Genomic DNA, 72,089 nt, shown 5'->3' on the forward strand with positions numbered 1-72,089 from the left:
ATGACTTTTCGGACACTGGAGATTGCAGATTTTTCCAGGTCATGGAGTCTTATTGCTCTCCGGGGTAAAATAATGAACCCACGTTTTGTCTGCTGTGACTACGCGAGCGAGAAAATACTCTCCTTCGTCGCTGTATCGCAACAGGTTCTCCAGACACATCCCCATGCGTTTTGCTTTGCCCTCCTCTGACAATTGTCGGGGAACCCAGCGACAGCACATCTTTCGAAAGACAAGGACATCGTGAACAGTCAACTTACTCACGTTCACTATTTGTGCAATTTCACGCAGTTTCACTCGCCTGTTTTCAAGAACAATGCCCTTTATGATGAAGGGCTGCCCGCCCGATGTCGATCTTCATGTCAACACGGCCCGCTTTAAATTCATTGCACCAAAAACACACCTGCTTCTTTGTCATCACCTTTTCGTCATACACAGCAACCAGTTCACGGTGAATGTCACTTTGTGAAGACCCTTTTGCTTACAAAAAGCGAATAACTTCACTAACACTTGTTTTGGGGCACACTCGCACTGTAGCCGCCATTTTGCAACTGGAATCTGCTGTAAGACGACAGTACCGCGACACTGCACTGGCGAGCTTTTTGAACGTTATTAACGGGTCTATCTGCCCACCGCGTTTCATCTCATTCCCTTTCACCATTATTAAGAAACAAAATGTGTTATCTTACTTTTCGGAAACCCCTCGTATAATTTGTCATGTTTCTATTTAATATTTAACTTATGGTTTAACTTGAATATAGAGTTCTAAATCTTCTGTATTCTCAGCATTGTATTAATTCCTTAACTTAACGTGTACATTCCTTAAATTACCCGCTAGCTATAATTCCTTAATTAATTTCCTAGAATTTTTCATATTGCGAAGATGTTCGTATATCCATCCCATAGCATTTATGGTCTGAAGATGGGGTTCGGCAAGAATCCTGAAACGTCAACTCCTAACAAATTAGTGCAGTATTGAGCTTGTATTATTTATGAGTTTAATAAAACCTATTTGTTAAGAATTTTCACGTGGTATAATAGTGTTATTTTATTATAGATATTTATTTATTTATTTATTTATTTATTTAAAACAGAAATAAAATGTTATTAGTACATGCTACGTTATTAAAATTAAAGTATTTATTATGACTAACGTTTTAAGAAAAATTATATTTCCATCATCAGGGAATTTAGGCTGAAGGAAGACGAAGATTTCAGAATTTTGTCACCCTTCAGGCAGCTACTCCTATGGGATCCAAATTAATCGTACCACGTACACAGAATCACTTAAAATCAATTATAAGTGATTTTATGCCACGAGATATGTGATCATTTAAAAAATAGAAATAAAGAATAAATCGAGAGAACGATAAGATCTCAATGCAACCGTAGTTGGGCAGAAATTAATTTTAAAGATTCGTTCGAAAGATCTTCGTTGGTTTAGAACGATCACGTGACTTCGTGTGGAGTTGAGGGACTTATCCCATGGCTGCCTAAAATCCCAAGCAAGCTCACTTTTCCTGATATTCTACGAGGATTTAAAAGTGTCCTATTAGAAAATCACTGAAGCTTCCTAACTTCCACATCTGCTCTTAAATTCATCCCAGAACCGTGACAGAAACTCACCAAGCGTCACGTATCACGAGCTGATTTTAGACAATAGACGGCGAATTTTTACTGCCCACATAAAACTTTCACCGCTCTTTGCTTTCTAAGGAAACAAAGCGTAATGACGAAATTCGGATGTCTGAAATGCATAAATGCTGGCTAAGAAGTTAAAAAAAGAAGCAATTTTAAAACCAAACATGACGGCGAGCGAACCATGTCAACATTAGTGCATTCACTTTGCCGTAACTAACAAAACACTAATGTCCATAATAGGTACGTATATATAGTGCTTCCAGCCTCCTACGTTTTGTTCAGTTGCGTAAAAAAAACCGTGACTTCATTTACGACTTTGGCTTTTAAATTACACAAAACGGACTTATTGGACTGGAAAAGAATAACCAGCAAAATCGGGTGAACAATTTCTTAACAGGCAGCTAAAGGTGATTGTTTTTTAATTCAATGTCAATTCTCAAATTAGCATAAGTATATCTAGTGTATAATCTGCAATTTTATAAATCACTGATGTGTTGTGGTAAAATACAGCTGTTTGTATGGACAAATATTTTACTCAGATTATGTGATTATTCAAATATCTCTCTCTCTCTCTCTCTGAAAAACTTCTAAATCAAAAATATCCCTAAAACAAAAAATGTCTAAATAAAAACACAAAAAATCTAATTGAAAAATGAAGTCTAAATCAAAAAAGTCTTAATTAAAAAAATAATAATAAAATAAAGGAAAAAAGAAAAAACTCTAAATCACAAAATCTAAAAATATATATAAAGTCTAAAACAAAAAGATATCCCAGGATATCAAAAAATTCCTAAAGCGAAATATTTCTGAACTAAAACAAATAAATCTCTTAATTAAAAAAATCATAAAACAAAAAAAATTGCTAAATCACACCTATACAGCTGATATTCAAAAACGTTTTAATCTGTAGATAACTAGGAATAAACAAAAACGTAAATCGAATTACTTTAATAAATAATTTAATACTTTAAATTTTTATCTGGTATTTTTAACAATATTAAAATTTTAGAAAATAATTATTAAAATTTTCAAAAATTTTATTTATATACGCTTTAGTCACATATTATCCTTCAACTGAAATTTTTAATTAATAGAAAAATCAAGTCTAAATCAAAAAGTATAAATAAAAAATCAGACTCTAAAGCAAAAGTCTAAGTCTAAATCAAAAAATCAAAAAAAAAACAAAATCTTAAATAAAAAAAAAAAATCTAAATTAAAATTTTTCTAAACTCTAAAAAAACTTTAAAATCTCAAAAAAATAAATAAATCCACAAAACAAAAAGAAATCTCTGAATCAAATTCACTAAAACATAAATCTCTTAATTAAAGAATCCATAAAACAAAAAAAAATAATAATCTCAAAAGCACAGCTATCCCTGATATCCGGAAACGTTCTGATCGGTCAATAACTAGATATAAACCAAAACGTAAGTCAAGTTACATTAATAAATAATTTAATACTATAAATCTTTATTTGGTGTTTTAATAATATTTAAATTTAAAAAAAAATAGAAATTAAAAAATATATATATATATTATTACTCGTAAGTCTCAAGTGAAATTTATAATTAATAGAAAAATCAAGTCTAAGACCAAGAATCTAAATCCAAAGCAAACAAAACAAAACAAAATGTCTAAATCAAACACAAAAACAAAACAAAATGCCTAAATCAAAAACAAACAAAAATGCCTAAATCAAAAACAAACAAAATGCCTAAATCAAAAACAAAACAAAATGCCTAAATCAAAAACAAAACAAAATGCCTAAATCAAAAACAAACAAAATGCCTAAATCAAAAACAAACAAAAATGTCTAAATCAAAATCAAACAAAAAACGTCTAAATTAAAATAATAAGAAGAAATTATACTTCTCCCTGATATCGGAAAAGATAACTAGAAATAAACAAAAACGTAAACCCAGCTAATTTAATAAACAATTTAAGTAAATCTTTATTTCGTGTTTTACTAACCTTTAATTTTCAAAAAACAATTCTTAAAATTTTACTTATATACATTATTTTTAAATTATAAATTATTTTTAAACCAAAATTTTAAATCTATAGAAAAATCATCTTTATTTAACAGTTTATCCCATAATTATTTCAAGACAGGGAAAATTTTCTGTTAATATGTGCACTTAACAAATATCACTTTTGAAGTAAATATGGTAATAATGGCTGCCACAAACCTTCTTGTGGAATTCTTAGATCAAATTTCAACAACTCAGAGTCTCCAAGTAGCAAACCAAGAATAAAACTGTAAAGAAACCGGATACTTGACTAGCTTACGTTCAAACTCGGTCATGGGTCAATTGTTTCGCTGGCAATGTGAGCCAGCGAAAGGTTTACCGAAAACTACTGAGGCGAACAGTGGCAGTCAGAGGCCAGTAAATTCTCTTTGTCATCTGTAATCTCGTAATTGTCAAATTGCCTTGTACTCTGCATTATTTGTTCACAATAAAGCTCACCGACTGAACTTCTTAACTCATTTCAACCGAAAAATAATATGAAAAAGCCGTCACGATTTAAAAACAAAAAAGTTTCTCACAAAGCAGACATGAAAAAAAATTTCTCGAGAAAATTTTTTATTTCATCTGTCTGTTCATCCAGACTCGTAGGAAAAGAACAAAGACACTTTTAATTGACGAACAGCTATTTTTTGGATCCAAACTTTTAACACCCGAGATAATCTAGAATCTAAACTATCATTGAGACACCCATGAACAACTTCATCTACTTATGAGAGAAAGAAAATTAGAAAAAAAAAATGAAATTATTGAAAGTGTTCATTAGTTCGATTTACAAAGTAATCTGTCTCGGCGTTACCAAGTTGTTTTTGTTTGGGACTTAAAATACCACAGATCTAATGTCATGGCAATTGGCAAGCTTAAAAAAGCCACATAAATAAACAAATTTTTAATTAAAAATATTGGTCTTTCCCCTCTCGTAAAAAACATTATAGTAAAGTAAAAAAATCAGTCTGAGCGAATTTTATGTTTTGACCATCCTTTGAGCAGGAGGATCCTCTTTAAGCAATAGCATGGGTCCTCTTTGAGAAATAACTCAAAGAGGACCACATTTACCATTGCGTATTTACCTTCAGGGCTCCTAAGATCGCGGGGCCTCAAGTACTAAAATTTGAGTACAAGCCCCGCATTGTGAAGTCTTGTGGTACATTAGTCACGTCACTATAAAATCTGAGAATCACCGTATTTTTATGACTGCCATTGTACCGATTTATCCTTCAAATCAGCACACGAAAAATCTGAGGGCGCATGCGCAACTACCTCACACGTATCCAGACCAAAGACATTTTATCAGTCGTCCATTTGAACCCAGAAATGCTTCCTGAGCCGGTGTGTGCCAGATGGAACAAGTCTAAGTAGGCGCAAGTTACCAAAGGCGTATTATTAAGGGGTTGTTATAGGAAAACCTTTTTCTCGCTGAAGATAAAATTGTAGTCTAACATTCATTTTCTATCCGTCTCCACCATTCATGTCATTCGTAATAGGAGTTCAAGTGAAGGCATATCCCAGAACAGAACAGGTCATAGCATTCACGACGGGGTATTTAACCTACTAAATCTAGCGTAGCCGTGGCAGTTCGGACGTAGATCGTAACTAAAAAGTGGTTTCTGATTATTGCCCTCTTGCTGGAAGACGTCATTTAGCTATCGGAACTCAATCAAGGCAGCAATTCAGTGGAGATTTTAAAAGATTTGTTGGGCAACGTGCCATATAATTTACGACCAGAAATGGTCTTGCAGTAAGATTAAATCGGGTTAACTAAAGAGCTGCCTATTTCATGGATAAATGTGGATTATTCGGACGAGACAAACTAATTAGATTAAACAACTCTTTGGCTGATTGCCGATAATTGTATCTTACACTATTAAAGACGTTTGACCCATTTAAGGGATAAAAAGTCTTTTCCTACCAACTCAAATGAAGTTTAAATAGTGTACATCCAAACGTAAGCGACCTATTCATCGTATCTGTTCTGTCGCATGACGTCCCAATTCCGAGCACGCGGATGTATACATCATTGCGCACTAATTGATTCACGGGCAGCAACAAAAGTTAAAATCCTACATAAACCGGTGTGTGGTCTTTTGTCTTAAACCATGTGACTTTCTGCAAACATTTTAAAAGGCTCCGTTTTGTGCTTACCAGCAAATGGTACCCGATGTCACCCAAGTGAAGTGAATACAGGAAGGGCGGGGTTCACTCACACCCCCGCTTCGTCAGCCACCCATGAGCACAGACAAAAGAAGACTAGTCCATTTCCCGTGATCAGCGGTTAATTGTCGTCTACGGAGCCTCTTCGGAGATTCTACGAATGACTTCAATCCTCACTGGGTGGTTTTCAATTTTTTTTTTCTAACCGAGTCTACCTAAATCTGCTGTACGTTAAAAAACTGGTTTTGGAGGTTCTTTTATTATCTTTTAAATTATTAATCATTTAAAGGTTTTGATTTTGTTTCTTTACAAGAGTCTTGTTTCAGTTATTTCAATAAATGTTCCAGTACATGTGCTTTAAGAGTGTATACATTTGCTACTTGGAGTGCTCTAGTATAAAGAGTGCATCCATGCATGTCTGTAACTGTTCCGGTAAACTAGGTTCGCTTTGGAAGGATTTAGATGTCAGTGTAAACGAGTACTCTAGCAGTGCCTCCCACTTAAACACCAGGGCACGAATATTATAGTTTCTGTATAGCATTTTGCCACTTCACTGAAAGGAAACTGACATCTGATGAGCCGTGACGTCTTATGGTTGTGACAGGAAGTGCTGGTTTCCACCATAAATTCAATACTAAGAAAATTAAAATAAAAAATAAACTCTTTTAAAACACACTGATTGGCAAAAAGGACAGCTAACCTCTTTGTATAGGGTTTTAACATATACTATTCCAACAAAAATTATGGGATAACACATTAATGAGACACTTAGCCCATTACTATTTTGTCGAAGTCATGGGACAAGTGTCCATTTACTCTTAGTTCAAGCTCCACTTAAACTGTTCCCCTAAATCTTATAATGACTGGTGCGTCTTTAAACATCGACGCGTTATACTATACTTTAGCCTTTTGACTAAACTTGTCTCTCTTTCTATTGGCTGTCCCCACCTATTGAAAAATATCAACTTTATTTGACCCTCATGGCTTGTTAAGACACTCTTAACATTTGTTTTAGATAAATCTCGCTAAAGTCATTCAGCTTCTCACTTCTTTAAACAGTTTTTAAACAGATTTTTCTCACTTTTTCAACACTTTAAACTTTGTCACTTCTTTAAACAGTTTCAAAATCATTCAATGAGACGGATATGGACGTTTTCTCTTCAAATAGAAAACAGTTTAAAGATACTTACTGTCATTCAGGAATCTCTATGCAGCTAATGTAATAATTTCCTTACCTTGATTGCAATGTAACTTTACGATATAATTTTCCCTTTATCGTTCTTTTAACTGCAATTTGCTACTTTCTAATTGTTCTCAACTGATCTTTCACTACCATGTAGTGTTGTTTATACACTACTCTCCAAAAAAGTAGCTGGATACACCTTGGTTTCAGATTGCCGTCACTGCCATTCACTTCAATAGCGTGTGACTTCTCCCTTTGCTCGCTATGACACATTCCACCCTTCTGGGTAGGCTTTCCATCAAAGAACGATAGATTGCAGTGGGTATAGTCCTCCATTTCTCCTGTAGAATAGTGACCATCTGAGCTACAGATGTGGGACGTGTTGGTCTGGCCCTCACCTGGCATTTTAGTTCATCCCATAGGTGTTCCACACAGGGCAAATTGGGGTCTGAGCTATCCTATCCAACTTTTTATATTCGTATCTACGAACCATCCTCCAACAGTACCGCAGAGTGGCATTTGTCTTGTTGAAACAAACATGGATCTATACCAAAGAACTGAACATCATATTGCAGAGAGCATGGAATTGCTGGAAATGCTAAGGAAAGCATCAGCGTTCATGAGTTTCCGCCAGCACTCTGACAGCAGAGGTTTTCCAGGAAAAATCCATACGATCGGAACAGGACAGCGCGATATCCATCACTCCATAAGACCAATTTCCATTGCTCTGTGAGCTATAGAAATCAGTTTAAGCAAGGCGAGACAACCGTAAGAGGTTGAGGATGTTTGGCTTATGAGCCACAGCTGTCCCATGAAAACTAAGGCTGTGAATCTCCGCATGTAGTGTGTTGTACAGACCTCAACCCCGTTGATATCTTAAACTCTTGATTAATGTTTTGCAGGAATGGATACTGCTCTTCGTGGCCTAATCTTTTTAGTGGAGTTTCCCAGGATTCAGTTCTGAGCACATTGTTTTCTAAATTTATTAGAGATATTGATGAAGGTACATTAGGCTTAATGTCTAAGTTTGCAGATGATACGAAAGTTGGCAGGATGGTTAGTCAGTAATCAGGGTACGCTACAGCAACAAGATCTAGAAATATTGGGCAGATGGGTTGAGAAGTGACAATTGAAGTTCAACATTGACAAATGCAAAGTACTCCATATGGGCGGCAGTAATTCCAGTAACATATCAACTGTGTGGTGCTACACTGAGAGTAGCGGAAAACAAAAAGGATTTGGGGGTTTTTATGCATTCAGATATGAAATCCTCGAAGCAATGCATGGGGTTTTCTCAATGATATACAGAAACTTTGCTGACAGGAATAAGGAGGTGATTATCCCATCGTATCAGGCAATGGTTAGGATACATCTTGAGTACTGCATAGAGGCCTGGAAGACTCGTGATAATGCGATAATCTGCTCACGATTGGGTTTAAGAATGTGATTGTAAACTCAGCGAAATTTCTGCCTTCACTCATCTCAGATGTGAACCCCATTGAAAATCCGTTGCTGCCTCAGTGGTTTAAAATTGCAATGGTGCCCTTCTGCAACTAGTTAAATTCGTGTCACATCGAATTTAAGTTACAATTCTGTGCCTTTAGTAACCGACATAATGCTGAGTTGCAGTTACTAATCTTTTGGCTGGAAAGTGTTATAAAATGATTTTATCTTTTGATAATTAGCCTCTCATTTAAATGGGAAATTCTCTCTTTTTTATTTAACATTCATAGCAGGTTTGACATTTTGTTTTATGGTCAAGGAACCTTATATATTGCATAATATCAAGTAATAATTGACACGGTAATAAATAATGTGCACAGTAATTATAGCATACTCAATATTTTTTAATACAATTACACCAAAAACACACAAGATCTTCCTAAAACACACACACCATTTAAACCGCATATATATTTCCAAAAAATACGACATTCAGAACTGATTTGCGCAACAAATTTGAGGAATTGTGCTGCCCCTAATGGCAACTTCCAGAAACAAACTCATAATTCAAGTTTTAAGCAAAGATGATTTTTTTATGCTTAATGGTTCCATTTAAGGAAACTGTTCCTTCAAAAACCAATAGCAGTACACTGCGTATCATTATCTGCCCTTAGGTATCAAGTTGCATCATGTCCCACAGCCCTATATCCTTAGTGAAGCGGAAAAACTCATTCATCAGACTGACAAACAAAATGAAAATGGCATCGAAACCAAAACACGCTCATTCATTTGATTAAGCAAAATAGAGCAGAAAAACAAAACGCTAATGAATGCTTCGAAATAAACCCTGTTTTTACAGCATTTTCTTAGTAGTAGACGAATTGAGTGTATAAAATGATCACAATGATGGGCTACGCTAAAGAAATCAAGCACTAGAAAAAACGTGTTAAATAATTATTGAATTTGTTAAATGTTACTTTTAAGTGATAATAACCTCAAAAACATGATTTCATTTATAAATAAATTGAAAATTTTATAATTTAAAATTACTTTTATTAAAATATATTTTGAAAAAACTGTAAAACTATCTAAATATTAAGTACACCATTTTATTACTACTATAAATTTTCTATACGTAATTAAAAAAAATACCCAGGCTTTTTCGAATAATGGCAGTTATATCAAAATAACCGATGAGTTTCTAGATTTTGGGATATGGTGTAGTGCCACATGTTGCTCAGTCAGTTGGCAAAAGAGTACAAAGCATTGTTTCATGATGCAGTGCCACATTACTGCTCAGTTAGTTGGCAAAGAGTACAAAGCATTGTTTCATGATGCAGTGCCACATTACTGCTCAGTTAGTTGGCAAAATAGTTCAAAGCATTGTTTCATGATGCAGTGCCACATTACTGCTCAGTTAGTTGGCAAAATAGTACAAAGCATTGTTTCATGATGCAGTGCCACAATACTGCTCAGTCAGTTGGCACTAGAGAACAAAGCATTGTCTTATGATACATTGCTGTTCAGTCAGTTGGCAATAGAGTACAAAGCATTAAGTTTTATGATGCAGTGCCACATTGCTGCTCAGTAAGTTGGCAATAGAGTACAAAGCGGTAAGTTTATTTAATTATCTGAAATACCAGAAAATGGTATGAAGTGACCACTGAGAAATTCATGGATGGTTTAAAAAACAATTAACCAGTGGATGGTTGATTGCTGGAACAAACTTCCATCTGTTATTTTAGAAAGCGGATAGTTCAAATAAATACAAGGAAAAACTAAACAAACTATTGGAGGGAATGGAATGGTGAAATGGGATTTTTTTTTGGCTGATGCTGTCAATAGCGTTTGTTTCAAAGAGTAGTAAGATACAGAGTGGACACTCTCATAGACGATAATGTTAATTCCTTTTACATGTTAAAGCGCACTATGGCCATAGTTGCCGATTCGCCTAAGAAATCCCTAAACCACCACCAACAACAACAATTAAAACGCATAGAAAGTGGGCCACCATTGTATGAACATAGAAACAGGCTGGAACATTGCGAACAGCTCCTGGAGAATTTTCAGTTTTGTAATTGCAATGGACAATATATCGATTCACTGATTATTATTATGAGATATTCACAATTAATTATTATTCCAAGACAAGAAAGACGCTATGAAAGATGGAAGAATAGCGTAATATGAACTATATGTATATATATATATTTTTTATGCAAAGAATCTGGAATCAATGAAAAATTTGAAAGACAATTATCAGTGACTAAATTTTGACTGCTGTATTGCTGAGGTAGTTATTTTCTTTAACAAAAGTAATTTAGCATTCTTTAATTTAGATCCCTATTCATTTGAGTTTGCATTACAACAAAAAAACACAAACATTGCACTTTATAATTGAAATTCTTTTAATTTATGAACTTTCTCATTTCATATGAAAGTTATTTGAATTACATGCAATCTCTTGAAATTGCAATTGAAGTAATAATATCATCACATGAACTTACTACTATCTTACTATTCTGTGCGAAGAGTGAACTCCCCAACCCAACCATGTCATTAATACATCTATAAATTTAAATTATAGATTTCTTTTATTCGATAAACTATTACTTCGATTAATATCAATACACTATAATATTAATTAATGTAATCAGTTATGAATTAGTTATTAATTAGATATTCAGTAGTTTTTTTGTTTATTTTTAACATTTCATTAAATATTTCCCGGTTCTATCAATTATGATAAATAACCTTAAATGTTCTTTCGGAAATAGGTGGAATTGCACTCCAGATTTGTTACAAAAGAAACACTTCTTTCTGTGCATGATGTCAGTAGACATTTACACAAATAATTAAAATTATAATAATTATAATACAAAAAAAGCAATGTAAATCGAACTTGCTTTGCTCAATTAACACTAATGAAATCCAAATACAGTAACCACTTTATAGTATTGGGCATGCACGTTAGTACTCTGTGGTAATAGTAATAGTGGCATGTGATGCAAGAAAGCAAGCGTACGAGCTTATGTAGCATCAGCCAAAAAAAATCACACAACCATTTCCTCTAAACGTTTATCCAGTTCCTCCTTGAATTTATTTAAGCTATCAACTTCCACAACGACAGATGGAAGTTTGTTCCGGCAATTAACCACCCTCTGGCTGAAGGCAAATTTCCGCACATCTATTCTACATCTGTATTTTCTTAATTTGAATTTATGCCCCCCTTAGGTTCGTAATCTGAACAAGTGGAAGAATCCCATCAGAATTCAGCGTGCTCAACCCATTCAAGGCCTTATACACATCAGTCAGATCACCTCTCAGGTGCCTAGTCTCCAGCCACTGCAATTTGCAGAACTTAAGCCTCTCTTGGTAAGAAGATCCCTTCATTCCCCTCACCAATCTTGTTGCCCTTCTTTGTACACACTCAAGCAAATCTACATCCTTCCTAAAATGGGGCCTCCAGACCTGTACGCAGTACTCAAGGCGTGGCCTGACCATTGCCTTATACAAAGGGATAATCACCTCCTTTTCCCTGCTAGCAAAATTCCTGTATATCATTGACAAAACCCCATGACCTGCTCTTGCAGCCTGTCTGCATTGCTCAGAAAACTTCATATCTGACTGCACAATTACTCCCAGGGCTTTTTAATTTTCTACCACCCTAAGTGTAGTACCACACAGTTGGTACGTTCTTCTGGGGTTACTTCTACCCATATGCAGTACTTTGCATTTTTCAATGATGGCGCTGGGAGTAATTGAGCAAGTGATCACTCTTACTACTCTGTGGTTTGTTTTTTTGAGATTTCTATTACTTATTAAAAAATTAAAATCTATTGGATGTCCTTAAAATGGTTAACGAAATTATTATTTTTTTTTAGTTTATTGGTTAAAAACACTCCAATACAGCTATTCTGCCAGGAAAATTTGCGTTAGGGGGATAATTTTGAATATAGTTTAAAAAGCTACTTTATTACGTAAGCTAATATTTATAGTTTGTTATTTATATAACTACAATATAGCTTATTAAAAATGGTACTATTTACAGTTTCATTTAATATACAAATATACAGTAATAAAACGCAGGAGAGTTTATAGACAGCATGGGCCCTGGAGCAAACAGCCTTGTGATGATGATTTCCCATTTCATGGAAGAAATATTCCACCGTTCCTTGCAGCGTTTGGTTACACTAATTTAATCCCTAGGTTTCCTTATTTGTGCGTTTCTCAACTCATCTCTAAAGCGATGGATGTAACGGTTTTGGCCTTCTTCTAAGTATAAAACAGTTACAATTAGTATTAGTATTAGTAGTGGCAAAAGATTCAAGAAAGCAAGCTCATAAATCATCAACAAAAAAAAAAAAACCTTCCCACATCAACTGTTCATCCTCTCCGACAAGTTATCTAGTTCTTCCTAGATTTTATTCAAATAAACCACTTCTACAGCAACAGATAGAAGGAAGTTGGTTCCAACGATCAACCACCCGCTGGCTGAAGGTAAACATCCGCATATCAGTCCTGCAACCATCCTTCCTCAATTTGAATTTATGCCTCCTATGTGTGCGTAGTCTGATCAAGAGGAAAACTCCCTGCATTGAGCTTGCTCAAACCATTCAAAGCCTTAAACACATCAAGCAGATTACCTCGCAGATGTTCCGTGTCCAGGCGCTGCAAATTTCAGAACTGAAGGAAGAAGTAAGAGCACCCTTTTGTTCTCTTTATGCCCTTAATCTCGTTCCATTTCTTTGCACCGTTCCATCAGCTCCACACCCTTCCTAAAATGAGGCCTTCAGACCTGTATGCAGTACTCAAGATGTGGTGGTCTGACTATTGCCTTATTGCCTCCTGTAGTCACCCTTATAATCACATCCTTATACCTGCTAGCAAAGTCACTGAATATCATTGACACATGAGGTGTCCTGGCAGCCTCTCTGCATTGCTCAGAAAACTTCTTATCTGAATGCACAATTTTCTTCGGGACGTTTTCTTTTCCTTCCACTACTCTGAATGTAATACTACACAGTTGGTACGTTAATCTGGGATTACTGTTACCTATATGCAGTACCTTTAATTTGTCAATGTTAAACTTCAATTGTCATTTCTCAACCTATCTGCCAGATTCTTCCAGAGGATCCTGGCAAAGAAAAAAAGACCTCCTAATCTGGCTTAGCTTTCCTTTGTGACTTGATTACTGTGTAGATTAGTCTATATCTACAGTAGGCTGCTGTATCCACTTGTATCCTCTCAAAATCCACTATTATGAGCTATTATGAGACATTCTGATTTACTGGCCCACTCTATTTCTCTGTACAGTTGATCGTTGCACTCATCAGAGTCATTAGTCCTCTAACACACTTCTACTCTCATTTTCCCTTTCCCATTGTTTATGTCACACCAAACTGACTCAACATTGCACTGTCCACCCATGTCAACTGGATGCACTTCCTTAGATTTTGTGTGTTTCTTAACTAACAGCATAACCCTTCCTATCCTGTCTGTCCTTTCTGTACACATTGCACTCCCCAAATTCAAATTACGCATTCCTTATATCTGAGTGATACCACGTCTCTGATATCCCTACAATGTCTGCATATGATGATTTAATCAGTACTTCAAGTTCACCAAATTTATTTACTAAACTCCTAACATTGGCGTACATGAACCTGTTCCTACCCTAACACAGCCCATGTATTTACTGGTTCCACGATGACTTCCAGCAGTCCTTGAAATCCCCAGCACCTTGCTTTCCAGGTTGCTGCTCATTCCAATAGAAGCAGTGCAACAATCACTTTCACCCCCTAACTGCCTTAAAATTAAATTAAAATTAATAAAAATATAAAATGAAATATTTAAATTCTAACTGCTTGCAAAGTCCGAAAACATCGATGAGTATAAGGAAGGATAACTTTAACTACTTTATTAGTGCAGAAGTAATCAAAGTCAAATGAAAGTTAATGCGTAACGTTAACTTTTAAAGCAACTAAGGCTAAGAGGCGTATATTAATCACAATTGTTCACTCAATTATAAAAATAGTTATGCAATAAAGGATATTTAAAGGAATTGCTGCAATAAAGGATATTGATGCAGTTCAAATTTAGAATGATACTGAAAGAAGAAAAAGGCAGGCGATGCTCAGATACAGTATAGATTCCAAAATTAAATTATAATTTAATTATTAAGAACCGAGGATGCTTATGGTAATGTTAATAATTATTAATTAATTAACAGATAAATTATTGACTAGTAAGCTAATTTATTCGTTTCCAGTAGTAAGGTTTCTCTCCGAGTACTCTCGTATTCTGGAATACTCTCAGAAATTGTACAATTGTTAAAAGAGTGGTAAAATACACAATCTTCAGTACCAGATCCCAATGTGGTACTGAATTGATATCAATAATCCAGTTAATTATTTGCAAAAGTACAAACATAATTCTATTTGATGTTAAAATACTGCAACCTTAGTGGGCCATGCAAATTGACTGTGCCAAAGCTTTTAATGCAGTCGAACTGTGGGATTGAGACGGGGGAGGGGGAAGGAATCTGTCTAGAGGGGTGATAGGCTGCGTATCAGTCGTTAACCCTAAGGCATTAAAGTCAAGTTATGCGGTGATAAATGGCCGCGCTGCGTACCTCAGGCACCGGCAGTTTCTCCACATTATGACACGGAGCAGACGATCCAGCCCAACCCCCATCCCTTACTTTAACACCTGACCCGACCTCTTCGTCACCTTCCAATCTCACCGTCTGGGATCCGACGTGACCTTACGCCCGAGAGGCGGGAAGACGCAAAAGGCGAAATAGCTCACCTTGTAATCGGCACTACCGCTGCGGCTACTGGAGTTGGCGGTGGCGCCGTCGGAGGATGCTCGGTGGCAATCCTGGTTTCCTTAGTGGTCGAGTGCGGAGAGCCGTAATAGCTGCCTTATGACGATCGTCTGACGGAAATTAGCGTCCGTAAGAGGTGTCAGGACGTTATCTGTCCTGTCATGGAGACGCTCGATCTACAAAACTGTCGGGGGCCGATCTGCCAATCCAAAGAAAATAATTTCGATGCTTAGATTAAGTGGCCGAGTTTTAAGGGGTGTTTGTCCCGACATCCTCGGAGGAAGTAATCAACTGTCCGTTTCTTTTTCCTTAAGAGCCTCTTACCCAACCGGATTCCTTTTAAGTCATTTCTGGCTGCTGATACCCGAAGGACTTTTTAAGACAGAATTCGTAATTTTTTTACCAGAAAATTCAACGGTAGGTGGTCACCGAGCTTTGACCTCTCGCGTTAATGTTTATATTTCTCCAAAAGCACCGTGCGATTTCCTTTCAAATGTTCGCAACTTCTGTGACTGACATTTGTTAACCTTTTTATCTTATCCCGGCGTTAAATTTAATCCGCAGCCGTATCTAAGCTGGTTTTGTGAATGACCTTTTAGGAAACAGACCAGACATATGCCGTACACAAGCCTCCGGTATCTTCGGGATTATGTTAAGCCTAACAAACACGGGCAAGTGCCCCCAGTAACCGATTTTAAGCGCAAGGTTTTTTTGTCTCCTTTTTATAGTAAAGTTGGCACGTTGCGTTGTAATGTGTACAGATGTTTAATACTTTGTGAAAAAAAAAAAAGAATAAATTGTCTCTTTATATTCCAGGACGGCCATATAGGGTTGGAGAAGTTTACAGATAAAGAATACAAAAACATCACCGTATTTAACAGTCACGTGAGGGAGAGGACCGTGGTCAACTCAAACGCGTGTACTACTGTACCTTCGCGTATGACCACTTGGCTATTAGAATCAGCAATTTTAGTAATAGTAATGTAGATTACACGTGGCATATCTCTAGGTTGGTAGTATTCATTTAATATGGATTTCTCCTTACAAACCTGTGGTCCACGAATCGTTTAAAGTTATCCAGGAATCGCTCGGTAATCTGAAAAACTGCACAGTTTTTTTTTTAAGTCTAGATATTTACGTATCTGTTCTTTTTTTCAAAAGTATGTTTCGGCGTTTTAGATCATAAATACATTAAGATTTTAAATTGTTGTAAAATTTAACTTGGTATCTAAGAATTTCGGTGGGACCGACCTTCAGAAAATGGTTAGATAATTCACTCGACTATTATGGCCTAATGAGAAGCATTAAAAAGATAAAAATATTTGTTTATTGGAGAATTAGTTTATGTTTTCTTCTGCATCTCATAACAGAATGACCTGGCAGACCGATTCGCACTCAATCTCGGATTCAATGTAACTCGCTTAAGCTTTGAACATCAACAATAACTTTCATCACGAAGGAGGGACCAATCCCTCATTGTGTTCGTCTTGATTGTGGGAGATTTTAGCTGTCGATTAGCTTCACCTCATGCGCCATTCCCCCAAGGTCTTCCAGCAGACCTGTAATTAGTGGGGCCATTAATGGACCTTTCTAGCTGCCAGCAATGTGGTGGTGTCATTTAATTAGTTTAATTGTACGTCTGGCTAATCACAGCTTGGCAGCTTTCCGCAATTAGTTGGTCAGCCTCCTCCCCTGCTCCACATACATGCAACATCTTTAACTGCCAAAACTTTCTGAGTTCGTTGGCTCGAAAAGTGAATTGTTAGAATTCGTTTTTCCCTCTATCTCTAAGATATGTTCTTTTACAACTGCATTCTGCTGCTTCGTACAAATGCCTGGCCATTTTTTTAGGACCACGAAGGAATGGGCTGTGTGCTGGGAAACGCTGTAAAGCCTTGTGACCTAACTAGTGCCCAATCAGTTCTCCGGCAATGAGAAAAAGTGCCATGGTCTTTGAAGAAGTGTGATATACCACCAAGCCATGTCCAAAGTTGCTGGAAGAGGTGTAATGGAATTGAACATGGTTTGGTGGTATAACTTTGGTTCCTAATCCCACTGGAGGGCATTGTGAACGCTGACCATATCTGAACATTATTCAGGTACTGTATATTCGTCAATATATTACACGTTTTCCCCTTTCTGTTTCCTCTTTTGGCAAGCCAAGAAAGTTAAAAGAACTCTGCTGGTATTAAAATAAATTTCCTCCTCCTCTGAAATTTCAAATATATACCCCACCCCGCCTAAATCAAATTCCTCCATAGGGTTGCGCTTCTGACCATTGTGGAGGGAGGGAGAATCGATATTTTGTGTTAGTAAATTTCCTCTGTAATAGAATAACTCATCAGTTTGTACTGGTCAAGAATTAATGATTTAGATCCATTCTTTCTCTCTCAGTTGATTCAGTTCAATTATCTGCGTTTGCTGCATTTAAAATACGGTGCCGTGTCTTCTGTCTGATCTACGAATGTCCAGAAGTGTGTGCAGAATCCGTAAAACGTAGGCGAGTTCTAATTTTGTACTTAATCACGTATTACATGACACAGTTCCATCAAGTGCGTGAAAGTGTAGCCCTAGATCATGAGTCTGATTGCAAGACATTGCCAGGCATGCGATTCTGTTACAACCACGATTGGTATGTTGTTTACTTGTTCGCTTAATGGAACGTCGGACGCACACGATGCCTATTTGCAGTGTACCTGCACTGATGCATACTAATTGAGTTATCCACCCAATAGAAAGTTACGAGGTATTCTAATGAACGATACCTCTGCAGCAGTGACGATTTCTGTAATATCAATCAGGGTAATTAAATCTCGTTAATTTAACTCGTTTTCTACGAAATGCATTTCTCAAACAAAAGAAGACTCAGTTGCAATCGGTTTGGGAATCTAATGTGAATTTTAAAAAGGTATACATGAGAGACCATTTGCTGGGTACGTCTTTATTTGTGAGTTGTAGGGGGGAAAGAGGTGTGGGGGAAAGAGGTGTGGGGGGAAGCTGCAGCTTTGAACATGGGGCTGGATTCCCCGGAAGAATCCCAACTTTTATATTATATCTTACTATTTGTTGTTTCACTTAACGTAGTTTCGCTTTACGACATTCTTAACCGAGGAGTCTTCGTTGTATTGGAGAAAACACATTATAGAGTACAGTAATACTGAAACTATTTATAAATAATCATATTTCATAATAGTTACATTAACAGTATGTTGCTTATTTATGTTTAATTATAACATAAATTTAACGCTTTATATATTTTTTTACTATTAATCCGCCATTTTAGTTTTAATCAGTAGTCATTTAAATTCTTAAATAATTGTAGTCAATGAATCTTTACAATTATCATCAATCATTTACCTATCTTCCAGATCCTTTGATAACCTATGTGGTTTAGCCTTATTAATTGTCGAAAAATGATTGTTTTCCCAGCAGCCTGCATGATAAGGAAAATTAACTATTCCCTCGTGATAGTAGTTAATATAAATATAAATTACACGTGACAACAGTTATTTTTAACTACATCAAAAGACAACTTAATTGGCAATTTCTGAACATCATTCAGAAATAACTGATGGCTCGCGTCACCCAATAGATACATATTTTTGAGTTTATAAATTTAAATTATTATACATATATATAATTTACATATAAAAATAATTATTTTAATTTATTTTATCAATTGTCTTTGTATTTTGGAAATATTTTTTAAAGAAATATTGAAACAGTTAAAAAGTTTTATATAGTATTTTTCTATTTTCATATGGCTCAATGTCCTGCAAGCTCGTTGGATTCTCTTTTTGAGTTATCCAATCCTTGCAGTGGTAAATGAATCTTGTATTGGGCAGGTTCGTTCAGTGTATTGAACTACATACCAGATTCTATGAACTTGATCCCAAAATGGCTGACCTGTTTTTGCTTACCCTTCGATGATTAAACAAGACACCCAGAAAAGTAAGTCCTTTACAATTTTCACTTTACAGATCTGGCCGAGTGATCATGCACAAATGCAACGATACACGCGTTTGAATTGACCGTTTTCAAAGCCTTTTTTTACCTTTGAAAATTACCTTCCGAAAATGAGGTGCAATTTTTCTTCTAAGTAATTTCCCCCCTACTTTTTCCTATCTATAAACCTATTGCTTAGTACATAACTGTCTCACTAGGTGTCGCTAGAGACATCGCTAGGAGTAATCGCTATAAATTCTTCTCCTTAATTTATTCGTCCGAATAGAAATACGCGTATTAGTTTTAGGAATAAAATCAATATTTATTTATTTGAAGAAAAATGGTATTTTAGAGTGTATTGTTAGATTCTTGAATAAGTTAGAATATATGGAAGAAGGGAATTCATAAGCAATACTATTGTTTTGATGACGTCATCGATTCTTAGGAGAAGTCAATTTGGTGGGCATGTGTACACCGCTGTAAAATAAAATTTGCATGACAACAGAGACCCAGTGCTCTCATTTATACGCTTATTCGGTGTGTACATCCATGTTTTACTATTTATAAGCAGCTAAATATGTTATATTTAGAAAAAGTATTTGTGAAAGATGGTTTTATGAATAAGTTCTTGGGCTGGTTTGTGTTTGTTTTTGTTGCTTATGTTTTATTCATTGCCAACTTTAATTGTACCATAAAATTCGCTTTCCAGTATTACAATCTGCTCCGATTTTCAGATACAACCCCCCCCCCCACGAAAAAAGATGTCCCTTTGACTGTCGTTGCCTAACACCCTCACCACGAAGATATTTCATAATCGTCAAAGAAAGTATCGCACTTGGAATAAGTGACCTTGAGAGGTTTGACTTCTGTACAGCACTACAATCAAAATGCGACTGCTGATTGGCTGCAGCTCTTTAGTTGAGTGTGACGCAATCGCAGGGCGGTTTCCATTCGTTACCAGAGGCCCCGATCGAGCATAGTAAATTAGCATACAAGCCAGGTAGGTCCCGTAGCTCGAAGCGGAAAGAGAGAAAGTTCAAACCAACGTTTGCAGCCGTTTAGCTCCGCTCAAAGCAGATGGGCATGACACTTGCGACTCGCTTCCACGACTCTTGAGGCCACTTCGAGCAGTAATTGTTCGCAATTACCGGATCGCTCTTTCGCTACGGCCGCTTGACCGTCGGCCGACGGGTCATGACTATCGACTTGATGCCGCGCATGCAGCAGCAGCAGCAGATGCCGCCCGACCGCGACACCCGGACGGAGGGGTCGAGCTCCGCCGCGGCGAGTCCGCACTCAGCACGCGCCAACTCGCCAGCGTCTGCCAGCAGCACGCCTTCTTCTTTCCTAATCCGAGATATACTAAGTGACCCACGACCTCAGAGACCCGTGTTCAGCCCCGGCAGTGATGTCGTCTCTTCCCCTTCGACAGCCGCATCTCCGAACTGTCCTTACGAACTCGGGTCAGGTATCGAGCCACGGCATTTGTCGTTACACAGGCCGCAAGACGAAGACTTTAATTCGTTGCCTGGTGATGACGAAGAAGATGAAGACGAAGAAGTGACGGAAGATGAGAGCAGAGATACGAACGAAGGCTCCGAACACAACAGTAAGTAATTGAATTTTCCGTAGAATTAGGGGTAGCGTTAAGCGGGCGTAATGGGAATCGACCGGATTGAAATTCACGTCATTGAATCTCGGTGGAATCGATCGTAAGTTGAATCGATTGGTCTCTTCCGTAATAATGTTCCGAATTTAGGTCTAATATGATATTGGACTTTACGTAGTTCCATTATTATTATTTATTATTATTATTATGACCGCGTATCTGACTTTACGAGTCTCGTGTGGGTGTGTCCGACGATAACGATGTGTCTTAACCCCCATTACGTAGGCCTAATGTCGACTCATCGTTGCCGTGATCAAAGACTGTGGGAGAAATGAATTTCCAATTTTACTGATAAACCATCCACGAGAGTAGGCAATGTAATTTTGTTTAGCCTAATCCGTTTGTTGTTGGTGTAGAAAGAAGAGGGATCCATCAATATCTTTAATGGTCCTGCGTAATGTTATCTAAATCGATTCTATTGACAGCTTTGATGTTTGTGGAAATGATTCGCCTGCTTAGGTACATCACGGTCTAGTTTTTAATTGTATTAATTGATCTTTGTGTGTGGAGGGAGGGTTAGCTTGTCGGCTAAGTTTTTCTGGGTGAAAACAAGGTAAGCAGCAGCCATTATCAATTCACTGTAGGATGGAAGCCTCCTCAGCAATTCATGTTGAGGGAAATGGACCATAATCTGCCACGCTGGTCCAGTGCGGGTTGGCAGATCGACCCTATTTAGCAGTCAGGGCTTGAACCCAGGTCTACTCAAAGAGCTGCTACTGAACTCCTGACCACTCGGCTACGATGCCGGTTAAATGGTAAATTTCCCAGTGGGAAAATATGCCTTTAAAAATGTGGACCAACAAGCAATGGTATCTGCAAAACAAAGTGCAATAATCAGCACGCCACTCTTATGGTTGATTTATTCCTCCTGAATCTTAATTGCAAATAAAAAGTTTATTTTTGTGATACCGAATTCGGATTTAGTATGATTGGAAATGCAACGCACAGGAGGAGTAATTTCCCCTTTATAACCCTGTTTAGATGTTTTTTGATATATTCCATTTATAATCTATGTCTTCGTAAGCGTCAACTGGTCACGTACAGTTAGCTGAAGCCATCATATCTCTCCAAAAGTGTAAACAAAGAAAGAGCTTATACAACCAACTTTAAATCTCTTCGTGTCCTATTTGTGTTGCGTGCTTCAGTCTGTATTTACAAAGCACCAGGGGAAGATATCTGAACATATTGGGCGCGGATGTGACTTTTCCTTTCTGTGGAATCGTATTTAAACAATGAGCGACCGCTGGATTCGGGGTTGTTGTGGACACGGTGAGTTCCTCCGGTGAATGGACGTGCCCATGCAAAAAACAGATTATATTTAGTGTGAGAGTGTGTCACTCGGTCCCCTTCTTTAGATCGGAGTCAGTAGGTATTCTGCGTTATCACTCAACAAAAGGACGTAATAGGGTGAAAGGTCACAGGGTCATCAAACGAAAGTCAATTGGGCACACACTACAGTCCATTAACTTCCGTTTAAGGAACAATCCAGTCAGGGATTCAAATTCACATTAAAACATTGGACAGGATATATTCATCAGTCCAATCCGATATGTTCATCAATCCAGAGACATTTTAAATCTAAATGCAACGTCTATGTTTAATGGTATTGGATTTAAGACACTAATTACAAAATAAACAGTAATTGTCTAATAATTAAAATAAATTTCTATTTTTCAATAGAAATTATTCCATCAAATAAAAGACGAATTCTTATGGTCTATTTTCGTATCTGATTAATTTTAATCCTGAATATTACTAATGATATTTAGAAACAGCTGCACAAGGTCTTTACGCTAATGTAAGAAAATGCTTAGCAATTCTTATTGAGGATGGATTCAGCAATAAAAACGCCAAAGTGATAGATAGCACGCGACCTTTACATACCCTACTTCAAAGCCACCCACCAGTTTCGTTCCAGAATGCAGCCATTTGAGACCGTAAATTTATTTATTGCCATTATTTGGCTCGGGTCAATTGTTTCGGTAATCTCAGAGGACTTCATTAGCTCTGTTCCCACGCGTGTCACTCAAAATGGGACTGTTGTGACTCCCAGTCCCGTCGGTGATGGGAAGAAGACGCGTGTAGCGTTGGATTTTAAATTAGAAGCGATCTTCTTTGTGTCAAAGGTGAGGATCCCTCGAGACTTTTTTTTTGGATCAGTGATGGATGGATGCTCATCTGCAGTGCAACGCTCGTTTTTGACAGCTTTTAACAGAAAGAAAGCCAACAAACAAAACTCAATTTTTATAAAAAAAGGAAGCGCCCCCCTCGGCAGAACAAGCTATTAAATCCCAAGATTATTATTAATATTAATTTTAATGATTATTTTATAGGGTGTATTAAGATTGACTTTTTATAGAAAAAAAATAAATTTTAGGTCATAAAGATATATTTAACACAAGTTTTAATGTACTTATGTGTATAATTAAAATAAAGTATTAAAAATATAAAAAAATAAGAATAAATTATCCTAATATATTTTTATACTGTAAAGTTATATTCTGGGATTTTCTATGGAAACGTAAATATTTAAATAAAGGTATAGGTGAATAAATAATCTGGATTAACTAAAGATAACTATGGATAATTTTACAGTATTAAAAAATACGTTATAGATAATTTATTTTTATTATATATATAAGTGATAATAAAAAAATCGTTTATAAAAATTTTAAACTTATCTATATCAAAAATTAAATTAAAATTTTATTTATTTTAAATGAATTTTAATACACCTTTTATTATAATTACTAAAATACATATGAAAGACATGAGGACGCTTGTGTCCAAAAGCGTAATTGAACAAGGTCACGTGATTTTGGAAAAATCAGGTATGTGAGTTTAACAAAGTCAATAAGTATCAATCCACAGGCTGTGATCGATTGACTCTCCTCCTAGAGTTTGGGTTGGTGGAACAAATGTGTTTTATATTAATACTTGGAAAAATGGGATAGAGAATCATACCAACATTTTAGATTTGGTAAGGACATGGCAACTCAGGATTCACTGGTTAGTTCTAAGGTCGGTTTAGAGGTAACTGAAGGGATAGAGGTTAATGGAGAAGCATAAAGACTACGTTGTTTTAGAACAAGGGCCAAGACTACTAAGAGAAAAATATAATCGTTGCTCAAGACCAATCAAATTAGCCACAGTTCGAAAAAGAAGTCCATAAAAATTCCCTTTGAGGAGGAATATGAACACGCATTATTTCGCACGGTGGTGTAAAAGGACAGTGATTGTAGTATTTGTGCAAGCAGAGCGAGAAGTATGAGTGCAACAGATATTTTGATATCAGATTTTGTCTACGCTCAGTCCATTTTTATTCTTCATTATACCTGAAATATTCAAGACACAAAGAGAAAGAGAGAGCTTGTAAGAATTTCGTGTGGTAAGAGGATGCTAACGAGATAAACTCAAAGGTTGCGTATCATTCCATTAGATTAACGGCATGATACGAAGTGTGATCAAAGAGTTTCTGGATTGTAGTTTTTATTTTTTTTTAATGTCCCTGTTATTCGATGTTGTAACTCTTGATGCAGTCCCGTTGAGACTCGGTACACCGAGTTCTGTGATTTTGCCACTGCTGGAGCGCTTCTAGAGTCCCTGCTTTTTTTGATTCCTTCAGCACCTTTCCTCTTGCGATTTTAAATGGACTTTTTAAATATCATGAAATGTTTATCATGGGGATGTTAAAATTCCACAAGAGATGGTGTGCGTTTCCCTATTTAGCCAGGATAACATCTAATATTCTATCCTGAGACAGCTTTTGAGGTATACACCTCTTTACGTATTCTTTTATGAATTTTGGGTCTTTTATTCCCGTGAGATTCTACAAAGCTGTTGGTGTCTTATTTTTTGGCTCAGAGAAATACTGCAAGAAGGTGCTGCTAATCCTTTATTATTCTAGATTTTTGTGGTTCTTGACTTTTTTGATGGTGGAACCGCAAAGCTGGATGGTTTTCCTATTTTATAAAAGAAATATATTTGAGCTGTTTTGTTTCCACTATGGCTGAATCCGATTGGTTACATGTATTTGGCAAAGTCTTTGATTTGCTCTAAGGTACTCGCTGCTTGGATGGATCCTGTTTCTCTTGACGGTACAAGTTCTACACCAAGTACTGGAAAATGTTTAGCTGGAGATCAGTCTACATCATGTCTGAACATGTGATGATACAACGAGTTCACATTTCAGAGATTTGGGGAAAATCTCAAGGTGTACTGAAGGAGATCACTAAAAGAGGATCACTAAAAATACTTTCAGCGACTTATTGGTGTTTTCCTGAACTAGACACGTACGGGGCACTGGGAAAGTGTGTAGAGTGAAAGAAATAAAAAATGCTACGCTGGATGGGAGGAAATATCGTAGAAACGAAGGCGAGCTGTTCCTTAACGTTTCGCAATGTCTAATTATTTAAGTTAGAGGACTATGTTTTCATACTTTGAGAATGACTGTTATTAACATAAATTTTGAAGGAGTTTAAGCGATATATTTGTACGCTGATATATTTACCTCAGGTAATCATCTTAATAACAGTAATAATAAGAATAGAGTGCACCTTATCTGCGTGATTACTGACTAGACCAGACGACTCTGATTTTGTAGACATACAAAAAATTTTGTTTTCCAGGAAAGTTCGTAAACAGTATATTTAGGCAACATAAAATCTGCAGGATGACAATTCAATAAGGATCCAGGATCCAGAGTGCATATAAGCATCCTTCTCTCCACATTGTTTGGAAAAGGTCCGGGTTGAATCGTTAATTACAACGTGGCTGGATCAGTTGGTTTCAGGGAAGGTCGCATAGTGTTTTTCATCCAGCAAACAGGCAAATCGGCCAAGCGATTTACAGACATAATATATTCGATGCAATATGGTCTAAATCTCTGATACTCTCCAATGAATTGAGACTATTGATCTCAGCCTACAACAAACATAATTTCCTTCATTAATGACGTATAGTATTAGAATTACCTATCTTGTTAATTAGAACAATATACGGGCGTTAAATATTTAATTCATTTTAAGATGGAACATTTTGACGTGCTCTATTAAAGAGAAATCTAGAAAGCTAAAATTAATTGATCTTTCAATGTAGACACTTAATTTTAAGATTTGTGAATGTAATCTTATTATCATCGTAAAATTCCATGCCCTTGTCCAAATATTATTCTAGAAGCACCTGAATATTAGACAATGTGATAAAATTATGAAGTTTCTCTTGAATTCACTTTCATGTGGAGTTTGAGTTAGCAGAAACCGAATGTCGTTTCTTAATACAATTACCCTTACGATCATTTCACCCTGAAAGTATCGTAGTTATTCGAAAACCCCAGAGATGGCAAGTTAACTGACTGATTCATATTTGATAGGGACATCATGAATCGATCTCTATTTTCAGATTTCACATATTACTTTAAAATGCTCCGACATTGTTAAATAATGGTGCTACTGTATATATAGAACACACTCGTGTCTCATAAATGGCAAATAGAGTTAAGACATTAAAAATTAAGAAGTGCGGGAAATACGTATTTATGGCCACTTCATCGACGAGCTCTGAGTAGCGGCAGGAATTTGTAATGATGGAACGAAATACAATAAAACAGTGATTGGGACTGAAATATTCTGGGAAAGGTTCTTCGAACCCTTCCCAGAATATTTGTTATGGTCTCTTGGAAATGCAACTCTGCTGAGAGTTTCAGGTGCGATTGTATTTCTGGTGTATGGAGATTGGTCCAATATTGTTTCCAACCGGAGCATTCATGGCTGCGGGGCATTTATCTGCGAATAGGCCAGAATTGTACACGACTGATCTCAGAAATATGAGATCAGTGAATTCAGACTACTGCAGTAGCCTCTCCAGTTCCAACTCAGCAGCTATGGGACGAGAACTTTGGAGTAGAGATTCGCAATCAGTTTGCAACAAGTGGGAAGCAAATGAATCAACAAGGACTAATATTCCAGTGGCACACTTTGGACACTTCAATGAGTCTGTGCCATAACGAATCCAGATAGTAAAGGAAAGGACTTTCTCGCTATTAGGTAGGTGTTCAGCGGCCATTCAGCGTATGAAAAAGGGCTTAGAAGGGTGGACTGCAAAATTTGACAACCAAACATCTCAGGGGAGTTCTGACTGAGGTGTATAAGGAGCTGAAGGGGTTCAGTAAAGTGCACGAGGAAGGGCCGTTCTCCCTTGTAAGTGAAATAAGAACAAAGGGGATATAAATATAACAATCATGAATAACAGAAGAGTGGATCTTATGAAATTAATCTGTGGGCAGTGGATTATAGAACACTGAGATTTTCGAGTTACTCGTTAGAATTAGCACTTTTAATACGGGGGATCAGCTTCAATTTTTTCGCCCTTCATGTCATTTTGTCTTATTTCCTTAATTGTCCTTTTTCTTTATCTACCGCATCACCTACAGATTTTCCCCTTGAAATGCTCTTATTAATATTGTATCATTTTATTTATATCCTCACCATACTTGAATGTTCAAGCACGAGGGTATAGAAGTACGGTGTTTAAATGGTCATGGTTCAAGCCCACGTGAATACTAAATTATGGTGATGTCCTTGTATTTTCTCTGTCTTGTGAATTTCTCTGAGCTTAGAATGAAAATAAGAGGATATTATTATTATTATAAAAAGACAGATAAAAATAAATATCTGTCCCAGAATATTTATTTTTTATTGACTATTTTTTTCGACACCGTTCTGCAACATTTTGACACTTTTCTATGATTCCATATACAATAAGAACATCGTTATGATTTAATAACTTTTTCATGAACTTTCTATTGTGCTCTACTTCACTTCGTTCCAACTTTTGGAAGTGGATCATTAAATTCTCTTTTAGGAAGATTCTCCTCTCTAAGTAAATAAAATAGGCATGTAAAGAAGAGCGTAGTGCGAATTACAGACTGTCCGAATTAGCGAGGGTTTGCTGAGCTACGTGTAATGAATTCTTTTCCCGACTCACATCATTCATTGAAAATACTTTGTTTTTTCCCAGAAAACTTTAGTTTGCCTCTTACCTATTCTATGCTGTGTTCATGCGAATTGTAAACAAGTCTGATTAGTTATAACTGGTAATAATAATTAGTGAATTCAAAGAAACAGTATCGTCAAATCTCCTGAAACTAAGTAGTAGAGCTATGATATCTGTTGAGTAACTGACGTTATCTTCATTGAATGTTTATGACAATAATTTCTTTGTAAAATCAACTCATATATTTTTCCAATTAAATTTAAAAAAAAAATCAGCCATAATTTAATTATTTAATTCTCAAACACCTAATGAACTGTGCTTGGATGGGTTGCAAACGAAATCCGTTGAAGGAGCCTCATATTGCTTTGCAAAAAAACCAAGAGAGATGGCTATCAATGGATCGGCCAAGGTAATCCAAACCCTCTCCCCCCTTGGCACAATTTAGTTCTAATGATATTAATTAAATAAATAACAGAAAGATTATTGGAGATGGAAGCGGACCTCTCGACCAGAGGACTGCCTAATGTACAAGAAAGGGAAGGGTAATTTTCTAAGGAGTAAAAAAAAAAAAACAAAAAACAATGAAATGATCTTAGGAGAAAGTACGACATTCTAGGGGAATTTAAACAGTATTGGAGCTTTGAAATGAATGAATAATTGTTCCAAGAATGGGCTCAGGCGACGTTTGATTACCGCAGCCATTTTCCAAATACATTGGATCTTCCAAATATACAAATGTATGCGGGTCGGGAAACCACCCTCACGAACTATTAGGCATTACTCGTTAAATCCTGAAGAATATTAACAATATCCTAACAAATAAGGCCTGAGTGGAACCAGACGGTTTTGAAAGGTGTGCAGCACATTTATCCTTAACTCTCTCTCTCTTTGATAGGATCTTGGGCGAGGCAGCCCCACAAACGATATGAAAAAACTATTATGTGAGTCCTGTGCCCAAATCGAAGAACTCGAAAGAAACAAAAGACTTCAGGAGAATAGCTATCTGTTGCACCTTCTTAAGGATATTTGGAATACAGTCCGATATATCTCAGCACTGCTTCCGTCACAACCCCCCCCCACAAACTTGTGTATAGTAGTGAAGTCCATGACTATCAACTTGCTGGATACCTGCTGCAAATTTAGTAGCTGATTCAGGGTAGGGGAACCGGTGCACGTAGCCCCCCCCCCCTGTCGATTTTTGGAAAATATACTCGTTTAAATTCCCTTTAGCTATAAACAATTTTTTTTTTCATTGTTAACATAGGATTTTATCTGTTTTTGCATTGTGTCTCAGCTATTTTTGGAGCCTTTGCTTGCTCAGAATCCGAACTTTGTCTCTTATGCCGACGATCTGAAGTTCTACGTGAGCTCAGATCATAATCATCAGATTCATGATATCAACCAACAAGCTTCTAGGCAGATATTGAGCTTGGAAAGTTATCTTGCCACAATTGGGCTGCATCTGAGCCCTTCCAAATCAGCACAACTGACGATAACCAAGAAGAAAGTCAAAAATGATATCCAAATCTTTGTTAGTGGGGAACCGGTGCAAAAGGTGACCTCTCATACTGATCTTGGCCTCACCTGGGACGTTGGGCTGACATTTCAGCCTCACTTTGAGGATGAGGCAGAGTAGAAGACGTACGCTGCTCTTTAGGCAGTACGTCAAGAGCTCATTGGTGTGCATCAGCCAGCGCTGCTTGTTCGGCACATCCTGAGCTGTATTACGCCGATTCCTCCCTATGCTTCAGAAATTTGGTCATCTGCCCCTGCCTCATACCTTCAGAAGTATCTCAGTTTAGAGTACTGGTTGCTTAGATGGATGAACAGGGTGGTAGGCCACCCCCTAACTATTTCCAGATCTATCCTACACACAAATCTGGGCACCACTCCCTGGAGACATATCATCATGACAAAAAATGTCCTCACGCTTGCACGGCTTATAACGAGGCGAATTGATGCTCCATCGGTATCCACATTAATCTCTGGCCCTAGAAGGGCAAGAGGGGAGCACTCCGACTCCTGTCTTCCTCTGCGTCTTACGCTGTCAAGCATTGATTCCCTGAGGAACATGTTTCCAGCCAATTGTCTTCGGATCTTCAATAAATTTAGGATCCAACCTGATAGGTTCTGTGAAGACAAGCCCTACAGGAAGGAAATCCTCAAGAACTGCTACCAGATAATGAACTTATAATACCCACCTGCTCCTGGACATGACACTGTTTTTTTTTTTTTTTAACTTGCCTATTTGTATATGACAAAGACTTTTTGTCTTCATGCAATCATATATTTTATATATTACTGTATATTTTGTACATTATTGTATATTTAATCCTGTAAATGTCTCGGGTCGAGCACGCATGTACTCTTGTTTATTGTACATTGTGTTCCTCGCACCTTAGTCTGTAAATATTCACACCCTTCTGGCACAGAGCCGTCCCGAGGTGACCCAAGGTTTCTTGGGAAATAAACTAATTTTAACAATAATAATAATAATAATTTCAACTGACTACAGTTGGCAACATGATGTAATCGCCATTCTAGTGCACAAAATGGTGTCCCCCTGTCATTTTTTTCTGGATCCGCCACTGTGAAAATTCGATATATACTCAATAGTAAAGTACAGTTGGGCACCTTCTTTCTTGATATAAAAGCAGCTTATGATAGGCTGGCATTACCTGCCCTAATTCATATTCTTAGAAGATCCTTTTGCATAGATGGAAAACTACTGGAAGTCAGTGAGGCTGTCATTAGGCCTAGATCACCCCATAAATATCATCAGGTATTATACATAAATACCTTAGGGAGGAGTCCTGTCGGAAATTCTATTTGCGGTGGCGCTGAAAACTTTCTTGGCCCTGTCTCCGGACTTAATTCTTATGCAGACGATATATAAAATTCTTCATATGATGCTCAAGTGATTTTCCCATTTCTGTAAGCAGGGAATCTTGTGAATCTAATTGAAACCGAGCTTAATTCAACCAAACCAGCCCAATTATGAATTAAAAAAAAAAGATAGAAGGAAAGAAAAACAACATTCATATTTGAATAGACTGCATCCTTGTGAAGAAAATTTCCTTCCACATGGACATGGGCCTTAAATGGGACGAAAGCCCGACTTTTGGATGGCACTTTGAGAGCATTAAGGCCAAAACCTATAGTGTTATGTGGGGCTTTTAGGCAGGAGCTAGTAGGGGCAAAAGAGACGATCGTTCACAATGTCAAGATCGATTCTCCAGTCCAAACTTCGCTTAACCCTAAGAAAAATACAAAATACAGCTGCAAATATCCAACTGAGCAAAACTCATAACAAGTATGGTAGACGCTCCCTCGATTTCAAATGTTATTAGGTTCCCAAATTGGTGGCCGAAAACAACGTCACACGAAATTTTCGCTTCAGACTGTCATCAACAACTTAATATGTCTCCAGAACATGTTCCCATCTAACACAAAGTCTCTCTGATGCTCTTAGAACAATGTATTCTTGAGTGCGCGATTTCCTGGATATATAGAATACTTAACAATTCATTGATATATAACGTAATAACCAATTTTGAAGTCTCTTCAAAATTTGGCATATTCCAGGCAAAAACATCCAGTTATACGCAGGATGAAGCACTCATTGTGTCTTCGGAAGAAATACTATGCGCTAGAGAATATGCCTTATAGACATTCTATAAAACTATTAATCCTAACCTGAATTCGTAAATATTATTATTATTTATTCAAGTAAAGGAGAAGGAAAAGTTACATCCACCCCATAGACAGCAAACATTTGCTAGGAGGGAAAACACAACTATAACATTTTAACAGTATATACATTGGGGTAGTATAAAAGATACATAGATCCAGTCAAATTGATTACAGTAGGCTAAGACAAATACTTCAAAATAAATTCCGCATCCCTCCAAGCATGGTGCGGGTGTGCCAGCAAGTTGTAGGCTGTCCGGAACAGGAGAGGGAGCGCAGCTTATCTTAAACACAGAAGCCTACGGAGAGCGGAGGAGATCTAAAACATCTAAAATTGCAACATTGAGTAGGTATCAGCAAAGACTTTGGATCTGTAGATCTTGTCCACGCAAATTGCTTCGAGGTTAATATTTAGGTCGTTCAGGAGTCCAATCGTGTTTGCTGGAAACATATGGCTGAGCGAGATTATTTAGTTAAGGGCAAGTCGGATCTTAGAAGTTTGGTGGTTGGTTGTTCTTCTGTCATCCCTGGGTAGGATGATGAGGCTATCGATGTTGGGAGCATCTAGTCTACCGGAAATGAGCTTGCAGAGAGAGTAATTATATTGAGATCAGCAATGATTTGTTTCCAAGAGGTCATTCTATGCAGCGTATGTAGTATAACCCTGGGGATAGTAAGGGGGATAACCCGAAGTCCTATTGAGGAATCTCAGAAGCCAATACTCAAGCCCCAAGAACTGCTGTACGTAGGTAGGAGGAGCGGTGGACCAGATTTCCGATGCGCAGAGAGCCACCGCTGCAACACAAGTTTGGACAAATCTAGTTATCAGCTTGTTATAGCCGTAATTGTAAATTCGTATAGGTGTAATCATGATTATTAGTATCCTTATTTTATGTTAATTCAAATTTGAATGCATATACAGATATGGATGCATTTCAATTAGTATCATACTGTCCTTGCTTCAGGCTGTGTAGAGGTACAACCTTATGTTGTTTAAATAAACAGAAAATAATAGTAATAATATCATCGTGTGAACCACCGGCATGGTACCAAAGAGCCTAGCAGCAATAGAACTCCCAGAGGACACCTACAAGGAACTCCAAAAAGTCGCAGTCGGTGAACACTTGTAGGATAATCAGAGTTCCTCGACAAACAGTAAAAGCTGGACATAATAAGTACTGTACATTTAAAAAAAAAAAAAAAAAAAAGGCTCTGATGTTAGGGTATGCTGTGTAAAGATAATGCCAATAAAAGAGGGGATTTGATATATAGCCACGTGGCTTGCTGCAAGATATAAACAAATCTTTTATTCTTCAGACATCTTTTTCACAGAACGCAAGGTAGTAAACACACTGCGAAGTGTAGAGATTTTGTGTTAAAATTGTATCCCCCGCCCCCTGATTCTGATTGGGACGCTTTTCAATTTGCTACTGAGCACTTAGGTAGTTCGGTAGATAACAACCTTATTCGTTTTATGCTCGTGGTTCTTTAGAAAGGGGTGTGGCGCAACGAAAATGCTAATACATCACCTTTTCGATATCAAAGAAGTCGTCATGCACGTAATCATTCTGAAGCCATGCAGAAATGGGCACTGTGTTCATAGAAGCATATAAACACAAAAGAAATTATTCGGCTAGATTAATTGGTTTTTATTTAATACGATTTTTTAAAATGTTTGTTTACCTAAATGTGATTTCTAGCATTTAACCAGAAATCACGTATGATTTTCACATAAGTTTAATAACCACGCATGCGCGTGGCGTTAAAGTCTTCACATGCGCACAAAAGTCAAAATGAATATTTATGGTAATCAGTAGATTGGCTGAGCAACAAAATTCACAATTTAAAGATTTCTCTTTCTTTTAAATTCCTTCTTTCAGTAGTTTAGGTGTGAGAAGAGGAAAAGGAGTGTCTTTTTAAGTGCGAGTTGCAATATTTTTGTTTAAGAGACTGAAAAAAAAAAAAAAAAAAAAAAATGAATTAGTTGCAGAGCTATTGTCATGAACGTCATTAACAACAAACAAGCTGCTAATTCTAACACTGAACAACGTCTCTAAGGAAAGTTATTTCTCTCATTAAGAAGATAATGTCAATAATTTTCCTTAAGAAACGACCAGCTCTGTCTAAAACAGAAGAAAAAACCATTAAAAGTATTTCGACATCGAAACTGGCTCGAAAATTATTATATCTAAAATACTGTGAACGTAAGCAGAGATAGTCGTTAAATTAAATAATGGTTATATTTTCTTTTTTTTTTTTTTCTAGTACTTCATAAATAATTTAGGAAATATATATATAAACTCAAGGTTAAAGTACTTTATATAAAACCATCATTCTTTTGATGTTCTTATGATGTCACTATCATGTGATCAAACGTCACCACAACCCTTAAAAAATAATAAAAAGGTGTTTTTAATAAATTTTAATTTTACCAATTTATAAATTAAAAAACTTATTAATAATTTAACAAATTAACTTAAAATTTAACTTTACAATTCTTTAATGAAAATTATTAAAAATAATTTTAGTTATGATGTCCAATTTCTTTAAAAACTTAAACCAGGGGTAAGTAACTTTATATAAATGGCGGGCCAAATAAAATGTCAGTGAGGTACACTCAAGCTAAATTTTTTTTAGCGATCCATGATTTTTAGGATTATTAAAATGGCGTATAATGAAAAAAATGTCATAAACAGTTTTATGTTATTTATTGTAATATTTATACATACACGTACATGTAATAAATTATTAATAAGAAAAACGAAATACAAATTCAAGATAAAATTACAAAAATACAATTATAGTAGCAAACTACAAATATAATTCCAGTAACAAAAATTGCAATATTTTATTTTTATAATATTTAATGAGAGATTTGATACTGTTTATTTTTATCAGTGAATCGATATCTGGATCGATATTTGTCGTAGCAATGCTCACAGTATTTTCTAAATTTACGTCAGAAATTTCATTAATTCAAAAATGTATATAATAAATGGCGGGCCGTTTATTATATATATTCTGAAAACGACGGCGGGCCGGAGGTTCCCCATGACTGATTTAAACCCCTAATATTCAATAATTTAGTAAAATGCCTAGCCTTAAAAGCCCTAATTTATTAATTATATTTCTCTGATTACGATAAACGTGGATGATATGGAATGTGAATACACTTCCTGGGCCCCTGATTGCAAACCTAGACTTCTTAACGCTATCAGGGCCAATTATCAGTAATCAAACTCAAAAGAGATAATATTGCTACAAGTTTTTCTCTACATTTTTTGGTAACTCTTCCCACTTTTCAAGCTGTGCGTTGTATCCTTGCCCTACTTACTGGGCTTACATCTTATATTTCACATACCTCGGGTGTCGGATAAGTTATTTTAATCAGCCTGCTGCAATTTGAGACTGGTTTAAAACCTACATGTACTGATCTGATTTCGGGTTCTTCGTCCGCTAAAAAAAAACAAAAAAAACAGAAGGGATGGAGGGGAAAGGAAAAAAAAAAAGAGGCGTTTGAAGAGTGTCATTGTTTCCAGTCTCCAAAACCTGCTTGGAAAGGGCTGGTGGATTGTAATTACCTACTCTACCAAGGATTGTTTTCCGTGATTCTGTAATGTTACATTAAATTGGATTTCCATGCAGCCCTTAGGGCCATTTCGTGAGGAATCCTGCAAGGTTGCTCATTATATTTGTGTCTATTAGCGTCTTAATATTTTCCTTGCATTGATTTAAAAAAGAAAGTGTCATGACAACGAGGAAGGTCGAGATCAATTCTGGTTTAAACATTAGCGTTTACTTGCGTCAATTCAACTAATTGGTATTTTCGTCCCACTTGAGGTATTTCACAACAGAAACACCATTTGTACGTAATTCTGCTTTAAACAAAATAACAATTATTTTTTACAAGGAATATTTCTAAGGACGATTATTTTATTTCCCTTCTTTGTGATAAATACTAAATGATTTAGCAGGGTCACTGTTGTATGGCAGTGACCCTGACCTAGTCTCATCGCACTTTCACTTGCACGCTTGTAAACAGTCGAATATTAATGAAGAAACGAATTTTAAAGAAAGGGATATGCTTAATTTTAAATTATTGCAAAAGTACAGAGAGAAGAATATCAAATTATAATGAACTTGTTTAGTGCGTATTTGCCAAAAAAAAAAAAAAAAAAGTGTCTTTTTTAAAAACTACGTCAAAGGTCATAAAACGGAGATGCGGAATACTCTAGTTTATCGACATTGGGCCTATACGGGGCACCTGATCTTTCGTGACAATTCATTACCGTTCTGTGTCTTAAAACTAGTTCATAAGTGCTGAATGTGTAGGTCATCATTATTATGACAAATGAATTCTCTATAGAACTGACTGAATCTGTCACGTGCATGAGTCAATCGGTTTCCTCTGGGTCATCTGCATGGTTAATCGTGCATTTCTTTAATTTTCACTCTTTGCTTTTCGCACTTCATAGGACGTCCGACACACGTTCGTGAATACAAAAAAGGAGGGTCATTCCACAGGAGATGTACGACGATACAGTTTATCAGCAGGAAACGACAAACTTTATCTTTCCGTAGGGGATATCGCACGTGACGAAGTTAAGAAAGATTGAAAACCGACTAAGGTATACACTTCACTGCCAAAAGTCTTGGATCGCCCCATCCATAAATCTGTAAACTCTACACTTTGCGTTTTTTAATTTTCCCCTGTGGTAGCTGATAGTTGTGGCAGTCTGATGTAACGGCATAAGTTGAGTAGATGGGCTGAGAAGTGACAACTGAATTTAACATTGATAAATACAAAGTGCTGTACATGGGTAGAAGTAACCCCAGAGAAATGTACCAACTGTGTGGTATTACATTTAGGGTGGTAGAAAATGAAAAAGACCTGGAGGTAATTGTGCAGGCAGATACGAAGTTTTCTGAGCAGTGCAGACAGGCTACTAGAGCAGGTCATGGAGTGTTGTCAATGGTATACAGGAATTTTGCTAGTAGGAAAAAGGAGGCGATTATACCTTTGTATAAGGCAATGGTCAGGCCACTCCTTGAGTATTGCGTAGAGGTCTGGAGGCCTCATTTTAGGAAGGATGTATAGTTGCTTGAGAGAGTACAGAAAAGGGCCACAAGAAGGGGTCCTCTTACAAAGACAGGCTTAAGTTCTGCAAATTGCAGCGTCTCGAGACTAGGCACCTGCGAGGTGACCTATTGAGGTGTATAAGGCCTTGAATGGTTTGAGCAGGCTCGATACTGATGTAATGCATCCTCTTGCTGAGATTACGAACCTAAGGGGACATAAATTCAAATTGAGGAAAGTCAGTTATGGAATAGATGTGCTGAAATTTGCCTTTAGCCAGCGGGTTGTTGATTGGGGAACAAACTTCCATCTGTCGTTGTGGAAGTTGATAGCTTAAATAAATTCAAGGAGGAACTGGACAAACGTTTAGAGGCAACGGATGTGTGTGAAATAGTTTTTTTTTCTTCTTTTTTTTTTTTTGGCTGATGTTACATAAGCTTGCTTTGTTGCATCATAAGATTTTTCTGCTACTACTACTATAACAAGAAAAAATCGACTGAAAATGTACTTATTTTAAATATTAAAAAAATATAATATACTTTTAAATAAAAATTCCTTCAAAACAAAGCAAAACATATTTTCTTAATCTCTAAATATTTAAAATTTTTATCTTTTTATTATAAAAAATATAATTAAATTAAATTAAATTTAAATTTAAATATATAAAATATATTTAAATTTATTTTTGCAAAATATATATAAAATTAAGTGAGGATTTTTTCATATACATGATCACGTCAGTGGCGAGTGAAAAACGCGTCCCACCAGGTATTGTCACATATGGAAATTAGGTACCATTATCCCCCCGTCCCCTAATATTCCCCCAATAAGATTTTCGTTGTTCCTTCATGCAAGTGGAGTTCCCACACATAAAAATACACACGACAGTCTTCCATAGCAGCTGCCAACTTCCGTACTCTTAAATACACAAGAGGACCTTGTGACTGTAGATCACTGTTCGTGGTATTATCTACAATTTCACTCTTGTCACCGACGTGTGCACGCGACACTCGACGCATGCCACTCTTTTTTATTTATTTATTATTTATTTTTTTTTCTCCAGCCGGTATCTGAATATTACACACGTGGCACACAGTCACGAACTAACCTTATCTTTTCATTAAATAGTATTTACTGTGGCAGTTAATGTGAGCCACGTGTCTTGTGGTCATGGCAACGCGTGTTTCCCATTGTCGATAAATTGTACATTTCCATTGGTGTGCACGTCACTTGGTAATTGTGCGCATGCGTTACTGTTCCGATTTATTTGCTTTCTTTTGATAGACAGCGAAAAGCGTGAACTTAAATCGTAACGTCTATGCTTGCCTTTGTACCCCCCTCCCCCAGCTTCGGCTCCTGCCAAGCTAACTTAGACTGTGATCTATCGGTACGACAATGGCGTTTCGTTGCTGTCCCTTTAATTATTCACCCGCACATCCTGTATTCACTGTCCGGTAACCGTTTCACTTCTTTGTTTAATATTTAATATGTACACTGAATTGCCAAAAATAATAGCAAAGCGAAATTTCTGCGAATTGATATGTCACAGTTTCGTGAATGGGTGCGATCAATTGTGATTATTTTCCCGAGCATATGGTTGGAAGCCCTTCATATGTGATTATTGTAGAGGGAAAAAGAATGAGTAAGTGGAGGAAATGGAAAGATAAAGTATAATTCTCTCACAGGTTTTCTCTTCTGTGTAACTAGGTCAGTCTAACAGACACGCGATTTTCGTTTCTGTAATGAAAAGCTGTAATTAATTAATTTCTGAAAATTTATAAAAAACTCAAGGCAAACATGCCATCATTCTTTTGAAGTCACTATCACCTGTGATGTCACTATCATGTGATCTGACGTCATCTGGAGGTTTTTATTTATAGTTCATTTACGCTTTTAAAATAAGAAAAAGGTGTTTAAATAAAGTTTAATTTTAACAATTTGAAAATTAAGAAACTTGTTAGTAATTTATAAAATTTATTTAAAATTTAACTTTTCAATGCTTTAATAAAAACTATCAAAAATAATTTTGGATAAGATGTCGACTTTCTTTAAAATTTGACGAAATCGTCAGAAGTCTGGGTTCCAATCTCGTTTATTACTGTAGGAACTTTTTCCAGAATAAATCAAGTACTGGATTATCTAAACTCGTGGGGGGGGGGGGTAGTCCCACGCTGGAAAACGTACGCTTCTCTCTTCGAAAAACATACAAACCGATCTTTAGAACACAGCATTCAAACCCAATTCCCAAATTACCTAAGCTTGCTTCCTGGTAAATGATACAGATGTGTTTTCACAATTAATCCCCCCACCCAAATATATACTCTTAAAATCTTCCAACTGAAACATTTCGAAAAACAGACAAACCGACCTTTAGAACACAGCATTCAAACCAAATTCCAAAATTGACTGAACTTGTTTTCAGGTAATAATACAGATGTGTTTCCACAATTAACCCCCTCCCCAAATATAAATTTAAATCTTTCTACCCAAACATTTAAACCAATGAGCTTGCATTGAACTCTTAGTGAAGTATTTATGACGCCCAGAAGTCCTATCCTGTAAATTTGCTCTCATGGGTAGCACGGTTGGTACAATCACCATCCTGCAACAAGTATGCTTGTTTTAATGCCTTAATCACCACAGCTATGATCCCATATAATATCAAGTCTTCTATCCTATTAATATCCTACTTTTTACCCATCTTCTGCATTGATTACTTTGATAAATCTCCTTCAATACCGAACAAATGCCACCTTTGGCTTTCCGACAGAAATAATCCTGAGCAATGTTCATGTGAAGACGTCTTAAAGGCCTGATGACACCTCTGAACTTTTAGATCACGATTAGATCACGAACACAAGCAAGTGCATCACAAGTTTCTGTAGTTGAAGGGCGGCGAAAATGAGGATCATCTTCGACGTACAAGCTGCAATCTTTAAACTTTGAAAACCACTTAAAAGCCTTCGAGAGAGAGACATGTGGCATCTTATGAGAAAGTTGTTTTTAACATTCTGTGGGTTTTTGCGACACTTTTCCCTAATCTGAAACAAACTCTGATGAACGAAATACAAAACACCCTCTATTGACCGAAATCGTTCTATCAATATAAATCTGGAAAGTTCGAATCAACTTAATAACGGATATAGAATGCTTATAGGAAATAAATTTGTCAACAGAAATCAAAGAAATGGAAGGTTGTCTTCCATTTCTTTGGATTGCCAAAAAGAGTGGATTCGTCATAACTGAAGAAGCAGCAAGGAGTAATGTAGCTATAGTGATAATAGATTGGTAAAACGTGGATAGGTTTTTTGGATAAAGTTTTTATTTTTTGGAAACAATGGTCAGTCTAATAGAGCAGCAAAAGATGGCATGGGGAAATTACAAAGCGATTAAAAATATCGAAGTCTACAAGTTGACCTGTAGTAGTACCTAAGCAATTTAGGCCGTGAGGCGAACTTCCTTCTGTCGAGATGAGATTCCAATCTAGTCCTTTTCCACATTGTGGACACCCCAAATTTGAACCACTGCGCTAACCTTTAGGGCGCAAAACAAATGTGAAAGAAAGGGTGATTATTTTTAAAGTTACAGAACAACAGAAGGGGAAAGTCTTCTTCAGAAAAGGCTTATCTGGAAGTTAAGCAAATGACAGCAGGTTTATCATTTCAGTTGTTACTCGCTTAACGCCTCTTTCGTTATTTGTTTCCAGGAGTTGTGAAACTTCCCGAAGGTCCTTTACAATTTCTTTTAATGACATATTTCTTAAAGTAATCAGCCGAATACTAACCAGTTATTTTATTTTATTTTTCTAGTAAATATTCCTGTAGAGCAGTTATTCTTAATGATCCAGAAGGGATTTACCTCATTGAATAGTGCGCAAAAAACTATGGAAACAAAGCAATTATCAGACTAGTGTTGCCCCCATGATTTTCTTAAGAAAATAAAGTAGATGAAACATTCGAAGGAATAAAAAACTGAACGAGTAGAAGTGCGCAATCTCTTCATCTTTAAAACCATCACTCATTATTAATGTATCTATTTACGTGCGTCTTTAGCAATCGTGTAGCCCGTTGATCATTAATTTTAACTAATGATCGTATCTGTGTTCGTCTCATCTGCCCTTTCTCCTACTTATAATTGGTTTCCTCGCCTGTAGGGGTCCTTAATGTTCACAAAGCTCCTAATAATGGTGTTTCAACCTTCGTCTCTACTACTTCCTAGATGTGTGTTTTTGTATAGAAAAACGGACGGATATTTAGCAGAAAGAAAGAAAGAAATATAACATCTAGAAGTCACTTTGGCGACTGTCACACTGGCTCGAAAATATAAAATAAATGATGCCCACTTTGTGGGAACTTTGTTACGATTTTTAAGCTGTTACTCTTTAATTATTTTATCGATGATTTAAGTAGTTTACTGCGTATGATATGACGAATTCTTAGTTTATTACGTACTGGATTGAGTGCGATTTAAATCTTTGTTCAGCGGAGAGAATGAAAGAGTAAGACAATGAAAACATCGATAATGATACCTCTATGGAGACTGTTGAAAGAAACAATCAGCAGCCAATTAGTAAGAGAGTAATATACGATTGATGGGTGGGGGTCTTATTGTTCAACAGTGGCAGTCAAACACCGATAATCATTTGAAAACAGCGTCTTATTGGCGTTTAAAGAAATCCCGAAGTGTACAGATACATGCTAACCATAGCTAGACATGTTTGTACAAGGTGGCTAAGTTATGACAGATCCGAATCAAATAACAATACCCTTCGTTCAGCGGCATTTCCAAATAGGTATTCACAGCAGGCATCGCTTCGCGATCAGTTGTTAAAATTCGTTCTCGAAGATGTTCCTTCCCTTTTGGGAATAAACAGAAGTCGCTAGAACAAATAGCTATGCAGGTCTGAGGAATAGAGTTGGATATCTTTAGCTATTCACAAATATATGAAGTATGGGTTCATTGCAACATTTCAAACTCCCTGCCTGTTTTAGTTGCTATAACGACCGAGAGACTTCTGAGCCCTTTGGCTTTTCAATATCTTGGTATTTCTTAGGTCCTATCATCACTTTGGACAGGTGATCACCTTGATATTCTGAATAACCAGGTTCATCCCATAGTGCAAACACTATTCCCCACAAACGATGCCATATTTCAAGATGATAGTGCCCCAATACCCACAACCAGATGTGTCCAGTCTTGGTTTGAGGAGCATGACACTGAGGCTAAGCATCTTCCATGATCTGCACAATCACCAGACTTAAACGTTATTGAGATACTTTGGGCATATTTGGAGAGGAGTATGAGATGCAGATTTCTTCCACATTCATCAATCAAGGAGCTTGAAACGTCCCTCCATGAAGAATGGTCCAATATTCCTCTTAAGACAGTTCAAGATATATTTGAACCTGTTCCACATAAAATACAACCCGTTTTAAAAGTAAAGGTGGTCCAATGCCATATTACTGAATACTTGTAACTCTTATCACCGGTGTTTCCATTATCCTGTTCACCCCTTGTAAAGGTTATAACTATTTAAATTTTATAATTCTTTTAATGGTACCAGTCTACAGTAACTAAAGAACAACTTTTCTTATATAAATGCCATTTCATCAGTGGCGAAACTATCACACAGCCATGTCTACCACAGGAAGGGATCCGAAGATCAGGGTGGGTCCGACGATTCAATGTGCATGTGTTACTACTGATCTCGGATTGAAAGTAATCAGCAAGCAAATGATAAACCCATTGGTAAAAAGTCGGAACTTGGATTCAGAATAGTTAGAAAAGCGCCTTTGATCTCTCTAGTCCAATTGTGTTTGGTTCATTCCTCGAACAACAACACGATGTGCTCTTAGACGTATTTTTCGCTTTCAAGTAGTCTGTTCATAATAACGTGGTACCATAATACGAAAGGTTGGCAGATTCAAAGAGGTCCAACCTCGAAAGATACCTTCAAAAATCGAATTGTACCCAACCCGTCAGTCTTTGTCCATAAGTTGTAAAGACAGGAAAAAGAAATCTGGATTATTATTTAAAGCAGAATTAGCCATTTTTGAATACGTACACATAGAGGCAACAGAATTATCTAATTCTCATACAACTTTGGACTGGCATATCAAATTAAAAGTTACTTAACAAAAGTAAATCATTTTTAAGGGTATGTCGGTCACTTTTTTAAAACTTCAAAGGGATTTATGAAGAGAGAAAGAGAAAGATTTTAGATTGTAGGCTGAAATCATCGCAAAGAGATAATTCAAAAAAAGTAAGATTTACTGTCAAGCGTGTATTATTTCACTAAATATTTATCAAAACGCATTCCCAGTAGATAAACGAGATCTCAGAGCTTTTAATCAAACCTCGAGCTATCAAGAAGCAATAAATAACTATTTAAGTGGCACTGATTAAAGAGAAAACATTCGAGATCTGCTGGTAAATAATTTAAAATTTAGGCTTATATAAACCGATTGGACAGACGTGTCACTTCAAAGAGCTCTCCCCTTTCACTGGATGCTGCGATATAATTTAGTTACACCAAGCATATCTCTACAAAGTAGGAATAAATAGAAAGAGTGGGCTATAGATTGTATAATGAAAGAGAGAAATAATAGAGCATGTCTTTTTCGAATGGTGCATAACACGGGCAACTGGGAGATCAGTTCATAACTTATTAAAGCTGTTTACAGTTAAGCACGAATTTGGAAACACATCCAACTCCCTATTGGAAAACATAATCAAGCCACAACGAGAATATTGCTCGATATTATTACAGAATTAGGATGCTGTTTCTGGAAGATTACAAATAATGCATTTCGATTATCGAACAACGTACGTATCGGCTACAAAGGAAACCGAAGCATCCATAAGGAATTATTTGGAAGGAATCAAACTAGATTTAACATCCGAAGGATGCTAAATGAAGAATCGTAAGGACCAAAAACAAAACCTGTCCAGCGAATTTGATTATTTACAATCCTGGACATTTTATTTCCTTTTAATAGTACTTCCAACTTTTAATTTCAACTGGTACATGATGAAATTCCCTTGCAATAAGCCTTTCATCATCCGTATGGGGAAAGGTCCGGGAGTCCTAATTTTGTCAAAATATTAAGGAGAGGAATAACAGAAAAATACTATGAGAAAATGTTAAATTAGGTTATATTTAATATAATATAACCTAAAATGTTGGTCCATACGCATCAGTGGTTCTAGTTGTTGCCAGAAAAACATGCCCCGTATTAAACAACCATCGCCACCTTCCTGGATAGTGGGCACCATGCACGATGGGTCATTGGATTCGTGCTGCTTGTGCCACACACGAAGGCATCCTTCAGCAAGTCGCACCAGATATTTGGTAGAATGAGTACAGTTCTTTTGGCAGGATAAGGTTTGACCCGTTGGACACCATTCTATATGCCCTTTAACCACAAGGGGCTGTGAAACCCACAAGACGTGCCATTATGTTTCATGTTTCGATAGTTTGAATTGAGCAGAAAACCTGCCTCAACCTACACGATCTGTCTTTTAAACTTCAATGATAACTGTAGGTTATTGGAATTTAAATGGGACCAACGCGAATATTTAATTCGAAGTCTTTTAAGAGCTAGTTTCCAGTCCTTGGCTAACAAGTTCCCTTTCTTATTTCTTTGTGAAAATCAGCTACTCACTTTCTAAAAAGAATTGTGTATAAGTGGGCGAAACCTTCAGGTAATACTACACTTACATGAATAGAAATGCAGAGATGTCTGAAGGTCAAAATCCATGTCACACCTCTCTCATCACCTTTCATCGTAGAAATAGGTGTGGTGCTACACAACCACACAATTCAACACCTCGCAAAATTGCCACATAATAGGGAAGGATGTAATTGTTGCATCTGCTTGATACATGAGCTCAAACATCAGTTACAAGGTTTAAAATATCCAAGTTTTTGATTTTTTCAAAAATACTGGTTTAAGACTTATTAAAAGGTATTAAAATTTATTTTTATTAACTTTTAAATAAATGTCGAATTTTATGTCTTCATTATCAATTAATTTAAACTTATTCAAATATACCATTTCAAAAAATGCATACATGAAGTAGTTAATTATCAAAGAAAAGCATGAATTTTTTGGTGTTTCAATTGTTTGGATTATTTTTTTGGTATTTCAATTGTTTTGATTTTTTTTATGTTTAAATATTTTTCATGATTTTTTGTGATGTTTAAATTTTTTTCTCTTAATAAAATTATTCAAAAAAACAGAAAAAATGTTTCATTTTTTTTTTGAATGAGTCACCAAAATTAAAAATATATTTACGCGAAACACGAAACCAAAAATTGAAGTTAAAGCATCTTCACGCATGTACTGCATTTGGTCAGCGAATAACAAGTTAATGATGTATCAAACGAAGTGTGCATCATTCCATCATTGAATCTAGTCACCCATACTTTGCTATTTGATATCCAGTGAAGAGGAAGTTTTCCCATCTCGATTCCTTCAAAATACTTTTTTCATGCCTCGATACTTACTGCACTTTAACACTTTCGAGGAGCGTACTTTCAGTGAGCAAAAAGAGATGCTCGTCAGAATCATTTCTCCCTACTTCTGTCAGCTTTTATTATTTTTTTTTTCATGGATAAGGTTTAGTATGAATGATTGAAGAAAACTGTCTCCTTTCTTCACTGAAGATGATTCAAAAAAACGGAGAAGTGAAGTCAGTGCATAAGTAAATCGGTGTATAAATAAATCGTTAGCAACATACGTAAACCAGATGTATCTGTATACTGTCTGTAAATTGTGTGAGTAGTTAACCTGTTCAAGTTAACACGCTCCTACTGTATACTACACTAGTGCTCAAAAAGTAAAGGAACAGAAATTTATGTTTTTGTTAAACGCAGACCTTTTATTAGATTGAAACAAAATGTTAGAGAGACATCTGTTCTGCTTTCATAATGCACAAATAATGGATCGACATTTGTCTGAACTTTGCGTGCAGATGTGTGCATCAGGGGCCAAAAATTGTGCATGGGAAGCGATAATACGAGTGACATCTGCTTTACGTACTAGGTGGAAGTTTGTAGTATTTTTTTGCCTTGAAAAGTAGAGTTTAATGAAATATTCGCCGCATAAGTTAATTCCCTTTTTCTATCGTATCTCAAGTAATCCTGTATTAAATTAAAAGAAAAATCTAAAAATGAATCCCGTCAATCAAAAATTTATTATCGAATTCATTTTACACCAATTCGATGAATATTGGCAAGGCGAGGTAGAATTATAAATACATACTTAAATTAAAGCAGTCTATTGAAACTGCATCTCAAAATAATTTGTTATCAGTTTTAATCAAACTGATAACGAATTATAAATTACAAAATATTTCTTATGAATTACAGATTTTTCTGAAATATGATTAGAGGACTTGATATCAGTGTGGCAGAACCGAGGCGCAAACAGTTATAATTATTTTGAATAATGATGCATGAATTTCCAAAATTATTCTTTCATACTTTTCCATCATGTGCCGGAATGGCAAACTAAAAGCCAGATGTACACTGAATGATCACTGAATTATGACCACCCATTCCGTAATGGATTAAGTCACACAGTTCGAACAGCTTCCTACGTTAGAGTGATGTAATTTGCATGTGGTTGTGCAAGTCAAAGTTATAAAGTAGCAGTTATGGGACGTTGTAAAGATATCACCGAATTCCAAAGGGACATGATTGTGGGATTTCGTGCGTCGGGTGCTTTCCATAAAAGCGCGTTGTACGAGTTCAACGGCAGGTCATTGTGCGACAGATGACATCGCATACAATACGGAGAATGCAAGAACAATATCCCAAATCACGATGCGCCGCACACTCAGAGGTATGGTGGATTCACAGCAGACAAATCAAGAGACACCTATTCCTCACCTCTGATCATCGTCAACACAGCGAATATTGTGGTGTCAGCGACACGCGTCTTGAACACTGGAGGACTGGAAACGATGGGATTGGTCCAAATACCTGGTACAACACGACGACATGCGCCTTCGTGTGTGGCACGAGCAACACGAGTCCATCGTGCATGGTGCCCACTATCCAGGTAGGTGGCGGCGGTTGCTTAATATGGGGCATGTTTTTCTGGCAAAAACTAGGACCCCTGGTGCGTATGGACCAACGTTTCACTGGTGAGGTTTACTGGCAGCTCCTAGTAAACCATGTGCCCCCTGCCATGTTGCATTTTTTACCCGGATAGAAACGAGTGCTCTACCATGACGTAATGCGCCGTGTAATCGGGTCTGCACTGTGCACAAGTGGTTCGAGAAACACAGTGAAGATATCACCCATCTTGACTGGCCTCCAAATTCGCCTGACCTCAACCAATTGAAAACCTGTGGGATGTTTTGGAACTGGAAGTGACTCGTGTAGACACGCAACCATCATCTATTCCGATACTCTGGAAAGCCTTTCAGGCAGCATGGCTGTAGATCCTACGAACGTCTTCAGCCATTTAGTGGAGTCAATGCCTAGGCGAATAGGTGCTCTATCTGTGCCAACGATGGCCCAAAACGGTATTAGGTAGGTGGTTATAATTCAGTGATCGCTCACTATATACTGGTATTAATTCATGCTTTCAATTCAAGTTTAGTATTTTATACCCAAAGTATGAGTCGACCTTAAAATTTTAGATGATTTCTAGTGTTTCAAATATTGACTCCTATGCTCAAATATACTACAATTACTGCTCGTTTTCAATTTCCATTTTGGCGTAAAGGTAGCAGCAAGCTTAGTGAGGACTGGCAATCCTGGAGAAACTCAGACTGTTATGAATGAAGTCTGGCTGGCCTCTACCATCCCTCCCTCTATAGATAAGTGGTTTTCTAGGAGAGGTCTGTGATTTCGAAGTCCATGTGACCGATGCTTCCAGGTACCTTCGCACCCACCAAAGGTGTGAGGGTATGTTTCCTTGGTGGAAGTTTTGCAGCTTTGTCTTTATGTTATGTTTATGATTTGATTTTATTTCGAATATAGGAGTATCTTGGTATTCAAGCAGCAGAATCGCACCTTACCAAGTACAACTAATTGTAGCATTAATTTGCTGCATTTATTCCGTGGTAGTTACCATTCTTTTACTAAATAATCTTGTAGACATAAACACGTTAGCTAATAATCGTGTAATTGATATAAAAAAATTGTCGCCCATGGTGACTTTTCCTCTGTCTTGCTGCAATCAGTCATGGGCTAATTGAAGTCACCTGTAATAAGACAGTTGCTCTTTTTCTCGCCTGTTCCATCTGCATGTATAAATTTTCGTCATAACCTTCACTATCTTCTGTTCTGTAGATAACTCTCACTCTCAATGTGCCTTTCTTCAAAGTGAAATCACACCGATTCCTTTTAAGGTATGAAAGTTTGTTGCCTTAGCAGCAATCGCTTTATTTAAAATATCGATTGCACACATACCAAGAGTTCTTATATGAGGCTCTCTGTCTTTTGAGGCGTCGTACAAGAACGCTTTGAGATTTGTGCAAGCGTTATTTTGACCCCTGTCGTTCAAATAAAGGCGTATCTAAATGAACCCTTCCCCCGGCCAGCAGTTTTCCTGAACCTTTAGGGTCTCCTCAGTGATATTGACAAAGGCCCTTGTACCCCTTTTATCAAATGTATTATCTGCTTTATCTATTCCCGTGGATGGAGTGTACCACCTATTATAAGACATATCTCACATGGAGTTTATATCCTTCACACAAAACAAGCCAAATGATTTGGTGAGAGATTGTGGGTTTCCCAAATCTTTCAGAGATTTTAGGATTAAGAATCCAAGCTAAAAGTTCAACTCACACTCTCCATAGACACGATTTCTTTGGTGCAACTATTGTAGGAGTTCATTCCATACTTTTCTCAGGAAGATTTACTTGTCTATTGAGCAACATTTGCAAATTAATGACTACCTTGGGAGCTTCAGTATATGAAGCAGAGGTGGAAATATTTCTCCAAAATTATCCCGAAGACGTTTTCCTTCAAAGGAGTTATACTTCTCTTCTTAATGCACAATTTTCACTTAAATGGTATATGAAACTTTAAGTTCTTCATAACAAAATTAAATATAAAGGACATAACTGGCTACTTAGTGGAGACGTAAATGTTCTGTCAGGTTATATTAACATGCTCATACGTGGACCCTTTGTGGGTAGCACAGTTGGTAGAATCGCCATCCTCCCCGAACCGGAAGGAATTTTTATTTATGAGACTGACTAACTCAGCCACAACGTGGCTGAGTTAGTCAGTCCCAGGCGAGAGTAGTATGGTTTTTTCTCCCGGAAATTCGGGTTTTTCGTCCAGTAAACAGAAAATCGACCTCAGAACCCACGCAATTTATAGACAATATACACGGAGCAATATGGCCTTAGTAGCTGATGCCCCTAAAACCCAACAACAACAAGCATGTGTGGATGGGACTACTGAGATCGAAGTGATCATTGGGTTTTGAAATTGTGGTAGCAAAGTTGAAGTTGGCATACTGGAATAGAATCCTCCTAAAAGTTTCAATTTTCAAACCTGTGGACTCAATTGATAAGTGCTGTTTCCACATTAGACTACGCAATGTCATTAGCACGTATTGGTTCATTAAAAAACAAGTGCGTAACACGCTACTGAGGCTCGAAAAAGACAATCAGTTACCAGCGAGCGATAATCCTTTTATTCTTCGTTACATTGTACCTGGCATTCAATATGGATGCATATTATACAGTACTTACGAACCGTAGGAGCGTAGCAAACGTTCAGCGAGCTTATTATAACCCCCCTCCCTCCTCCGTCCCATCCAGTATGGCAGGGTGGGTGTACAGTAGTCCAGAGGAAGAATATATCAATCACAAAATAGATAACAATAAGAGGCATTTATACGAAGCCGCGAACCGTTTAGTAGAGAGCTTCCCCAGTAAATAGTCCATCAACATGACCATTGTCCTAACGACCAATAATGTGCTTACGCAGGGATGTGGTCAACGTAGTACCTGAAGCGTTTACTGTCTGCCTCTGTATATGTCCGGTGAAGAGGGACAGCGAATATGTTTGTGAGCTTGGAGGGCAATTGTCTCTACTTCCCACGCTCTTACACTTCCTGTCCTGGGGGTCTTGATGTCCATCAGCCAAGCGTGATTTTCATCTTCAATGACGTCGCTGTAACTACGTCTATATATATATATATATATATATATATATATGTGTGTGTATTTTTTCTGGGGGAGGGGGTAGGCAAACCTAAGTCAACCAAGTGTAAAAACACTGCCATCATTTGAATCACTTTAGTGCGTGGGAACACCCCCTGTATTTACATGGATAAAATTGTCCTTAAATAAGTACTAATGCGCGAAGAAAGGCAGACGCAACGGCTCCTTCATTACCAGCTCTCACTCCTTCCCTCCCCTAATGTTTTGTTCAGAGCAGATACCGCACCTTTTTGTCACTTAAGTTCGTTTACACAGCTACTATTATATATTTTATCTCTTTTAATTGTCTATCACGCCTGTGTATCCTAATTAAGTTAGATTCGTTTGGAAAGGCACAAGTAATTCTTTTATAATTATAATTTTGCATATCTTTTCTTTAATTAATACACTTAAGTGCTCTACTTAATATTTAACTCTAGAGAATCTACAGCGCACTTGACAGAGAGAACTTGAAAAATATGTTTTTAATCTTAAATAACGCGTCATTTTAGCTCTTTATTCTCAACAATTAAACCACTTTATTCTCAACAATTAAACAACTTAATTCTTAACAATTAAATTATGATGAAATTAAATATTTTATAGATGGCGTCTGAAGCAAACAATTCAATGAAATTAACATTTCATGTATTACACGTGCCACGTGAAATGATTTACTTTCATGCTGCTTTTTCATTGTTGAAGGCTCCTACAATTGTGGTCAATTTGGAATTTTGTATTTTGAAACTAACTTTACTTCGCATGAGACTCCTACATGATTTGTCGTGCGGCTTAAGAAAAATACCGTGCACCGTTTTCTCCTATTAATATCTAATTTAATTAAAACGGAAATAATCATGCTAAAATACTAAACCTGGTATTTCATGCTAATAAATCATGCTAAAATACTAGACCTGGTATTTCATGCTAATAAATCATGCTAAAATACTAAACCTGGTATTTCATGCTAATAAATCATGCTAAGTAAATCATACTAAAATACTAAACCCAGTGTAATCATCGATTGACACATTCTTGGTAGTGATAATGGCAGATCCAGGAGGGGCGATCAGAGAGATGTCTCCCCCAGAAGTATGAGTAAATTGAAGCAAATATTTGGAGCTTAATTTTCAATTACTCTACTGTCAATCGCATATAGCATTATTCTTATATCGCCGGCCCTTACAAAGCTGTCTAGATCTGCCAGAGAATAGTAATAGTGTAATAGTTATATGTAAGAGAGTTCCATTGTAATTATTATAAAGTTTTTATTTATTAATTTAATTTTATTTATATTCCGGTTTATTAGCTTTCTCAAAAAAGGACTCTCGACTGGCATGAGTATCGCAATCCACTGCTTGAGAACAACCACATTATAGAGGGATTATTTGATTTCCCTTTAAATAAACTGAAAAAAATAAAAAAATTAAATTTAAATTAACAATAAAAATTATATATTTAATTTTCCTAAAAATTACATATAAAACTTGTATAAAATGTTATAAAGCTAAAATTTAAAAATACACCTTTTCATAAACGTTATTTATAATATAAAAAAGAAAACAGAAATTAAAAAATGAGATGTTTTGTAGAGCCATCTAATGGTGGATGGCGATATCTATGGTATTTTGAGAGTGAGAGTGATTTATTTCTGTGATTTTTTGTCATGTGGTGATCATTTATTTGTACTGTATAATTTTTTAAAAATGATTTTGTGACGTGGTGATCATTTATTTGTACTGTGATTTTGTGACGTGGAGATCATTTGTTTGTACTGTATGATTTTTTTAAAATTGATTTTGTGACGTGGTGATCATTTATTTGTACTGTATGATTTTTTTAAAATGATTTTGTGACGTGGGGATCATTTGTTTGTACTGTATGATTTTTTTAAAATTGATTTTGTGACGTGGGGATCATTTATTTGTACAAAGGGGGGTAGAAGAGCCGTAAAATATTTAAAATACAGAAACTCTTACTTTTGACACGCTATAAAAACTTTTTAACTAAATTACCTGTAATAGCCCGACTTAAAATGACAGATGGAGGGAAATAGATACTCTGAGATAGATGGAACTTCAAGGGGGAAAAAGTTGGAGGGGGAAATGTCTGACAGTTTCTTTTCTTTACTTTTTGGGATATTCACGATAAGGTCAGCCACAAGACAGCTTACGAAGAAGTGTGTGATTACGAGCGCTAGCCTTAATTGAGGACTGCCATATATGCCTTTCCCAGTCCGGAACCAACATGGTAATTTGAGTGGCTCGCGTTCGGCGCCAACCTTAATCCACGAGCCAGACCAGCTCACTGCAGGCATTTGTAAATCCCCGTCGTCGTCGGCAAGTAGTGTCGTAGCTACTGTTCGCCACTCATTCCGGGCGGTCTGCAGCCTGTAATCATCCGGGTGACCCCCATCAGTACCTGACGTGACATTACGGCTCCGAACCTCATCTTGATGCCGCCGCTGTCGGAACGCCCTGCCCTCTATTTGTCGTACCCGTTAGGTCAAACTCGAATTTTGAAAAGAACTCTTCTGTCACTGAGCGTAGGAAAGTCTTCGTGATTGAGGGTAGACGTTGAAGGCGAGCTTGCTTCGTTCAAATGGATTTCGGAGTTGGAGGGTCATTTCGAAGACAGAGTATTTTCTTTGCACTATATCTTGAAATATCTCAGTTCAGTAGTTCGACTGTAACAGTGCGAATTTATAAGAAACCTTTGCTCCTGTAAACCTGCAATATTGCAGGTTTACAGGCGCTATGATATTTATGCAACTAACGCCCTAAATTCTTATAAGCGATTGTTTTCCTCCAGTTGAAACACCTAATATATAATTCCGACTACCCCTGACGGAAAATATAATCCCATAGCTCCTTAGCTATAACATTTATCCCTAAAAGCAGCCATTGATATATTTTTCACCCCACAAGTATTCATCAAAAATGTTATTTCTAATTTAAAAAAAGTTGATTGTTCAACACTCATCACAATATGAATTAGTAGTGTTTTCTTTCCACGCCTTCGTGGTCAGTATAGTTGGTAGAATTGTCGCTCCACAGCGGTTGAAAAAGACCTGGGTTCGAATCCTGTAAATGACGGAGACATTTTATGGAGCTTTTTCACATGTGGCTGAGTTAGTCAGTCGGTCTCAGGCAAGGACAACATGATTTTCTTCCGGAAACTCGGGTGTTTTGTCCACTAAATAGCAATCGACCACAGAACACACACACATATTGTATACCGCGCAATATGGTCTAAGTTGCTGAGCGCCTAAAACTCTCCAACTGTTTTTTGTATATTTAATTTTAGCTGTGACGTCACAATAGTTGGTTGTTGTTGCGTTTTAGGAGCATCGACAACTAAGGTCACATTGTTCCGTTTATACTGTCTCTAAATTTCGTGTGTTCTGAAGTCGATTTTCTGTTTGCTGGACGAAACACCCGAGTTTATGGAAGAACAAATCATGCTACCCTCTCCTGAGACCGACTAACTCAGTCACGTTGTGAACTGGTACCCTAAACGGAAGTTCTTCTACTCCTGTAGGACATTCTTTGTCGGATTCTTCGCATAGTTAGGGTACTGATGCCTTGTGATGTTCTCCTATTAAGCGCAGAGGCTAACTGTTCATTTGACGAAGATTACACTTGATAATCCTCTTCACACTTTTTAGGAGTACGTTAAGCGTTAAAGTAACTAAGGCTGTGAAGCGTCGGTATATTCTCTTTGTGATTGCGTGTATTCTTCGGTCTGTTTGCAGATGATAACGAGATAAACTCACGGGGCCCTTGCCAGAGCCCGACTAACTCAGCCACATTGTGAAAAATAGCCCTTAAAAATTCTTCCTATCAGTGACAAGGTTCAAATGCTTCTCATAAAATGAGTAACCATAGTACATTACAGGTATTATCATTTTTTCAATGTATATATATAAGCATTGATGTGGTGTGCAATAGTATTTGTTTTTTAATTATTTGAGTTTGCAAGTTTTTATGTGCATTTAAAAGAAAAAGTTAAGCTTCTATTACAAATAATTTTTTTTTTAAATTCCTAAAGATATTGAAGGTAATCCCTCTGGAGAAGAACCCGTCAACAGCAACAGTCCCTATAATTTGAAGATAAAAAAACAAAGAAAAGCCAGAACAGCTTTCACCGACCATCAACTGCAAACATTAGAAAAAACTTTCGAACGACAGAAATACCTCAGTGTCCAGGACAGGATGGAATTAGCTGCCAAACTTAACCTCACAGACACCCAGGTGAAGACTTGGTACCAGAACAGAAGGTAAGGGAACTCGCTGAAAATAATGCTTTAAGTTCTCGGTATAAGGATTAAGGTTATTCCATTTTGGAGAAGGGGGAGGAATGTTCAAAGGTGGTTTTCTCCACAAGTGCCTGCCTCGCGTATTTTACAAGTTCACACTTTGCCGAAGGCTTTTAATTTGAACTTATTGAATCCGTAGGAGACAGTGCAAGTTACAAACGCTAAAAGTGTCTTTAATGATGCAAAAAATGGACTAATTTGAGCGTTATTTAGGTTCCAATTTGCCTTTTTTTTTAACTACACTTCGCATATACGGAAACACTATGTATGTCAGTATTTCTGGTAGGCATGAGTGGGTCGCTTTTGGGCCCCTTCTCTCTTCCCCACCGTACTGCAGGGCAGGTGAAGGACAATTATTACAGTTCTTATAGAAAATAACTGCCTGCTCCGCTTGGGTCATGCCCCCTTGACCCGCTTCACGGCGCCGAGGCCTCTCTTAGATCTGCAGCTTCAGGTGTACAAAAGATGGCTTCAGGCATTCCGTTTTTTCCATTTTTTTTTTCTTTCTTCCTTTACCTTTTTTTTCTTTAACCTCGTGATTCACCTGTTTCTCAGTAACTGGTAAACATTCTTAGTTTAAGATATCTTCAGTTAGCTGAAGAGAAGAAGATTTGTATACGAAATTGAATCTTCTCATTTAGAATTAATCTTTGTTATTAAAAGCGCATGATCCACATGCTTGAAAAAGACTCGTTGGAAGATCATTGGGCCTTCAGTAATTTATTATAATAACGTGCAAGCTGCCTCAATGAAGCATCTGTAACTCAACAGGATGTCAACAGACATGGGTTACAAAAATTGAAAATTCCTGATAAGTCGAAAATATTCGACTTATCCGGTGATAGCAATATACAGATTGGAGGTGTCTACTACAGATATACAGCACCTCATAAATTGCCCTTATCCTTGAAAAACTGTAAAAAAAAAAAAGAACACAATTAGATTACAGTATGAAACAATAATCTTTCAAAGTTTTATTGATTATGGAAGAGTTCAACTTCGAAGGCTACTAAAACGATCCATTTGCTTTAAAACTATCCTTGTGCTTGATAATAACAACACCGCGCTGAGGAAGGATTTGGCATTTTGCTCCGAAACGTCTGCAGCTGTTCTGTAAGCAGGACCGTGTACTGCAAATCCTTTTTATTCCCGAAGTTGCTTCGTTTCTTTTTTCAATCTCTGTTGTAATTATATTGTGATGTCTTCGCCTTCTTTCCTCACGGTGTGGAAAAGACCTGGGTTCGAATCCTTTTCAAGATGGAAGGGCAGGTTTTTATTGAGCTGTTTTCACACAAGCCGAAACCGATAATTGAATACACAAAATTGAGAGACAGTGCTGCCTTGGTAACGCCTAATGGCCAGGCTCTCCTGCAAATGCAGAAAAAGCTTGCTTTCTTGCATCATTTACTCTCGTAAGTTCTGAGAGTCTGTCGTTCAGAGCCGATGACATGTGCCTCCATTCTCCCTAATGTATCAGAAACAAAAGCAATTTATTTCAATAAATGAATAAATAATTCTTTATTATCCTGTTTGTCTCGCTTTCTGTATATAACGCTGCCGTGTTATCGAAAGCAGCTAAAATTTCTATATGTATAGTAAACTTTTTAAAACTTTCACTATTAAGCAAAAACTAAAGTTATTGGCATTTATAAACATATATATTGACTTAAACTGCATAGCTAATGCTGTGGTCTTAATTCTTACAGCATAACAAACTTCCTTTTTTAACGAGTTGCACTGGTATTGCACCACTTTCAACAAATAACTTTTAACTACTCACACTGGCAAAAAAAAGATAATGAGAACCTTTATATTAAGACAGTTACAGACAGAAGAAATGCAGATGGATGCACAGAAAACTGTGACGTGAGACGATGACGTGTTGTCTCGTTGAGTATAAAGACTGAAATGCAGTCCACTGCAGTAAGATAGAATGATGAAAACGGGTGATTTGGCAGGCTTTGAAAAAGGTCTTATCGTGGGTGCGTGTTTAGCAAGGTCCACGATTCAAGAAACGAAAGACATAACTGGTTTCTCAAGAGAATCTATCTCAAAGGTTTTTAATGACTGGAAAGCAAGCGACTCTTCTTAATCTCAAAGGCCTAAAGGAGGCTGTACGGAAAAGTGGACATCCAGAGTGCAGCAAATAACATCTGAATTCAACCAAGTCCATAAACACCCTATTTCAATCGTACCATGAGCAAGGAATTGAAGAAATTAGATATTGATAGCCGCCTGCCTATTCGGAAGCCATTTGCTTCAGAAAAAAAACAGAAAATTCGGCTTGTTTGCAGAGGTGCTGAGAATGTCGTGATTGGGCAGTGGAACAATGGAAGAAAGTCATGTGGTGAGACGAATCACATTTTGCACTGATGGTAGGCAGAGTGTGTGGCGAGAACCCCCATGAAGCGATGGGCACTACTTTCCGTGTTAGGATAACCCAAGCATCTGGAGGTGGTATCATGGTATGGGGAATGTTTTGTTGGCACGGACTCAGTCCGTTGATATGGGTCGAAGATCGAAAGCCATCCAGGGAGAACCTGAATTTTGTATCACATTTACTGTACCCTGTAATGTTACACTTTCATCCCGAAGGTGGTGGCCACTTTATGGATGACAATGCAACAGCGCATCGTGCCAGAATGGTTTGGAGAACAAGACACAGATTCCCACCATCTCCCCTGTCACCTACATTCACCTGATATCAATTCTATTTAGAATGTGTGGGATGTGCTGGACAGAGCTAATTGGCAACGAAGTCCTCTTCCTTAAACTCTCTCGCATCTGCGATATTTTGCTGGAAGAATGGTTAAATTGTTACGTTTTGTGATAATTGTAACGTTAGTTACAATTAGAACAAAAAGTACAGTCATGCAAGAAACTTATAAAGAGAGAAATGTTAGTATTTTTTGAATGGATTTTTAAAGACAAATTTAGTCTTTGATACAAGTGCTGGACATGTAGGATTCCGATGACAGGTTTTGTGGGGACAAATTTTCAGATGGGGCAACAGCCCTTTTTTTTGGGTTCATGGATTCCTGTCTGTCAAGTTCTCCTATGTAGACTGAACTTATAATTATTATTAATTATAATAATAAATCATTGACAATGAAATAAAAATAAATTAACCTGTATATCATCCTCGATGGAAAACTGAAGATAATACAGTCTTCCCGAGTCGACTTTCATTGCGAACAGCTTTGCATAACTGTTGGTAGATTACCCATATTGGCTTCAATTTTAAGTATTCTTTTGTCCACCACATCTTGGAAGATCTTCCATGTTCTTTTGTCTTACGTTATTTCAATAAATTCACAATATTGAGTAGCCACTTCTACCATCATCCAAAGAATCACTATACCAGCTAAGTAAGAGACAGTATTACCTTGTCTGTACTAGTGTACAATTCAATTTTGGAAAGGAGAGAGAGAGAGAGAGAGAGAGAGAGAGAGAGAGAAAATCAACATCCCTGAGGATTCTTTCGAGACCTCTTGGAGTCTATGTCCAGACAGTTAGAGGCGAATTTTGATCGCTAAAGGAGTCACTACTCGTTATTATGACCTGTACCTAATAAAGTGACCACTCAGTGTATGTTTCTTTGATCTCAAAATGAACACTTTGGTATTCCGAACTTGTGTACATAAATAAAATGTTGAATAACCCAGGACAATGCTATATTATGCATCTTTAGAATATCCTTCAACATTTTCAAAACTATATTCTGGTTTGCCCAACCTCAGCACCAGACTGATACATCATTGTTCGACAACTTCCAGCAATGAAGGAAAGATTTGTACTTTCTGTTATCAAAAAGATTTCATCCATCAAATAGCAGTTCCATGAGCAGCGCAGCCCATTCTCAGGTCTCCTACAGACCTAACGAGAAGGGCTGTTCTTCACCACTTCACCAAACTACTGCTTTGCTTTCCACTGATACATCAACACGTTTCGGACATATAACTCTAGTGCGTGATCTCAACAGGGCTTTTATTTTCACTTACAGGAACATTGCCCATACTTTTTCACGCCCCCCCACATTATTTTACATCTCATATTCGGTGTTACGAGTTTACTTTTATTAGATACGTGTATTTAACTTATAATGAAGCAATAACAATTCTAATCCTAGTCCCACAGTTATAAATTTTATTGTAGATTTGTGTATATTGTGACGCCATACAAAAATAAAAATGTTTTTCTTTCTTTTCTAGAACTAAGTGGAAGAGACAGACCGCGGTTGGCTTGGAACTGTTGGCAGAGGCTGGAAATTACGCCGCGGTCCAGCGGATGTTGCAATCTTCTCCTTACTGGTTGAGCCAATACGCTGCCAACGTACCCATCAACTCTCTGACTGGCTTGGACATGTATTACCGACAGGCTGCCGCAGCTCTTCAAAAACCCATGGCATATCGGATGTATCCGTCATCCCTCGCCCCACCAGTGAACAGCTTCTCATCGTCGGTTGTACATTCGCTCTCAGCTTCCAGCTTAACACCTTCTTCTACCTCTCTGAGTTCCTTGTCATCTTCCACATCGGCCATGCCCACTTATTTTCCAAGGGAGCATCCCTGCTGAGGGAAATGGCGCACAACAGAGGAGGATTGGTACAGGTACCACAAGCTGTTTTCCAATCATTGAAGTTGTTCCTGGAACACACCGGACAGTTGTGTGTGTGTTTCTTGCATGTTCACCGTCACCAGAAGACTCGAGTATTGTGTACATAGAGACGGATCTTTCCACCCTTCGACTGCCCTGTTTCGATGGCATTGGATCGTGTGTTTGAACATGTGCTAAATAGATGCCATTGGTTTTTCTCTGTAGATGACGTGCAGGACACGAGTTTTAGTCCATAAATGTCCCCTTATACCTGTGTATAACACCCCCCTCTCCCAATCCCAAGTGGTTTCAGTTTTAAGAACTTACCATCGTCATCTGTAGAACCCCATCATACCCATCTCCACCTTACTGCAAGCTTTCTTTATTTATTACGCTGTTTGTTTAGCACCCCACCTTGATCTTCGTGTACATCTTTTTCCAGTGGGTGCAGCAAAAGCCAACAGCAACTCAGCAAGCTGTAAATGAGAAGTTAATAAAATGTATTTCACACAACAGTGAAGAGATCCTCAGTTATTTCTATAACCTACGATAGATTTGAATGACTTCTTAGTAAATCCTTAAAATAAATCAATTTTATATTTACATTTGTATGAAAATGTAAATATAAAAATGAATATTAATAACTTCCTTCATCTTCGGATGAAACTTTTCAAAATAATTATTTCTTCTACACTTTTCAAACTGTAATAAAACATTTTATTTATTTTTTGAAATAAAATAAATTAAAAACCATCATCAAACTTCTCAAAAATAATTTTTAATTATATATATTCTTCGATATGGGTTTACATACACTACACTGGCAAAAGTCATGGCGTACATCGCACTACGAAATATACAAATATTTCGTAGGGAGTGTACGCCATAACGTTTACAAATATTTCAAATAGACAAATATTTCGTAGTGGGGTTCGTAATAGCGTTTCTATTGGTATGGTCTTAGTCAAATTGAGTAGGGAGAAAAGAAGGATGAAGAAAGAAGCATCCTCCATTTGAAGGAGAAGGGGAAGGGATAAAGTAATTGGGAACCCCTGAGTTGAGGAGCTCACTCAACCCAGAGAAAGAGAGAGAAAGCTTGCAGGACCAAGGACTTGTAAAGTGAAGTGCCGTTTAGCAGTCAGCAGGGATGCCAAAGCCCTATTCCACATTATGTATTCAGGGCAAAACTCTGGAGGAGCCTACCCCAGAAGGAGTTTTCAAGTAATCCTACCCTAGATGGAGTTTTCAAGTGGTTAGTAAATTATCTTACCCCAGAGGGTTGACAGTTAATCCTACCACGGGAAGTGAAAGTGGGAAATCCAACCCAAAAAGGTATTTCAGTATATCCTGTCCCGGAAGGGGTTAGCAGAAAATTCTACCCCCTAGGAGTATACATCCTACTCAACAAGCATAGTGCCCGCAAAGGTCTGCACTGGAGAGATCCTTTAAGCAAGACTGACTTAGTTTTCTCACCAGATAGTTTGGAGTTTTGTAAAGGCTAGGTTTGCCCTGTTCTCCAGCAAAGCCTGAAGTCGGCGTGAACCACCAAAACTAGATCATTGGCGAAGGCAAAGGGATCGGTGCACTCGCGGTCCATCACAAGGAACTCGTCCAAGACAATGGACCAGACGAAGGGTCCAAGGACAGATCCCTGAGGACAACCCTGGATGACTAGTCTCGTGACGCGGTGGCAGTGGCAGATATCGGGGCCTTTCTTTGGTCAAGACAAGAAGAAACACGTCTGTAAAGGTTTTGAGGTATGTTGGAGAGTCTACAATACCACCAGCTTTCTACTACAAATTAGTAGAAAGTTTTCCACGATTCTTTAAGGGCCAACGACAGCCAAAGGGGAAACACGCTATTAATTTCTCTGAATAAATCCACTTTTTATTCAAAATTTCATGTTTCTCTACTCTAGCGTTTAGCTCAGTAGATATCATCACTTCAATTCCACGCCGTGTGTGAAGGTGGCACAGTTCGATTGCAGTTTTGACGGAAGAAAGTTTTAGTGGCTTTTTTTTACTACGTGAGAGAGTTAGTCTGTCTCTGGAGAGGGATGCATGGTGTTATCCCATAACAAACAATACACTTTCGCCTTATAGCCTTTTGTTGTGTTGCCATTTGTATACGTGTTGCCACACGTACAAACAATTACCCTGACTTTTTGGTAGGATAGTATACATTCTGATAGGAAAGAGATGGTTGCTATTTTTACAAAGAACTGGGTAGATTAACTCTTGTTAGACCTATTCTGAACCTTTAAAAGGCATTGGTGAAGAACTTCCGATGGTTTGGTTTGCTCCATTAGAAAATCAATGAACTGTAGTTCTAGTTGAAGAACTTTGCCCTTAGATGTTTTTTTTTTTTTTGTACTGAGAATCGCAGAAGAGTTCAAAGCTTAAAAAATGTCAGAAACTGCAGAAGAAGCTCTTTATCAGCGGCCTTTTCTGATGAAAAACTCTAGCGTACAATTGGTCTGAGATTGCAGAAACACTAAGCAATTTCATGCACAACTGTTCACAACGATTGTGGTACTTTTTAATCAAATTCATTCAGTTTTGATATAAAAAGTACGACAATCATTGTGGATATTTTTTAATCCACCAGTGGGTAAAAAATTACAACTATCGAAATGACTCAATTAGAATGAAAATTGCTGTGAAGGCACTGAGTCAATTGGCAGTCGCCATCTTTAAAATGACGGTTTCAATTACGAATAATTGAATTACGAGTGACTGACTACTTGAAATAATACAATTTTAAATTCACAAAGATGCTTGTCAATGATTCGAGTGCAATTAGGAACACCCATTAATAAATTAAATCTGTTGAATCACGTGTTCAAAGTTCTGAGTGTTTCAGCTTATAACTGAACAGCATTAACTTTTTGGTCATGCCCTTTATTTAATGTGAAGGTCAGTTCCTGACAGCCAAACATAGTAAGAAATTCGTTCATTTTTAAAAGGCCAATCATTAGCTAGTGTCAAAAATTTTTGTACAGAGGCGTGAGATCAAGAGAAATTCGATTTAGCGAGATTCGGATTATCGGGACCGTGTAATAATAATGGGGATTGGCCCAGACTCGTCTTACTGTTTCTTTTTTTCAGTTTTACATATGCAAATGCTATTTTCTTGACATCTGCCAACAGCTTCAATGGGTACAGGAAGTACGTCAGACTGCTTTTCCAGGGACTTCCGCAATATTCACAAAACGTCATACTTCATAAAAGCTAAAAGATAAAAAAGTAGTTCTTTGGTACGAACAATAACAAAATCTCTTTTAAAATTATTTCCACTATAAAATCGTACATTTAAAAAATCTACAAGTGGTTGCGCCCTCGAATTCCTCACTAAATTAATGACAAAAAAAAAAAAAAAAAAAGAATTAGCTAAAAAGGCAATGCAATAATACGCTTAATACAAAAGTCATCCTCAACCTCTACTTGCTGGTTGAGAAACACAAGTCTGTTAAAGTGCTTTCACAAAATTAAGTGGGTATCCATTACTACCTACAGATTGGCAAAAGAGAAGAAGGAAGGAAGGAATGTTTTTGTAAACCTAACCAGCAGAAAAACATATTTTTCCAACACTGGTAAAAAGACTTTTAAAAAATTCCCTTTCTTGTCTTCTCTTAGATAAAAACCTTTTTACAATACCGAATTACAGCCTCTATCATAGATGCTTCAACCTCTCTTTCTATCCCCTTCTCTCTTGGTACCTTACCCCGGCGTACATTTAAATTGCCGGTCCATAAATCTAAAAGCTTTAAAAGCATTTTCCCGAAAGTGTGGCAGTACATGTTGCTTCTGTAGGTGTATTATAATAATAAAAAATTAAAACAGGGAATTATTCTGATGTTTACTTCTGAATTTTTAACAGTGGAACACTCAGCAATATTTTATTTCCACTTTTTCTTTCGGCTCTTTGAAGGATGCTTGACTTATGTAGAAGAGGGAGAAACATTAAGAACCAATGGCGAAAAATGTATTCTCTAGAGTGTATGAGTACAAATAGATATGGAAGAGGTAAACATGCGTGATAGATGGTGAAGGAACCGCAGTGTGCGATGTAAACAGGGGAGGGAAGATGTGGAAAGAGTTTTTTTTGTGCTTGTAATTCTTAAAATGTAAAAGCCATCTTGTTCTTAGGTTTCATGAATAGAACAAAAAAAAAAAGAATTGTTAATACTGATTTCATGAAGCATGACAGAGATTTGTCAAGGGATAAAAGTAGAAACCGGTCTTATTTTTTATTAAGACATCATCTAAGAAGTTTGGAAAAGGGGTCGTTAGATACGAGTTCGGGTACAACGGTTTTCTTGATTTTTCCAAAGATGGCAATTTCAAGTGGATTTTAAAACTCAGATTGAAAATACCAAATTCAAAGGAAAATCAGTTTGTTTGTTGAAGGAGGTGGGATTTGAAAATACTAGAATTATATTAAATTTTTAAAAAAATGTGATGTACCTCTTAAATAAAATATAATGTTTCCTAGATTATGCCTCTGTAGTTATCGAAAAAAATTATTTTTTGTTGGTTTAAATACACCAAAATGAATAAAAAGATGTTTGAAGACACCAAAATTAAATGAAATAGATGTTTTTGGTTTGATTTATCAAAAAAAAAAAAAAAACTCTTTGTAGTTAGAGAAAGTTTTTGAACTTTAAATATATCAAAATGAAAGAAAAAGATGGTTTTTGGTGTGAAGACACCAAAAAGTAATTGTAAAGTTGAATTTTGGTCTAATGATAACAAAATTTAGTGATTTTTTTTTTGTTTAAACTATGCTAAAATTAAATGAAAATACCTCTTTTGGTTTAGTGTTTGATTATACCCAAATTAAACGAAATGGATGTTTTTTGTTTGATTATACCAAAAAAACATGCTATTTATAATTAATGAAAAAAAAATTATTTCTTTGTGATTTAAATATACTTAAAAGAATAAAAAGGATTTTTGGGTGGGAAGCCAAATAAATGGAAAGTTTTTTGCATATTTTTAACATACTTTTTTGTTGTTTAAAAAGACACCAAAATTTAATGAAAAAATTCCTTTCTTGGTTTAAAGAACCAAAATTAAATGACAATTTTGGTTTGATTATACCAAAAAAGTATGCCCTTTGTAATTAGTGAAAAAAATCAATTTTTTTGGTAGTTTAAATATTCCAAAATGAAATGAAAAGATGATTTTTTTTTTTAGGTTTGAAGATACCAGTAGTAAGTGGAAAGTTGATATTTTGTTTAAAATATAGAAAATTAATGAAAGATCCTCTTTAGTTTAATGATACCAAAATTAAATGACAGTAGTCTTTTGATTAATGACACCAAGCCCTCGACAGGTGGTAGAATCGCCATCCTCTCCACACAGGGTGGAAAAGACCTTGAGTTCGAGTCCCATCGATGACATTAGGAATTTTTATGGACCTTATTCACAACGTGGATGAATTTCGGTCTCAGGAGATTGTTGCATGGTTTTTTGCCCAGCAAACTGAAACTCGACCACAGAATACACGCAATTTGCAGACAATATAGGAGCAAAGCAATGTTGCCTATGTTCGTAAAATCCAAAATTAAATGCGAAAAATGTATGTCGATTCCTAATCTACAACAGAAAAACTGCAATATAATATAAATCTTTAATTCCGTTCCATTCTAGCTGGTTTCATTTATGACTTTGCAGTGGACGATTAAATATCTACATAAGAATCATCCATCCATCAGTTTAGGCCTAATTAACCGTGTGTGTCGTCCTTGGAGACAAATGCGTTCCATATAAAAGGTGAAAATGGCTTCCACGCTTACTCTATCATAAAAGAAAATAAAAAAGATAGATAAAATGTCTTTTGTATACGTATTGAGCAAGACTGGCCACAATGTCTTTGTGGAGAGTGAAAAGGTTGCTCACGTTCTACGAGCCAGGGTGCTAAAATGATAGCTCATTATCGGGAATTAGGACAGCGAATAACTTCAATAGTAGACACTTAGAAGATTGTTTTTGTATTTGATTATGGCATTTGATTTTTGTTAATGCAAGGCTTTGGCTGATATTAACTCTACTTGTGTCACGCACACTAGGAATTAAAAAAAAAGAAAAGAGTACTCGTTCTAAGTGGCACGTCGACTCACAATTGACAAATCATGTTCAGATAGTACAATTAGGCCAACCGACCAGTTCGAATAAGAGTTGGTGTCGAAGCTGTGCCAGTCTAAACATTCGTTTTGTACTTTAACGTTGTTTTTTTTTAATGAAATTATCTCGCAAATTACTTCATTAGACGAAGGACTGTGTTATCAGGTGCACAAGATGGGATTGTGAGTCATAACTGGTGGGAAATGAAAAGGGAAAGAAATTAAAATACCGGAACACGTTTAGAAAGAACTGGAACTGTAGGGTATAAATATGGAAACAGGTTTGAAAACATTCAGTCGGTACAGTAACTGGAAGATTGCAATGGCATGATTAATAGATAAGTTTCTGTTTACAATTAACAGTTATGTTGAATGATAACGCTTCCCATGCGGATCAAAGGATCGTTGTGCCATCAAACGAGAAACCAAATATACACTGACTGTATGACAAAACATTGTGGTCCTTCCCATGAATATTGATACTGAGCATCGGCTAAGACATAGCAATATAAATCGTGGGTTAATAAGAGCTTCATTATCAAATGCTAGGGCAGCTGCGCATAAACTCAATATCAATGTCCTTACGTTCATAGACTGGATGGGTTTTGGTGTATAAATTGCTCAACGAGTGCTTCCTATTGCTGAGTATCGTTTGAGGTTTGGTAAAGGCGGTCCAATGATATGAGGGCTGTTTCAGCTACTTCGGACTTAGTCCGTTGGTGGTAGTGCCTGAAACCATGAGGTCCATTACCAATTTGGACGTTTTGTAAAACTATGCGCTATCAGGCCATTTTCCCTGTACTAGGGAAAATGGCCTGGTCAGTATGAGAACGACAATGTTCTGTGGCATGCAGCAAGAGTTATACATAATATATATATATATATATTTCTTATTAGGATCCGCGAGAATAAGCTGATCCACCCATGTGTATTATGTCCATAAACTGCAGGTGTTCTTTGACCAACCTTCCTGCATTTCTGGACAAAAAAGAAAAAAAAAAAAAAAATGTTGATTCCGAGAGATAAAACCTTGCTGTCCTCACCTGAGAGCGATGAACTCAACCACAGTTTGAAAAAGAACGACAAAAATTCCTCGCGTTATTGACTGGATTCAAACCCAGACCGTTTCCAAACGGTGGGAGAAGACGATGATTATATCCGCTGTGCTATCCACAAGGGCACAGCACTGGTTTGTGGACAATGACATAGAAAAAGCTGCATTGGCTAACTCAGAACTCGGACCTCGATCCATACCGACCCCCTGAAGAATTATCTCCGGATTAGGCGCCAATACGGCCTTCTTCCATATCTGATTTTTGATAGCTGCTTTGCAGAAAGAATCGAGGCGAATTCCGGCAAAAAAACTGCCGGAAGTTAGTTGAACGCATGCCCAGTAGAATCGAGGTTATTGTGTAGGCTATAAGTAGTCTAACTTCGTATTAAATGTTTTTAATTGAAAATCCATTTTGACACCTATGTGTGCCCGGCTACTCTTGGACATGTAACATATGCACTGCTTTATCAAATATTTACAGCATTTACCTAATAGCATACAGATCCACCTTTAATGACATTGGACACTGTTGCCGTCGACACATTGGTGAACTGCCCGCAATGATGTGTTACATATATGAGCATCTGTGATCATGCCTCTCATAAGATCACTGATATCGCACGCTTTTTCCAAAGCACTGCGGCTCTTCTTATAGGGCCCTCGTGGATAGCACAGTTGGTAGGATCACCGTCCTCCCCACATCGGGTGGAAAAGACCTGAGTTCGAGTCCCGTCGATGATGACAGGAATTTTTATGGGCCTTTTTCATAACATGTCTTATTTAGTCGGTCTCAGGCGAGGGTAGCAGGGTTTTTTCTCCCGGAAACTAGGATTTTTCGTCCAGAAAACAGAAAATCGACTTTACAGACAATATACACGGCGCAATATGGCCTTAGTGGCTAATGCTCCGAAAATCCTACTACAAGAGTGTTCTTATAGGTCCGTGCCACGCGACCCAGCACGTCACGTGCTATTTTATTTGCCTACAACGAGAGTTGCACAAATCAGTACCCCTCTGGAGGTCAGACTTACTAAAGATACGAAAGCAGCCTCAAACTCAATACTCGACCCTGTTGCCAAAGTTGCAGATATCAAATAGTCTTTATGGAAATACAGAGCCAAAGTGAAGCCAAGCTGGAACACCCGTTTGAATACAATCTTTTGGATTCCAAGCTTATGTAAATATGGATTTAAAACTTGCAGGGAAGATTTTTATGTCTATTCATTCCCAAACATTTAAGTACATGATGACATTTATGACTGTGAGATAATCGACAATAATTTCATTCCTAAGGGAAGAGGAAGTGGCAAAGGAGAAGTGGTAATTATAGTCACCGTTTATTTCTGTCTACCTTTCTCTGAAGGTTTCTACGAATCTCCGGTCCTCTTATCAAGCGTTTCGCACTGATAAGAGGACCAGAATATTGCGAAAACCCTCATAATGCACATTGCCACTCCCCTGGCACCAATGGATCAACATTTGGATGCCAGAGATTAGATGGAAAATGTTTCCAACAAGGCGCGTCCATTCATAGCTACAGTGTTTCTAACTTCGTTCTTCCAGCAGAAAACGCTCATATCCCAAGGCCAGAATTGTAAAGAACAAATTCCAGGCACATGAGAATGAATGCGCACCCGTGGGATGATGCAAAACGAGTTCTTCGGAGTAGCAATACGCAGCCATACAATTTTCAACAACTGTGTGAAGCAATTGAGTCAATTTTGACCGAATCCCTGTGGCTTGCTTTCGACACCTCGTTGAGTCCATGCCAGACGAATCCGAGCTATTTTGAGGGATAAAGGCGCACCTAAAAAGTGGCCACTCAGAATAGCCTGGATTCGTCTGGCATGGACTAAATGATATGTAGATATGGTGCCTGGCCAAAATAATCACTAATTATGTCTTCTGATGGTATTGAGTCTACTAGATTTTAGATTACTACATTATGTTAAGATTAGGAGAACTATTGTGTTGTTCATGTTCCATATGCTCCTAGACGTGCTCTGAATATTCAAGTTGGATCTCAGCGCTACTTCTAGAAAGCGATTTACAGATGCTACTGGCATGATGCATTTAACTTGTACCCTGATGGGAGTATTCTTGCATGTAGTGCCTCTTAATTCGAAACAGTCACTCTGAAATAATAGTATGAGACCTGTTATAGGATCTAAGTGTATTTGGCAGAGCTGTAAATGGGTTGTTAAAGGTATTCGAAATATTCGAATTCATAGAATCGGCTCCACGAGATCGCGCAAGGTCCTCAAGGCATTGACATGGCCTAGCGCAGGGGTGGCTAACTTAATTTGTGATACGATCTATTTTTTTATTCAAAATGTGCCACGATCTACAACTCAAGAATTTCATTGCACATGGTTAAAAAAGTTAATCAACATACATTTAAAAATGTTGTTTATAAATTTCAGAAACATATTTCTCACTATTAAATTCAAAAACAGGATATTTTTGCAAATGATGTTGCATATTTGCAAAATGATCGATTTTTTTTCCTTTGAGATCCTTTCGAAATCTGTAGAAACTTACTCCAACTCAACCACCTCACATCTGTGTGCAATATCAGATCTGGTTCATCTTCATCGAGTTGCATTTTGAAAAGTCTCTTTTGAAGAGATTGTCCTCTGATGCAATTAACGATTTTGAAAGCTATGTCCATAACTCTTCCAGTATTTAATCTTTTGCTGGCTAACACCTGTTGGTGGATGATACAGTGGTAACTCCAAAAATCTAGGAATTCGTCATCCTTTTGGCACAATGCAATGAATCCGTTAAGACGCCCCCCCCCATTGCTTTAGCTCCATCTGTTGTTACTGATACGAGCTTAAATAGTGGTAATTTAATTTTTTCAATAAAAATTTTTAATGCGTTAAATATATCAAGACCTCTAGTTCTTTCTTTTAACGAAACCATACCCAGCAGTTCTTCCCTAGTGGTAGAATCATCGAACACCATTCGAATAAAAACGAGCAATTGAACTGTATCACTGAGTCTGTAGATTCATCCAGTTGCAAAGAAAAGGACACACAATTAGAGATAATTGCAGATCTTGAAGAGCACTTTTAATTTCATTTTTGTTTTTAATATTTTCAAAAAGACAATTTGTTATTTCTAAAAATGCGTCTTTGATGAATTGACCATCAGAAAATGGTTTGCTTTTTTGAAAGAAGGTGACTCACTTTAAATGATGCTACAGTTTCTGCTTTAGATTGTAAATTAGGTGTCATGAAGAAATTTTGTTGCGCAATCTGTATTTAAGTTCTTTTAATTTAGATCTCCGCGGGGATGAAATTCTTTATTCCAATGCAAGCTTTTATCTAAAGCGTGGTTTTCCAATAAATGTGCTAAGGCTGTTCAAGAGAAGAATGAGACAATTACCCTCAGGTCTTTTGCATACAACCTTGCTATCTACGCCTGAGACCGACTAACTCAGCCACTGAGTGAAAAAAGCCCATTAATGTTCCTCGCGTCATCAAATGGCAGGGTATGTGGCTGAGATGGTTCTTCCTTCTTTTGCACACTGCTTCACCCGCATTCGAATTCTATTTTTACAGTCTCGTATGATGGCCAATCTTCCCCTATACAGCTTTCATCTCCTGGTTGATTTGTTTTGCTTTTCTGCCTTGCAAATGAAGAAATTTATAAGCTACCTTTTTCTGTATTCATGGCTCTAGTTCAGTAACCAATGGATCCAAAAAGAAACAAATTGGTTTCACGAGATCAATTTTTTATTCATTTCATCTTTGCAGTTGGTCGTGCATGAAAATATATTTTTTAAATAGTCTGATTTTCTTTTTTTGTACACCGCTGCATATTCAATTGCTTTAATCTTAAATATTATTGATGAAATGGTCCAAAAATCGCAGACATGAGTCGTTGAGCAAATTACAGTTGTTTGAATCAAAACGCAGAATTTCGCTCGCGTCCATTTAGGATAATTAGCCTTAGTTAGCTTTGTCCAAATCTAAATACGATACTTAAACGCCACTTTGAATACAAATGCTTCCAAGTAATTCGTCTTGTCGAGGAAAAACATTGCGGGGGTCAAGTAAAAATGCGAGGAGGATCTTCAAAGTGTACAGAAACTGAAGGAACAAAAAATTACGACTTTGCGTTTTCAAGACAACAATCTCATGCTTGAAATCGTTCGTAATATCCTTGGGAAAGTGCCACAAGCAAGATCATTGAGTGCAACTCTTGCATGAAATCTCCTCCTACGCCAAAACAATATTACCTGAGGAAACAGATAAAGAGCCACACTATTGGAAACTTGCCAAATATACTGATGACGTCACAGAGCATTGTTCTTGGACTCTGGAAAATGGAAGATACTGGTTGGAAATTAAATAAAAAATCTTCAAGCGTTAGTGTGTTACCCGAAGACAATTTGAAGAATGCAGTCGAGGCTGCTTATTTCTTTCTCCAAACACCTTTTCGTATAAATAGCATATTGTTTTCATGGCAACTAACGACCTCCAGAAAAAGTTGCCTGATTGGTAGAAAAAATTGGCAACTGGAAGACATGATGTGTATATTCATTTAGAACAGACAGGGAGTAAATGAGCTTGCATTTTTTTGTGGTGTTTGGGCGGATTTCCTCTCTGTTTTCTCATCACCCAATTGTTCAATTTATATATAAAAAACAGAGTTGGGACTTGAGCGCATTAGCTTTATTCGAGTCCGTGGGAAACTTTGCTCTCATTTGCCGAGTTTTCCTCAAATAATTCATTTTTCAGCACGATAAGTTTTCTTCATCAATTCTTTGTGATTGTAGTAGGAATATACTATCAGGAATTTCAATTTTTTTTTTCAGATAATTGCTTGATGTGATGCTCAGTTATACTTGACCGGGTACATCTTTTCGAGATGAAGGGACCACACGGATAACGCTTTTTCATTCTATTAGTGATTTTATCTGGGACAATCTTCCGACATCTTCAAATTCTTGAGAAGACTGGGGGGAAAAGGAATTGATAACCCCAGCACTTCTTCTCGTGACTGAGACAGAAAATAAGATTTTTTCACTAATTTGAATAGTTCAGTATAAGTATTAAATACCACAAATACTCGTGTACGCTATCCTCCAAAAATATGAAAATATCTTGGTGTAGTCATTGAAGGGAAAGACAGAATATCATCAAAAGTGTCCTTATAGGTCTGTTGTATCACGTGACATATCGCATCGTGGGCTACCTTTCTTACGATGGCAGGTGTAGAGGTGCACTGGACTCCAATAAATTGGTAAGGTAGTGTATATAATTCTTATTGCATTAAGTATTACCATTAAGATTATTACTATATTTAATACTACTCTTATACCACGTGAAATTAATAATTAGATAGTTTATTAAGCTATTCGCCTAAACCACTATACATTAAGGTGACGTTTCAGGTATCTTACCGATACCCATCATCAGACTATGCTGCTGACAGACTCTTGCCGATCCTCCCAGAAACATGAGGAAAACAAACATGCCTGAAATGAGGCCAGCATTTCAGCTATGTTTGTTTTTATTTAATTTAATAAGCGAATATCAATATTCGTGATTTGTATATTTAATAAACTAATAACCAAAATAAACCAGCTCATCAAAACAACATCCACTTCACATGCGCGAACCGAGAACATAAAAAAAAAAAAAAAAGTAATACCAACTGCCAGATTTCTATTTGTCCGATTTTAATTAAATTTGCAATGGTTCGATAATCCTTTCCCAAAGACCCTAAATTAAAATTTCCCGAAAATCCGTGCACTAGGAGTCGAGTTATTACATGCGGTCGGACATACAGACAGGCATGATGAAGACTATAGACGCTTTAAAGTTAATTAAATTAATCTTAAAATTCTGAAATATAAACTAAACTAAAGATTATTAATAAAATATCGAAACAAATTATATATTTTATTCCCTTTTTTTTTTTCTTATTCGGTGAAGAGGGTTAAATTCGAACAAGGAAAATTATTACCTTCAACTTCAACTGTCATTCTGGGATTTATCACAAGCCACTTGTGGCTTAAAGTATAAGGAAAAATAGTAGAAACGTGTCTTGAAGATTTCTCCAAATCGCTCATTAAAGAAGAAGGAAATATTATTGAAGAAAAAACCTGTTAAAAGTAGCGTACGTGATAAGTTAATAAATGGGGATATTAAGTCGAACAA

General features: G+C 36.9%; 1 protein-coding gene across 1 annotated transcript; it reads left to right on the top strand.

Moving 5' to 3' along the window:
* The first annotated feature begins 20,313 nt into the window (after positions 1 to 20,313).
* On the top strand, positions 20,314 to 59,222 carry LOC150087921 (barH-like 2 homeobox protein). Its single transcript, XM_090370513.1, has 3 exons — positions 20,314 to 20,825; positions 53,872 to 54,100; positions 58,351 to 59,222. Exons 1-3 carry the CDS (start codon positions 20,411 to 20,413, stop codon positions 58,712 to 58,714), a joined length of 1,008 nt encoding a protein of 335 aa, XP_090226639.1. The 5' UTR covers positions 20,314 to 20,410; the 3' UTR covers positions 58,715 to 59,222.
* Positions 59,223 to 72,089: the final 12,867 nt, after the last annotated feature.

This window comes from Mastigoproctus giganteus, chromosome 3 (assembly GCF_048544385.1).
Source record: "Mastigoproctus giganteus isolate SK-2022 chromosome 3, ASM4854438v1, whole genome shotgun sequence".
NCBI classification, from domain to species: domain Eukaryota; kingdom Metazoa; phylum Arthropoda; class Arachnida; order Uropygi; family Thelyphonidae; genus Mastigoproctus; species Mastigoproctus giganteus.

Bases quoted from the DNA above. Each gene is read 5' to 3' on its own strand.
- LOC150087921 (XM_090370513.1), top strand. From the start codon at position 20,411: ATGACTATCGACTTGATGCCGCGCATGCAGCAGCAGCAGCAGATGCCG. The intron at 20,826-53,871 runs GTAAGTAATTGA...AAATTCCTAAAG, and splicing joins CGAAGGCTCCGAACACAACA to ATATTGAAGGTAATCCCTCT. The intron at 54,101-58,350 runs GTAAGGGAACTC...TTTCTTTTCTAG, and splicing joins ACTTGGTACCAGAACAGAAG to AACTAAGTGGAAGAGACAGA.